We start from the raw sequence: 72,089 nt of genomic DNA, 5'->3' as shown, positions 1-72,089 counted from the left end.
GGCGTCACATATTCACTTAATCATAAATCAATTAATCGCATTTAACGGATACATAGCACTTTCTTTGATCAATTAAACAAATACTCAGCATATAATACTTTTCAAAACAAAGTAACTTCTTTTATTAGAACATGGCGGAATCATAGTTCTCAATCTTTGAATCAATAAAATCATATTCAGCTAAGATAAAAAAATAAGCAACAACATCATAAACATCATAAATCATCCCCCCGAGTGCTAGGTATCAGAGCGACAACCGACTCGATTAACGACAACTAAATCTTCATACTCGAGTACTTGCACGTTACCAATATAAAGGCAACGGCAAACAAGAGAAAAGGGTGAAATATCAAATCATATAAGTGAGCGCATGATAAATTGTATATTAGGATCCAGGCCTATGTAGATATCACATGGCAAGTATTAATATTGCTATACACTTCATGATTTCACTAATTCACAAATCTCACATGCTTTACCTCTCACAACAAGTCACCACAATTCATATTCACATCATTTACATATAAATCTCATTCATTTACTTTTCAAGCTAATTCACGATACATCACAAGTATAAATCACTATTCTAATCCTAAAACATCACCGCATATAAGTCATACATTTAGTCATGAAACATCACATATAAGTCACACATCTAGTCACAAAACATCACATATGAGTCACACATCTAGTCACCAAATATCGCATATAAGTCACGCAAGACATGTTCAGTTAATCGCATTCATAGATATTGATATCCTCATACTATTCACAAAACCATCGATTCACATTTTCACGTACATCCATCATTTAACAAGTCACGAAGTACAATCACGATATAGTCACAAAACGTCACAAATATAAATCACATAAGACACATGGGACATGACTCATGTATATGCATGTGGTACCAATCGGAGCTTCAGCCCCCGTCACCAATTGCTAATTCAGGGCATAAGCCTTCGTCACCAATTTTGCCAATTCAGGCCGTCACTAATTTTGCCAATCCAGGCCGTCACTGAGTATGCATATGAAATTTGACTCGGAAAACAAGACATACACAACATACTCCTCACAATCACACATCATCACTAGGCATACACCTACGTCACTAATAATTACCAATTATTAGAGGTAATACAACGTCACAAATAATCTTTCATATTCACATATAAATTAAATCATCAAAACATCATCATCATCATCATCATCATCATCATCATTTACTTCACAACATATTCGTCACAAGGCACACGCCCATATCACAATCATCATTTATCATAAGAGGTATTAACACTTCACACATAATACAACAACTTCATATAAACAACGGAGCAATTCCAAGAATTCACATAATCAACGGTCGATACCATTAATCATACATCAATTTCAACATTCACCAACACATCAAAATTCAACTTCACATTCATGGACATACAATTATGAAATCTAACCTCTACCATACCCATCTTCATGCCAACCCTTAGAGAGTAAGAACCCCATCCTTACCTTAGCAATTTTCTTCAAAAGTTGCTCTACCAATGGAGGTTCTCCCTTTGCCCTAGCTCAGCTCTTCTCTTGTTTCTTCCTTCTTTCACAAATGTCACCTCTAATTCTTTTCCCCAATTTTCTTTTATCCAAGCGGGTATGAGCTCGTGTACGGGGATTATTTTCCAGCCACGTGTATGGGTATGGGTGCTATAGTATCCTATTCATACCCTTCCCATTGCCATTCCTGCTTCGCAGGCTTCAACAAATCACTTCCTAGTTCCTACTTATTTTGTTAGTTGTTGTATTTTCTGAAGCTATGTAGGCACCATTAACGAACCTATCATTTTAATTTCCAAAATTGAATGCTTTATGTCATAATACAACAATTTTTATATTAGAAACTCAAATTTAAACTCATAAAATTTCTCTCTTATATATTGATAATGGTTAAAATTGTCCGCAAAGAGTGGAGTGTTGAAAACAACTACATGAAATCATCAGAAATCAATGAAGTCGCCATTTATTGTTTATTTATCCCACATAATGGGAAATTAAAACATCGAGTAAAACCTAAAGGGGAAAACAAATATAGGTCTTACGACCAAGAGAAAAGGTAAGGATGTCGATTACGCAAGGGGAAGGGATTAGTACCTCTCACGTCCGTCGTACTCGACGGGATCCACTCTTGTTAGTCTAATCTATGGGTCTTATCTAAAAGTCTAAAGCCTAAAGGGAAATTCATGTAAAAAGAAAGAGAGAAGAAACACAGAAAAAAGAAAGAAATAGTTACAAAGTTGTGCTCGTTCAGGCCCCGCGACCTAATGCCTACGTATCCTTTTTAGGAATCAGAGTCACCGTAGTTCGGTTTAAAATTTTTGATTTGTTTGTGTTTTTTAAATTAACGATGTTAACCATCGCATTTCACTGTTGCTCGACCTTTGGAGACTTGTGCAATTGTCGTGGAAAGAAATTAACATGTTCTTAAAGGAAAAAGAAAAATTGAATTGGTTTGTATTTATTATGGGGAAAGCATATCAAATGGTCCCTCATAGGGTGTGAGTATCTGAATGCTTTATTTGAAGAAAGTATGCCAAATGATCCCTCGTAGGGTGGGGGGATTTGTTTGCTTTCCTTTAATTATTCAAATAGAGTTAGAGTATTTTAGGATTTGATGTGTTGATGTTTTTTAATGGAGTAGTAAACAGATTATTCCTCATAGGGTGTGGGTATCTGAAGACCTTCTTCCTTAAGCATTTGAGTATAATTAAAGTGTTTTAGAAAATTTAAAAAGAAAAAAAAAAGGAATGGAAATAAAGGGAATGACTATCCTATTGTTGTTATGTTATGAAAGGGAAATTCTAAGTCCTAATATTATATGCACATCTACCTAATATTTTTGGGATTTTTAATATGGAAAATAAAATCTAAATCAAAAACATAATTTTGTATTTTGTTATAATATTATATAATAAAACAAACAAGAATTAAAAATAAAAATTAAAACAATTAAAAGAAACTAAAAAAAGATAGGCTAAAATAAAAGCAAAAGAGTGGTGCCAATAGATGAGGCACATGGCCCAATTGGAAAAGAGCCCCAAGAAAAAAATAAAATAAACCCCAAGAAGGGGTGTACGCTCAGGTAAGGTGGTGAGAAAGTAAAAAAAAAACTGGATTGGGCACTACTGGGCTTCATGAGGCAGAAAGCCCAAAGTCAATTTTGAAAATACAGCCTAAAAGAAGGGGGAGCGCCAGAGGTTTGAAGGTGTAAACAAGTACAATTAAAGGGCCATAAAGGGGGCCCACAAACCAAATAACATCCAGTCTTCGGGGGTGCATGGATAAAAAGTAGGGTATGAGGCCAGAAAAATACATGGGCCTAAAGATTGGTTCGACCCAAATTAAATTAGAGGAATGCTATTCTTACACCCATATTATACTCCAATACTTACACCAAACACTGCTCACCGTATTTATATGGTGAACAATGTTATTTAAAATAAAATAATAATATTTATAAAAAAATATTTTTTATTTTTAAAATTACGGATGACACTATTCATGTACGGACGTGCATTAACCAATTTCATTACTCCATTAACCATGTTTGATGACTGCTAAAAATTATTTTTAATACCTAAATGTTGCATTAACCAAGTTTTTACACTGCATTAACCAAATTTGGTGACTGCTAAAAATTATTTTTAATACCTGGATGTTGCATTAACCAACTTCATTACTGCATTAACCAAATTTGAGTAATGCTATTCTTACACCCATGAACAGTACTTTACAGTAGTCACCAAATTTGGTTAATGTAATGTAAAAACTTGGTTAATACAGTAATGAAGTTGGATAATGCAACATCCAGGTATTAAAAATAATTTTTAGCAGTCATCAAACTTGGTTAATGCAGTGTAAAAATTTGGTTAATGCAGTAATGAAATTGGTTAATGCACGTCATACATGAACAGTGTCGTCCTTAATTTTAAAAATAAAAATAAATATTATTATTTTATTTTAAAAAACATTGTTCACCGTATAAATACGATGAACAGTGTTTGGTGTAAGTATTGGTGTATAATATGGGTGCAAGAATAACATTACTCATTAAATTATTAACAAAAAACCTAATGAGGGAGTGAATCCGCCTCGTCCTCTTCCTCACGATAAACTCTCTTTCTCTCATCACAGCTCTGCTTCCACACATCACACTCTTTCGCAAATCTCTCTCTCTCTATAATTCTACGCTCTATTCATCTCTCAGTTTGGTTCACCATTTCTCGCCAACAGCCATAATATCTCTCTTATGCTTGATTAAAACGTTCACATCAACTCCTCTTTACTAATTACCGCAGAAATAAGCGTACAAAAGACAACAACAAGAACTAAATAACAAGCATCTACAACAACTAAACACATGTGGAAAAGATTTTTGTGATAACGTCAATTGAAAGCAAGAAATAAGGAATACCTTCTCGGATGTTACCGAGGGAAGATTTCCACGCCAAAATTCGATGTTGTTTACTATTGACGCTTTTGTTGTTCGAGTTTGATCTGAGTTGTTGTGTGGAGACGTCGTTGAGCCGTGTGGTAAAGTGTAGCTGTGCACTGCAATGTGCTCCTACAGTTTCATTGTTGCATTCACGTCGGTATTGATGTCGAAACACGGTTACAATGTTGCGATTTCCTGAAGTCTGTGATGTTGTTCGCTGAGTGTTGATGTAAGTTGTTGTGATGAAATTCTGAATCGAGTTACTGAAGATGATGATGATCGGTCTGAGTTGATGAACTTCTGATTACTTGAAATGTTGAAGGTGTGTATTATACAGTTTGTGGTGAAAAGTGGTGGTATGAACTTTAATAATAATTCAATTTAGAAAGGGTATTTCAATTTTGAATTATAATTAAAATTAAGACTAAAAGTTAATATAAAATCATGGTGATTGTATTTTTTTAAGATTTTTTGAATATGAACTAAAACTATGAAATTTAAATGAAAATAAAGGAACTTTAAACCTCAAATTGGAATGAACTCGAAATGTTGATTTTTTAGGTCGAACCGCTTCGAATTCTCTCGCAAGTCTTGATATTCTCAATTCAAATCCTGTCTTACACAATAAAAGAGAAAGAAGACATATTTTTTTAATTTTGAATTAAGAGTTAGTAAATATAAAACATGATCTGATAAAATGCAAATGATGCAAATGAAGTGGAATCGTAGGGTAAAAATCAGGGTGCAACAAGTGTGTTGTGCAGATAATTGGTTTGATAGATCAGGATGGTGGGTGATAAATATATAGGAAAAAATCTTCTATCCCTAGTGAGAATAAAGGCTCACCGTTCCACACACTTTCTCTATCACGTAGTTTTAAAAGATTATTGAACTCAAAGGACCAAAAATCAAACTTATTGTTATCTAATGTTACTATGTAAATCAAAGACTAATGATTCTTTTTTAGGTTAAGAGAAACGAGAAATAAATTTAAACGAGAGTTAAAACTTTAATAGAAATATTCAATAACGAGACACCGGTATGTAACTCGCATCATACTTCGGGGACTCGGTAAAACGTTGGCGTAAAATATGTCAAAATATTTTTCAGTAGAAAATAATGATTTAAAAGACTTTATCTCACAATGTCGTGTTATTGACTCTGACTATACTCCTAAACCAGAATGCTTTGATGTCGCTCACTCATTTAAATTAAAATTAATTTTTGAAAATCAATATGTTCTAATTAATTCTAAAGCGCTTTCGTTGTGTTTAGGATTAATGCCTAGTTTATATTATCCGGTTAAAATCTCAAACTGTCGCTCTATTGACAGTAACTTTTATTGGATTTTTACTCTCGTACAAAAAAAGTTTTAAATTTAGAATTAGAAACTACATCTAGAAAATTAGTTTATAAAAATTAACGCCAATTATTACTGAATCCCGTTAGGACGATGGTTCTTACATACCAGTATCAAACAATTTAGTTGGACATGGTTTTGAACATAAACATGCTATTACGATTACTAAACATGAATAAAAACATGGTATTAAAAACAATAATTAATTTATGTTAAAATGTAACAGTGTGGGACAACAACGCATAAACAGTATCAAGAAATACATAAACGCATTGAGGCGAGACATTGTTTGCATTGCATACATAAACGCATTGTGATTGTTTTATTGGAATGATTAAACGCATTGCATACATAAACGCATTGTGATTGCTACCTTTTATATATTTGAGTGTATTCTCTCCCATGTTTTGTTTTTTTTGTGGTGTTTTGCATGTTGTGGTACAAATACTCAGGAGGAGAAATATTTGTTGTGAGTTAGAAGATGGCATTGAGGCATTTCTTCGTTTATTTATCGCTTTCTGTTATTTTAGCTTCATTTCTCCAATTTATAACACTAGAAACAAATCATTTTGTTAATGTTTGAGTAAATGTTTTAGATCATTTAAATTTAATCAAGTACTTTATTTTGATGAGATAATTTAAAGTATGTTTAAATTATTTTTCTTGAAAGAGTAGCATGTTGAGTATGTGTAACACCTTTTTGAGAAAATATTTGATTATCTTTTATAAATAAAGAGTAGGAATTTTTAAGGTGTTACAATCCACACCTCCTATTCAAATTTTTCACCTAATGAAGCTCATGGTGATTTGTTGACTAGATAGTATGTCATATTGAGTGTTGTTGTCCATAAACCTTTTGAAAGACCATCATTCAATCGAAGGTACCTTTCCTTCTCTGACATAGTAATGCTCATTCTCTCTAAAACACTATTTTGTTGTAGTGTCTTTCTCAAAGAAAAGTTCCTCTAGATTCCATTCTCCTCACAAAAATGAATGAATCTCTTGTCAGCATATTCGGTTCCATTATCAAACCACAAATACTTTATTTTATCTTTATCTGGTTCTCAACCTCTTCCTTCCACAGTTTCAACTTGGAAAAGACCTGAGATTTATATTTCATAAAATAAACCCAGACCTTACGAGAAAAATTATCAAGGAATGTCATAAAACACCTGAAACCTCTAACGGGGGGCTCTTTTGTACGCCCTTAGACATCAGAATGGACATAGCCTAAGATTCTCTTAGACTTATGTTTCTCGGTCTTAAAAATAACTCTATACTATTTTCCAAGACTACAATACTTGCACAATTCAATTATGAAACTACAAACAACCCTCAGTAAAATCCTCTTATGTGGTTCCATCATCCCATGTTCAATGAGATAACTTAATCCTATGTGCCACATTTTGGTTGCATCACTATGAGTTTCAACAGATGCTACATCACCTATAAATATTGCTTGCATTCCTCCTTTCCCTCATCACTGTCATAATATCCTTGTTAACCCTTATGATGTCTCTATCTCCATCTGATTAGAATGAATAACCATTCGCTTGAAGAATACCTTTAGAAATAAAATTCTTCCACAATTCTGGAACATAACACACCTCACTCAACGTGTTCACGCCACCATCATTCAAAGCAATTTTAATATGTCCCTTTCCAGTGATGGTACAATTTTTAGCATCACCTCAATAGACAAAACAAAAATCACCTAGTTTAAAATAGTTGAACCATTCTTGGTACAGCGTCATATGGTAGGAGCCCCCATAATCAATGAATCATGCATCAGTGCACTTTGTAGATGAAACACAAAGCAAATCCTCTTCACTGTAGGAGCCACTTGTCTGAACTACATTTGTTGAACTATTGTTGCTTGACTTGTTTAAAAAGTCACTATTTCAATTTCTAATTTGCTTGCAACCATAATATTATGTTGTTTTTATGTCCTTGGACTTGAACTTTTTTATTTCCAGAACCCACTACCTTATCCTTGCTTCTGCCACGGCTTTGATCTCTGATAAGCGATAAATGTATCATGTTTGTTGTTTGTTTTCCCTTTGATTTCATGTGTATTTTCATCATCCTAGTTCATTTTTATGTGTTTTTGCCTCGTTTGTTTGTTTTCCAGTTAATAAGAGGCCAATGGAGTGAATCGAGACGAAAAAGGCCGAAGATCATACAAAACAAAGTGCTTCCCATAAAAATTTCATGAGACCAACACGGTGTGGCCGTGTTGGCCCCTTTGAAGCCCCTCGATACAAGCAACCAGAGGTTGACATGTCTAGCCCGTGTTCCCTAACACGGCAAATGTCAGCACCCCGGACAGTTATGAAATCCTGATTTTCGGACAGTTTGTGACCCTTTGGCATCCATAACCTCCATTTCATTGATGATTGGTGATTAGTGGTAGTTAAGCACAAAATTAGTGCCAATTATGAGTAAATTAAGGCTTGGATTAGTATAAATTGAGGCCTAGGTATCAAGTAAAAAAGGTAAGACAGCTAAGAGTGACACATAGGAAGACCCTTAGTATTATCATTCTAAAGCACTTTTTATTTCACCAGTGCTTGATTTATGCTTGTTGCTATTTCCTACGTAATTTCAACATTTGTGGTACTTTGATATTTCTTTTATATTCATCTTGTTATCACTTTATTTTCTTTGTCATTTACTTTATTTACTTACTGACAATGTCTTTAATTTTTATCATTGTTGTTTATATCACCATGTGTGAGTAGTTCCTAAATGGCAGGGTTGTGAGAGCTATGCTCTTTATAGAACCTGACGAATTGCTCGTGTAAATTACGAGAAGAAAAGATAGTTGGTTTTTATTTTAGAATTTGAATGACATTTCACACGTCTATGCCGATTGCAAAAGCAAAGGCAACATAGATGTCAATCATGTATCAAAAGATAATGTTTCGACATGCAAAAGCGGATAGCTAAGCAATAGATTAGTGAGACGCTCACTGTGACAATGAGGCTCACTTTCTATTGAGAAATTCGTTAGTTGTGCCTAAATCGACGTCTAGACCATGAAAGTAGGTGACGTACATTTCCGTCTTCTTTTCTATAAAAATTCTATAAAAAAATTGTTCTCGTAATCTTGGAAATTCATTGTGGTGAATCTAGAATAGCAATCATAATCCAATGTCCTTATTTTTATTATTTGCTAAAACTCTACTTTTAAAACTGCAATCACTCAAACTCGTTTGGATCGCTTTAGATAAACAAAGTTAAGGTAAAAAAATTGGTAATTACATGTCTCCCAGTAGGTTTGATCTTTTACTACTTGACACAACTGTGCACTTGCTGTTCACACACAATCAACATCCCTTCGCAAACAAACATTCACATGAACTTTCTCCACCTTCCTCTACACATTGGCGACGTTATGCATGTTGCAAAATGGTAGAAGAAATAGAATCCAACATAATTGTTTCCTTATCATATGTGAGTGTGGTTACCAAGTGATCATCAGAGCTCGATAAAGAGCATAACAAAATAATGGCTTTATCCTCATCGTCAACCATCACACCAAGACGTGTCATATCAACGAGAAAATTATTGAAAACTTCAATATGAGCATAGAAATCACCTCCCTCTTACATCTTCAGACTATAGAGACGCTGCTTCACAAACAATTTATCTTAGACATACTTCAGAGTTGTGAGGTCCAATATATGATTCATCACTTCGTTACAATCAATGGTTGTGATATTCGTCGGTTTCTCATCACGTAGCGTCTTCTGTTAACCTTGTTAAGCCAGCTGATTTTTAACCCTCCTTTAATTTTCCATAAATTGAAACTGCATGTTCCGTTGAAACTGAGTCACTTCGAATTTCGCACCTCCAGGATTAAGCGTCATCTGATAACAATTGTTAGAATAGTTACACGAATATAGATCCGAGTATATAGAAACAAACAAAAGCTTTGTTCACGCTGTTCAAATAAATTGCCTAGGTTTGTGACTATATATACCACAAGAAAATTGGCAGACTGCAAAGTTATTTTGGCAGGTTACGACTGTTAAAATCGCCGTAATTTACAATCTACGACGGTTGCAGTACCGTCGCAGAAATGTGTGTCCCCAAGCTGTTTCGCAATGGTTTCCAAAACCGTCACACCAACTGTCGTTCTAGTTCACGACGGTTTAAAACTGACCTAAACTAGATATGACGACAGTTAAAAACCGTCGTGACATGCCTTTGATTTTTGTTTTCATTGTTCATTGCGACTGTTAAAAATCGTCGTGCATATGATATCCTGACGGTTGAGACCGTCGTAATTTGATTTATAAAGTTTAGATATAATTTATTGGGCAATGGTTTAAAGCGCTACTAATTATTTAATTTTTACATTTAGAAACAATTTAAACATTATTTATTTATATCTATTGTATACTTTTTTTTAATAATATATTTACCCTTTCCTCATAGAGGTCGCAAAAATGAGATTATAATTCTATATACTCAAAAACTATCACTCCAATAATTTAATCCAAATAAAGGGCACTTTCATTTTGGTGAACTTAATTAAAAGGAAACATATAGCGTTTTTTTTTCAAAAAGAAACCTTTGGCTCAAACTAACTGATATTACAATGAACTCTTTTATTCAAGTGTTTGGATAAGTTAAAAAAGTTTACAAACTTAAAAGATCCACTAGCTAAAATTTCATCTGCCAAGTAAGACCTTTAAATGAACCATAAAGACACTGATTTTCTAAAGCAAAAAATATTATCTATTCTAGCCAAGTGTGGTTCTGAGGCTACTGATATGTATTCAGAAGAATGAAGCTTTCCATGAGAGGAGCACCAACTTGGACATGTTGATTGAAGAAATATATCAATTCTTGAAGAGTGAGCTTCCTTAGTTCTTCAATCTGTTCCAAAGCCACAAAATAGAATCACTAATCCTGGTCAAGCATATGCTATAGCTAAAAACTCATTATTAACTCGTATTCTGAGTTTCACTATTTATGTTATAGCTAAAAAGAGACTTCAAAATGAGAACTAGAAATTGGCAGTCATACCTCAAATTCTCTCCTATGAAATCTCAAAGTAACATCCTTAACCTCTTGCCAGAAAAATGTTGACTCTTCCCTCAAATTCTTGTGCTTCTCTAATTTCATATCAATCAAAGCATTTACATTACTCTGCATATAATCAATTTAGAAGTCAGATGAATAACTGTTATTCATAACATAATTAACAACACAGACCATGGTAATGATTATTTCATGTTCAAATAAATGATCACAATTGTTCTATGAGGCCACTAGATTGAAGGCAAGGCCCACCAAGTGTAAGGTTTAATATGGTGGAGCTACTAAAGCAGAAAAGAATCAGATGCTACAGATAACAGGGTTCTCAGCTGGAAAGATACCCTTCAAATACCTTGGGGTGCCCCTCTCTTGTAGAAAATTAAATATATATCAATGCAGGCCCTTGGTTGGTAAAGTTTAGGACAAGATCAGGAATTGGACATCCAAACTATTAAGTTATGCTGGTAGGTACCAATTGATTAGAAGTGTATTATTCGGAGTTACAACTTACTGGATGAATGTGTTTCCCATGCCAACAAGTGGGATCAAGCACATTTAGGCCATGTTCAAGAACTTCCTCTAGAAAGGCAATGCAGATGAAACTAGGAAGGCTCTAGTGGCATGGGACCCAGTCTATAATCCTTAAGGAGTTGGAGGGTTAAACATTACCTCTTTGAAAGAATGTAATATTGCAACCATGGGAAAATTATTTTGGAAAATCCCGGCTAAGGCAGATAAGTTGTGGGTCAAATGGGTCAATACATATTACCTGAAGAAGCATAATGCTATGGAGTGACAACATCATAAGTGTTCTTGGATCTTGGCTAACATCTTCAAATGTAGGGACAAGATCAAGAATACTGTGGCATGGGGGATGTCATATAAATAGGTAAGTATAAAATTGCTTCTATTTACAAAGATCTCAGAGGAGATAGGAACCAGGTTGATTGGAAACATGTGCATTGCAACAACCATACTAGGCTTCGAGCTAAATTCATCCTTTGGATAAGCATGTTGGGACGAATGAAAACTAAAGACAGGATACATAAATTTGGCATTAGTACAGATACATGTTGTAGTTTCTGCAGGGCGTAGGAAACAATGGACCATCTATTTTATGAATGTCACTTTACTAAGAAGATCTGGCAGACCATTATGTAGAGAATGGGTTATTATAGAATTCCATTGGATTAGACTCATGAAAAGCAATGGATAATTGAGGAAACACACATGAAAGGTTGGCGTAGAGACTTATTGAAGATTACGGTTGCAGATAGTGTATATGGCATCTAGAGGCACCGAAATGATCGAATCTTTAACCATGTACTTGCTGAGCCACTTATCTTGAAAACCATCAACTATGATATTATGGTTAGAAGTAGTATGCATAAGGTTATTATGTATTTATGTAAACATTGATAATTTGAGTATATCTCCTTAATTGGGGTGTGTAGGAGTTGGGATGAGTAATTCATCACCTGAATCTTAGGATCGGTTGTACTGATTTGTTTTTGGAAATAAATAAGTTTTGATTAAAAAAATAAGATAATTATAAAATGGGTTAATACTACTTTATCCTCTGTAATATAGATGAAATTTGCATTACCCCTTGCAATATTTTTCTTTTGGATTACCCCTGTAAAAAATTTTATTTGGATTTTCCTCCTAAGGGTGCAAATAAAACACTGAATCTAGGGGTAGTAAATTAAAAAAATACTACAGGGGTAACTTGTGCAATTAAGGGATAAAAGACATAGATTTTAAAATCTCAAGAGGGTGATAAAAAAAAATTTACACGGGAAAAGCGAATTTCGCCTATATTAAAAGTATTTTGTATATTTAACCCTTATAAAATTTTACTACTATATTTATGGTCTAATTTCATTTCAATAAATTTTCATTAACATTTATTTTTGAAATAAACGTTATTATATACTATTAATACCATATATATTATTTAAATGTGATTTGAATATCATTTAAATATAATATATATTTTTTGATCATGCTAACCAGTGTTCTAGGGGTACTCTTTAAGATTTCCATATAAAGAAAATAGTTTTTAAATAAACTAATCAATTTAATTTTCTATGCATTGAATATAAATTTTTTCAAGTTCAGAAGAGCATTCAGAAGCAAGATTGAGAAGAAGACGAAGCCAGAAGAATGAACTAGGGTTTTGGCGAGAGAGAAAGAAAAGAAAATTGTTTTTGAGAAGGGATTTTTTTCCTTATATTTTTTATTTTTATTAGTAATATTAAAAATAATGGGACACAATATTTAGTGGATTTAATAAAAAATCGTTTGGGAAGAAAGATGAGGAAGATTGTTTAAGAAATTGCTTTTCAGAATTTTAAATTATTTATGAACAGATGATTTTATTTTTTATGGAAAAAATAAGTTAATAAAAACTAATATTTTATTTTATTTGGTTTTAATTTTTAATTTTTTAAATTATTTTAATTTTTTATTCATATTAAATGTAATTTTCAAGAAAAAATATTACACGATGATTTTGAAAATTTTGTTTTTATTTTTAAAATAAAATTATTAAAATTTTATAAGATGATTTCATATTAAATAAAATAACTATAATTTAAGATAAATTAAATTAAATTTGACCAAATTAATTTAAAATCTTAAAAATATTGAGAGATTTTAAAAAATGTTACACAATAATTTTTAAGATTATAAATTTTTTTTTATTTTAATTATTAAAAATATTTTTTAAAAATTACATTAAGTAAAAATTTAAGAAAAATTACATTTGATATGGCGACGGTTAGTTCACCGTCGTGACCTTTAATGGATTTTAGGGTGCGACGGTTGGTTCACCGTCGTGGTTATGATGAGGTGTTTCAGTTGCTTAGTGTAGAACGTGTGTGATGAAATGTATATGAGCGACTGTTGATGTACCGTCGTGATAAATGTTTTAGGGCGGTTACTTGACCGTCGTAGACTTCAATTTAGGGCAGTTTATTGATAACTGTCGTGATAAATGTTTTAGGGCGGTTACTTGACCATCATAGACTTCAATTTAGGACGGTTTATTGATAACTATCGTGATAAATATTTTAGGGTGGTTACTTGACCATCATAAACTTCAATTTAGGGCGGTTAATTGATAACCGTCGCAATTTTTTATAAATTTTTTAAAAAGCAAGGGTGTCTCTATATGTGAATTACGACGGTTATCAAATAACTCGCAATTTTTGCGTCGTAAAACCTTAATTTTCTTGTAGTAGCAGTTATAGTTATGTCTTATTGATACATTATGAATTACACACGATTAGGGTTTCAATGTTTCAGGCATATATAGTGATACTAATTATCCATATTACAATAATACTCATAAACCATATAGTGGGAGACTTCACCCCCCGTTACCCCCACTCCCTAGTCGCCCCCAACAAACAGTTGATCCCTGCTCCTTACCCACTTGCTCCTTACCCACTTGACATTATCTATAAGTAAAAATTAACACATTCCAAATAAAAACTACAACTACAACATAAATGATCTCACAACAAGAAGTAAAAACCACACACATCACATACACAACTCAAAGAGTTTGCAGGGGGCGAAACTAGATAGCAAAAAAGTTGTTGGATAAGTCTTCACAATCTTAAATAATGACGGATGAACCAACTCCCCACATGAACCGATTCACATACCAATAACTCCTTGCGAGAAATCATAGCAAAAACATAAATCCCCCTTCAAGTCAAACAAACCTACATCGCAACGACCTAAAACTAGGAAATCTTAAGCCCACCAAAGCACAAGGTTGTGAATCAAAACGACATTATTATATGATGGCGACCTAAACGCTTAAAAACAACAAATTTCAAAAATATCTAAATAAATAAGAGTCCAAATCCTACTAGTAATATCTAAATAAAAACAATTATATACTTCTTAATTGTATTGGTGTGTTGTCATTGATTAATTAAACAACAATTTTAACAATATTACAATTTTACTAAAATCAACAAAACATGGGACACTTGTTTAAGGCACTACTTTTTCCAAAATAATATATAAATAAAAATAATTAAATACATCATCTTTTCACCAATTTAGACTCTCCCTCATAAACCTCTCAACCGAATAAAATGACAAATTGCTTTATTTGGGATGTCAATGACACTTCCCTATATTATATGGGACCCAAGCAAAACACCTTGGGTTTTGGAAGTACCTTTGATTTTCACATCACCAATATCAACAACATTACACAATTTAATACACACTCCATCACTCATTATCATTATCATTAGGCTTTCTCTTTTATCACAGAGAGAGAATTAACTCACCTCAACTATTTCCTCAGATTTCAAAATTTCAACAACTTAGGTAGGTCAACTACATCTCCAAACATTGACATTTCTCACTCACCCATGTTCTTTCCTCATACTATTGTTATCCTATAATTATTTTATTGTTACCACACTCATACTCTTTAGACACCCAAAAAAAAAATCTGATTTTCTTTTTATAATCTTTGCTTAATCCTCTTCCTAATAACTTTTCTAATGTGCTTGTTACCTGTTTGTTCAAATGTCTGAGCTGGGTTTTATCCCAAATCAAGCAAAGATTCAAACTTTAACCAAAACCACTTCATAACCAACACTCTCTGTAATTTCAATTTTGAAATCCCAAATTCTAAAAAAAAATGCATTTTTTTCACTCTCAAATCCATATTAACAATCGTGCTAGTGCTATCACAAATCCTCCTATTCTTTCTCCATATTCTTCTTCAACTCCTTATAGCCAAAAAGAATCAGAACCAGTTCCAATTTCTTCATCTGGAAACAAAATAAGTCCTACAATTCTCTTCATCATAGTTATATTAGCTATTATATTTTTCATTCTAGGTTTCCTTCACTTGCTTGTTAGGTTTCTCATGAAGCATAGATCTTCTAGCTCTTCATCAATTTCTCAATCAAATACGTTTCCTGAAATGTCTGAATCTGATGCATATCAAAGACAGTTGCAGCAGCTTTTCAATCTTCATGATTCCGGTTTGGATCAGCCATTCATTGATGCTCTTCCTGTTTTCATTTACAAAGAGATTATAGGTTTGAAAGAGCCTTTTGATTGTGCTGTTTGTCTCTGTGAGTTTTTGGAACAAGATAAGTTGAGATTGTTACCTAATTGTAATCATGCTTTTCATATTAACTGCATAGATACATGGTTATTGTCAAATTCAACTTGTCCTTTATGTAGAGGGACACTTTATGCCCAAGGGTTTTCGTTCGAGAAAAATCCTGTTTTTGAGTTTGAGGATCAAAGGGATGAAGATTGTGTTATAGGGATTGGTTCAGTCAACAAGAATATGGAAAACCATATAATGAATGGGAAAAGGGTTTTTTCTGTTAGGCTTGGAAAGTTTAGAAGTTCAAATGATGGAGAAGGGGTTGAAAAAAGTGAAGGAGAAAGTAGTAGCTGTAATTTTGATGTTAGGAGATGCTATTCAATGGGATCTTTTCAGTATGTTGTTTGTGATTCAGATTTGCAAGTTGCTTTGAAACCTTCTAAATGTGATGGAAGTATGAGACAATTGAAGGGAATTCGAGAAACTCAAGATGAGAGTTATTCAAATGATGGAGATGTTGAAGGCAAGAAAATCAACATTGCAAGGAAAGGTGAAAGTTTTTCTGTTTCAAAGATTTGGCAATGGTCTAAGAAAGATAATAAGATACCAAGTTCATCAGATACGCATTTTCATAATTGTGTTGTCAATGAAAGTTTTCCATGGATGAATAAAGCTAGAGGTACATGATACATTAAAGTTACTTAGTGTTTTTGTATTGTTAACTACTTTCATATATTCAATGAATCCATTTGTTTAGCTCTTACTTCCACTCACATTTTTCTTTAGGACTAAAACATGTAAGTTATGCCATAAAGTACTTAGCTATTTGAAGCAAATGTCTTTCAACTATATCATTTATCATTCTTGTATGTATTTTGCCTTTTTTGCAATATGACCTATCAACATGATCGAACTTAACCATCTGGTTCAACTAGTTAAACCTTGAACCAACTTTGTCTATAGTTCGGTTATTGAAGTGGTTCAAATGTAATTTTATTTATGTTCAAATGATTTAAAATAATCAAATCATGATTAAGATATCTCACCAATTCGACATGTATAGTTCGATTTTTGAAATGTTATAAAGTTGTAACAAATTAGCTATGTCTATTAGATGTTATGATAAGGTAAAATGAAGAGTAAAGTTAGTACAAGAAAAAATGACACCAAATGATATAGAGCATAATTTTGAATGTGGGTCCTTAATGGCATGAGATTCTTTAAGTGACAAAAGTGTTCTTTATTAGCAATTTCTTGTAAGGAGTAGGAAGATGAAAGTGAGGTCAAATTAGGGTGGTTGTTTTTTTGGATGCTTTTGGTTTTCTATGCTTTTTCACTTTTTGGGTAAAAAGGAGTAAAAGGAACAAGTATAGATTCCATTCCTTCTTCTATGTGTAAGTGTTCATAATTATTGAGCATGACCCTTTGTTGAGGGCATCCTTTATTTGGATGGTTTAGCATTTAATTACCAAGATGAGAAGATAGGTGGAAAATGAAATGTAGGGTGGAGGAGTTTCCTTTGATAAGGACAGTGAAGAGTGGGTAGTGGGGATCTGTCACTACTGCTCCAAAGGTTGTGTAGGATAACAAAAAGTGTCAATTGTTTATGTTATTTTTATTTCATTTTCTATTTTGCAAGTTTTTAAAAAGCAAAGAATAATGGTAAAAGTAATTTTTCTTTATTATCCGATAAGGTGGCAAATGGATATCTTCGTCCCGTTTAGATTGTTGAGGACGCGAGTCTAAAATCTTAGTTTGTTCCGGAGAAAAAACATAATGGGCGGACATGCGGGCATGACACCTTTAACACTTAAAACCTACAAAAAATTGTGTTAGTAATTGCAGCCGCAAAAGTCGGAAAAAAAATGCGACAGAGCAAAACTGACATATTAGAATGTGTGTGCTTAAATCCATGACCCATCTCACAAAAAATCCAGATAAAATGGACATGTCCGACTGTTCGGCCTATTTTTCATCCCTTTCCGCCATGGTTCCGCCAAAGCATTTTAACTTTTTTTTGTTCATTTGGGTCAATTATTTAAGGATAAATAAAGGCAAATAATCAATGTAGCTATGATGTTGGGGCCTATAGCTTGTCAACGTTCTCATTAGACCCGTGATAATGGGCACATACATATCTTTGACGCTCACCGACTTTACCTTATCAAAATGATAAAAAGGCACAGCACAACCTCATATTCAAGAAGGAAAAAATAATGGTAGGGTGGCTTCTAAGGTGGTTTATTATATATAGCTGGATCTCATATAGAAAGACACCAACACCTATGCAATATAGACTTGAATAGTTAAGAGAGTTTAACAAGTCAAATATATGACCATACTGGTTTCAACCAATAACTAATATTTTAGAATTTCAACCTTGGACCATGACCCAGATTATTTGAACAGTTCCATACCGGTTTCGGTTCATTTCAATTTGAGCATTTTAATGTCGTGTGAATAATGATTCAAAGTTCATGGTAATTCAATTTTCAGTATAGTGATCTATCTACTTAATCTAAATGCAAGGTTGTCATGATGACAACTTTTATAACAAACCTAAACTTAAAAATGATGTGTCATTCTAATATAACACCAATGCTTAGGTGTCAATCTCTTAAAATTTCTAATATTAATTAGCCTTAATATTATTATAGTTAAAATTTTATAATCATTTTAAGTTTCAATTTTATTTATTATATAAATATTATTAAAGATAATAACACTAATATAATTAAAAAAATTAAAAAATAATTTTAATAATTAAGTTTCGATTAATATCTTTTAATTATCAATTATTTGTATAACTTCTTTATTAATTCTCCCTTAAAGGGTCATTGAATTGGCTGTTTTTAAAACTATTCATTTTTTAAAATTTAATTCACACATAACTATATATTAATTTTAATAATTTCTTTATCATTATATATTAAAAAAATTGGTATTACAGTATAAAATCTTTATTTATATATGTTTTGTCAAAAAATATCTTTCTATACATTTTCTTACTTTTAATTTAATAATTTTATAAATAGAAAAAAATATTTATAAAAACTATCTATAGAAAATCATATGTTCTTAAATAATTTTTTAATTATTAATTATTAATTGATTATAAGTCACTCTATTGTAACTCTTTTAGTTGTAATGAATAATTTAATTGCAAGACTCTATAAATTCTAATTACTTTTTATTTATCATTTGATTATGAGTCACTCTATTGTAACTCTTTTAGTGGTAATGAGTAATTTAATTGCAACATTATATGAATTTTAATACTCTGAATTCTAACGCATAGAACTCATACCGACAAAAGGATTTTACATTTATTTTGACATAAATGATGACTATAAATTTCAAGATATATATCATACCTTTTGCATGCAAGAGGGTTAATAATTAACAAGTGTAAATGCAAGGTTGTCATGATGACAACTTTTATAACAAACCTAAACTTAAAAATGATGTGTCATTCTAATATAACACCAATGCTTAGGTGTCAATCTCTTAAAATTTCTAATATTAATTAGCCTTAATATTATTATAGTTAAAATTTTATAATCATTTTAAGTTTCAATTTTATTTATTATATAAATATTATTAAAGATAATAACACTAATATAATTAAAAAAATTAAAAAATAATTTTAATAATTAAGTTTCGATTAATATCTTTTAATTATCAATTATTTGTATAACTTCTTTATTAATTCTCCCTTAAAGGGTCATTGAATTGGCTGTTTTTAAAACTATTCATTTTTTAAAATTTAATTCACACATAACTATATATTAATTTTAATAATTTCTTTATCATTATATATTAAAAAAATTGGTATTACAGTATAAAATCTTTATTTATATATGTTTTGTCAAAAAATATCTTTCTATACATTTTCTTACTTTTAATTTAATAATTTTATAAATAGAAAAAAATATTTATAAAAACTATCTATAGAAAATCATATGTTCTTAAATAATTTTTTAATTATTAATTATTAATTGATTATAAGTCACTCTATTGTAACTCTTTTAGTTGTAATGAATAATTTAATTGCAAGACTCTATAAATTCTAATTACTTTTTATTTATCATTTGATTATGAGTCACTCTATTGTAACTCTTTTAGTGGTAATGAGTAATTTAATTGCAACATTATATGAATTTTAATACTCTGAATTCTAACGCATAGAACTCATACCGACAAAAGGATTTTACATTTATTTTGACATAAATGATGACTATAAATTTCAAGATATATATCATACCTTTTGCATGCAAGAGGGTTAATAATTAACAAGTGTTGTTTAAATGTAGTTTTTGTGTACAAGATTTAGAAGAACAACAAGGCATAGAAATTTTGATATTTTCTTTAAATTCTCCCTTTTTTTCACTCTATTCAGTGACTAAAAATATTTAAGTTTGTTTATTTTTATATATTGTTTATATTTATTTTCTTCAGGCTACATCAGAAGAATAAAAATGTGTATGTTTTTGGAAAAAAAAATTATATCTCTTTTAACCTTATTTTTTAATCTATAATAACTTATATTGTTTTTTATTTTTTTATTTTTTGAGCCTAGATCTTATTTTTTTATCTGAATCTTATAGTGCATTAGTGTATGGATTAGAAGGACATCAAGGTGTGCAAATTTTAGAATTTATTTTAATTTTCTCTTTTTAAATCTATACATTGATTTAAAATATTTAATTTTATTTATATAAATTGTTTATGTTTTTTCTATGCTAGGTAAGAAGAATAAAAGGTATGTAGTTTTTAAAATTTCATTTTGTATTTTTAGATCTGAATCTTATTTTTGAATTTGTTATGTCTTATAATATTTTTTCAAGCTTTTTCAGGTTTAAATTTTATTTTTGAATCTACAATACCCCAATACCTCATGGTGGATTAGTTTGTGGGATCAAAAGAACAACAAGATATATATATAAATTTTAATATTTTCTTTTCCACTTTTTTACTCCTTAAATTTATTTAATATATTTATTTTTGTTTATATATATTTTATTGTTTATTTTTTTTATGTTAGGTCAGAAGAATAAATTGCATTAAAATTATTAATTATAATAAAAATATAATTATTTACTGTTGTTTGTGGTTTCAGAATTTTTTATTTTCTATTGTGACTACACTATTTTTTTTCAGTTTTAAATCATCTGAATATAGTTCTTTTATTTGGATATTACAACCGTTTGACCAAATATTAAATACAAATTTTTATTCATAACAAAAATAAAATATAAAATTAATGAGTTTTTTCATTTAGTATCACACAAAATAGGTACATGACATGAGTACCCTCTATCGTAAATAATATTGCATTTAATATATCAAGAATATTTGCTAAAGGTTATGGTAAAAAAAAAATTAATAAACAATGGAATTATGAAAAGAGTATAAGGGATACTCCAACCGAATACAAAGCGGAAAACTTCTATTATTCAAAATAAGCGAGAGGTAGAATATTCCAAACATAAAAGTTACAATTTTCCACTAAGTTATAATAAAAATGAAGTCACATCCAAGAGTTAAAAACAACCTCCGACATACATTCGATAAAAATAAATATAATAAATATTAGAGTTTATATTAATACATGAAATTAATTAAAAAAATATGATACAATATTATAATAAAATATGAAACATTTCTAAAAACTCCAAAAACTCCAAATAATTATCTATCAATTCTAATCATAAACTTATAATCGGTGAGTATTAGAAATTTTGAATTTATATTTCTTACTTATTATTAATAGAAATTTTAATCGTTTAAATGACAATCAAACAAATGTTATTTTATATATTAATATTCATTCATTAAATTTTTAAGATACAAACTTACTTATAAAATTTAATCTAATTCCCATATTATTTATATTACATCGATCTTTTTTTATTACTTCTTAAAATTTAAATATTCTCAAATATTATAATAAACTCATTCTATATGATAATTATTTAAACAAACTCGTTAAAAGAGAAATCATATAAACATAATCAATTGACTATTTATATCATTCTTAAAATTCAATTTTTTTTAAATATGTGTTTGTAAAACTATATATAATAACTACTCAAATAAAATCATTTAAAAAATAGTCCACAAACAAAACAATAATCTAAAATTTTGATAAAGTTTAAAATTTTATGTGCAATAACAATAATATAGTATAGGCCAACCGCGCAACGCGCGGGTTTTATACCTAGTTGCTGTCAATTCAATTTAAGTGATTGAGTGATAGCAGGCCCAAGCGAACAATAACAAAGTCCAACTGGTTCAAAGATTATGTGACTAAGTAATTTAATTAATTGTTATATCTTTTGTTTGTTTTTTTTTTTGGGCTGAGCCCATTTAAGTAACCCATGAGCTTGAGAGGATGTATTTAAACCTTTTTGGTTTGTAGAGAATGCAAAAAAATTAATGAGTTTATTTTTATTTTGTTGTTCTTCTTAGTTTTGAGTTTGTCCTTTGTTAAACCCTAGATCTAGAATTTAAAGTTGCAGAATCCTTCTTATTATTTTGGTGCTTTCATCTTGAACCCATGGCCCCCCCAAAACCACCCAACCCTAGAGACCTTGTAGAAGAAGCTGTCAATACAGCCCATCAACACCTTGACAATGCTATGCAAGAAACCCAACAGCAAATGGATGAGAGATTCCTTAGAACTCATACTGATTTGGAAGAGCTTCATACTAGAATGGAGAATGAGAAACAAGTTTCAGATTCTAGATATGAAAACATCATGGGTTTGCTCACCAAACTAGCTGCTCAGGCAAAAAAACATCCTGTGGTTACTGTTCCCGCAACCATTATTCACAGTCCTGTTAACAGCGGAACCATTGTTCACGGCGCGAGCACTGTTCACGGCGCAAGTACTGTTCTCGGCTCCAGCTCATCAGGTATAAAACAGAATCTAACTTTTTTCATATTCCTACCAGCTCTACTGTTCACCCCTTACACCACCCTAACAAATCCCTAATTTTACACGCCCCAATTTCACCTAGGCTGTCCCACTCTCCAACAGCCTTCCACAAACCCTTACTTCTACTATTCCTAGATCCCCTTTTCAACCCTCACACCGCCTATTTTCCACCCAACCCTTCATTGAAGCCCCTTACTATTTGCCACCCCCCATCTTTACTACTACACCACCATTTTCCACCTCATAAATGTCTCAAATTCCTTATTCGTTAAACCAGCCTACTACCCCTCTTCCCCCTTTTCGTACACCAAAATTGGAACTAACCATGTTTGATGGCTCTAACCCTCTTGAATGGTTGTTTCAATATGAACAATTCTTTACTTTTTATAATCTACTTCCGGAAAACTGTTTAGCCATGATGTCATTTTACATGAAAGGAGAGGCTTTAGCTTGGTTTAAATGGATGTATCAAAATCATGAGTTGGTTGATTGGGTCTCCTTCACTAGAGCTTTGGAATTACGTTTCGGTCCCTCTACATATGCTAATCATCAAACTGAGTTGTTCAAACTCAAGTAAACTCACTCTGTTGTGGAATATCAAGCCCAATTTGAAAAATTGGGAAATCAAGTTTTGGGCTTATCGCGTGAGGCAATCCTGAACTGTTTTATTTCTGGTTTAATACCTGAAATTCAAAATGAACTAGCTATTCATAAACTAGTATCCATATCTCAAGCTATTGGGCTTGCGAAATTGATTGAATCCAAATTGAGAGATGCCAAACCAAAATTCCAAAAACCTTTCTCATCCAACACCACTCGTCAAAACCCACAAAGCCCAACTAATATCGTTCCTGCCCCTCTTACAAAACCTTTACCCATAACCCAACCAACCAAATTACCAATCCGACGCCTCTCCAATACCCAATTACAAGAGCGTCGTGCCCAAGGTTTATGTTTCAATTGTGACGAAAAGTTTATACCTGGCCATAAATGCGCTGCTGGAAAATTCCTATTATTAATTGAAGATGATGAAATTTCCACAACAGAACCAGCAGAAATTCAAAAAGACCCTATCGCTCCAATTACTCAAGAGGACACATATTTCCAACTCTCTCCTCAAGCTGCCAACGGCCAGTTCTGCCCAAAAACATTGAAATTTCAAGGTTCTATCAATGGTCTTTCAGTCATGGTCCTTATAGATACGGGAAGTACCCACAATATCTTGCAGTCACGTATCGCCCAACATCTTAAACTCCCAACACAACCAATTACAAATTTCTCCGTCATGGTGGGCAATGGTTCGAAATTGTCTTGTTCAGGAATTTGCCCAACAGTCCCAATCAAAATACAAGAAAATTCTTTTGCAATTCCTTTTCATTTACTACCCATTGAGGGTGCCGACGTTGTTCTTGGAATGGAGTGGTTACGTACTCTCGGACAACTAATGGCTGATTTTTCAATCCCTAGAATTTCATTCACTCATAATAACCATAAGATCACTATCACGGGTAATATCTTTTTGTATTTATTTTGATTTTTTTTTGAAGAAAAAGCATTAAACTTTATTCACCAAAAACGATAAGTACAAACCGATCGCTAGGATCCAGGCCTCCAAAGAAAACCAATCCTAAGCATATTATCTCATATGTATACTTAGTTTCTTATACATAGAACATCGAATCAAAATACTATTAATATTTCTATCATAAATCTTATCCTCAAACTGTTTTTGGGAGAAGATATAATCATTCCGTACCTTCCACAATTCATAAATCGTCTCCGCCACAGCAATCTTTAGGACTTGTCTCTTCCATCCCTTCTTCCTTGTTTCCATAATGAGCCATTCCATTTCTAAATTACATCCCAAAGGATTCCTCATAATACTAATCCGGTTTAAAATACGCTTCCAAATAACTTTGAACTTATGACAATCAAAAAATAAATGATCAATCGACTCAATGTTATCACAAAAACAACACTTGGTATCTACGTCAATACCAAACTTCTCAAGCCGGTCTTTTGTTGGGAGCTTCTTCCATAAACTCATCCATAGAGTGAATATTGCCCTCGGCCTTGCACGATTCTGCAGTAGGATTTTATCTCATCTCACCTGCACACCGTCTCCACACAATTCTTTATACATAGCGCCTGCTTTATACCGTCCTTTGGTCACAGCCTCATTTTAATAATTCGTATTATGCACAGACTCCCTGCTCTTTATTATCTTTTTCAGAATCCAAGAACAAGAGTCTTTACATTGCCATTGCATCACATCACATCACATCCCTTGAAAAAGTAAATCTCCAGCCACTATATCCATAGTTTATCCGCCTTCTTTTGGATATTCCATAGAAGTTTCCCCATGGTAGTTTATCTGCCAACCCTGGGACGCGGCGCGAACTGGCGAATGGCCCAACACTAATAACTTCACGAATGGCCCAACACTACATTTTATTATTTCTTCCCACATAATTTCAATAAAATGCAAATTCAAATTAATTAATTTAAAACTTAATTAAATTTATTAAATAAGAAATTTTTGGATGTTACAGTCTGCATTGTTGTATGGTGAGCCTTCTGCTAGATAACGGAATTCCCAAATATTTGAAAGGCATCTCCCCCTCTGCAAATCTTGTGTCTGTCAGAATCTCTTGCCTTTCACTAAAATTAACTCCCCCAAACAGCATTTTACATTTCGCAGGGTGTGCCTTTAGGCCTGTCGCATAGGAGAAAGCATGAAATTCCTCCATGAGCAGCCTCACTAATTCTCTATCACCTATGCAGAAAAGAATTAAATCATCAACAAAGCTGACATTAGTAATCCCCAACTTTGCACATTTCGGGTGGTACTTGAACTTCGGTCTTTGTCTCAGCTTGTGTAGGCATCGATTAAGATACTCCATCACCAAAACAAAGAGCAACGGGGACAAAGGACCCCCTTGCCGTAATCCTCGTCGAGCTTTGAGGAAATCCGTTATGAGTCCATTAATTGTGTACCTGTAAGAAACAGTAGAAACACACAACATCACCCAATCTATAAATTGCTTCGGAAAATTCAGTTCTCGTAGGATACAATTTAGAGGCAGACACTCAACGGTATCATACGCCTTTTGGATGTCCATTTGGATGGCACATCGAGGCGATACATTTTTACGACTATAACCTCTTATTAACTCATGAGCTAGAAAAATGTTATCATGAATCACTCTTCCAGGAAGGAAAGCAGATTGGCTTCTGTCCACCACTTCATTTATCACCCTACTCAGCCTCTTTGTCAAAATCTTGGAGATTATTTTGTAAAACGTTGTGCAACACGCTATATGGCGAAGATCCTTCATGCTTTTGGCCTCGGGAATTTTAGGAATGAGCGTGACCAAAGCACAATTGACTGCGGAAAACATATGATTGTCTCTAAAAAAATCCTGCATAGCATTCATAAGATCCTCTTTGATAATGTCCCAAGCATGTTTGAAGAATTTAGCATTGTATCCATCGATCCCGGGAGCCTTATTATCCCCAATACTATTGAGAGCTTCCTTCACTTCTTTATCTGTAATAGGTACAATCAGATTCTGCTGACTGTTCTCACACAATTGTTTTCCGTGTCTTAGCACCTCAATGTCCACATGCCTAAGTATAGGATACTGAGTACCAACCAAGTCCTTGTAAAACTCAAGGACAATCTGCTCCATATCATCCACTTGTGTGATCCTATTGCCATTACTATCTTCCAATTTGTGAATGCCATTTGCTTTGTGTCTACCTCTGACTACATCATGAAAATATGCATTGTTTGCATCCCCTAACTTAATCCAGTCCACTTTGGCCTTTTGCTGAAGTAACTTCTCCTCTGCAGTAGCCTTAAGTAGTTTTTCTTCAATTTGTTTGACCTTCTGCAAATACTCAGGGTTGAATCTGTTTTGAGAGAACTTCAATTGGGTCTGATCAAGCTGAATCTGATATTGTTGGATCTGTTTAACCTCATTAGTCACCCTTCTATTCAAAGCTCGAAGCTTTGGTTGAAGCCTCTTTAATTTCCTCCATAAAATCATCATTGGAGTGCCCTGTTCCTCTTTGGCCCAGCTCTCCTGTACAATTTGCAAAAAATCCTCTTGAGTTAGCACATTGTTAAGGAATTTGAATCTCGGTTGAGGTTGTATCTTCCTCATATGCAATCCCTGTAGATTCACCCTCAAAGGATTATGATCTGAGATATGGTTATGTAACACTTCAATTTCACATTTTGGATAGGTCAAAAACCAACTTCTATTACATACAACTCTATCAATTCTAGAGTGTATAATATTAGCCCTTTGGTTATTGGACCAGGTGAAATGTGGTCCCCTAGTTTCATGTTCAAACAAACCAGTTGTGACCATCATCTGCTCTAGATCAGTGAATTCCCAGTCATGCACCTGATTCCCTCCTACCCTATCAGCATTGGTGAGGACATTATTAAAATCTCCTATAACCATCCAACTGTTCAGGCAACCACTAGATATTCTACTAATTTCATCCCATAACAGTCTTCTATGTTGCAATTGATTGTGTGCATAAACCACAGTCAGCCAACATATTCTAACATCAGTATTATCCAAGACCTCACAGTGGATGTATTGCTCAGAGCATTCCACCATCTTAAGCTTTATTTCCTTTTCCTTCCACGTAATCCAAATTCGACCATTGTTGTGTTTAGCATAATTGTCAATATAACTCCAATGTGGACCAAATTTATTTCTAATGTTCATAGCCTTATTCTCCTTAACCTTAGTTTCCAGCAAAGCTATGCAAGACACATTTATGTACTTGAGACGGGCTCCAATCTCAATGTGTCTAGCTCTCTTGTTTAAGCCCCGCACATTCCATGTATAGATCATGGGGGTAAAGAGCTCGAGGCTGCTTGGACCTCCACTTCACCTAGAATATCAAAGACATTACTACATCCCACAACACTATTTCTATTATTCAATGTCAGCTCCCCCTCTATCGGACTCTTTCCTTTGTTCCTGTTGGAAGATCCCACCACAGTCCAGACATGTTCATCTACCAGGTTAGGAGGTACCTGAGTCGGAATTTCCCCTGCAATATGCACTGTTTCATCTTTCTTTTTTGCTTCTTCAAGTTCTGCAGGATTGGAAGTAGTCTTCACCACCCATTGCTTCTTCTCCTGTTTTGGTTTTGTATCACATACATGTCCAACCTTATTGCATTGCTTACAAAACGGTGGGCGCCATTCATACTCCACTGACTGAGAGATTTGGTTGAGTAGAGAACACCCTCACACTCGCCGGAGGCATCGTTGCCGTCGGTTTCTTTGGTGGCCGGCCACGTGCCTTTCCCATCATTATCGCCGCTCTGCTAGGGTTTATCGCCGCTCTGCTTAGTTGTTACTCCCGTTCAATATTTTTTCTTAGGTCATAATAACATGTTAAGGCCCATTTATTTTGATTTTTATTTCATTTATCATTCAGCCCAATGTGTTTTATAATTAATTTTACAATAAATAATTTTGGAAAAAAATAACTTCTGTAACAATACAATTAAATACTCCATCCATCACAGAATAAGTGTTTTGTATGCGCCATTCTTTAATAAAAAAATTAAATATATTAATTTAAATAATAAAATGAACACAATTTATTAAAATAAAAACATTGAATATATTAATTTAAATAATAAAATGAACACAATTTATTAAAATAAAAACATTAAATATATTAATTTAAATAATAAAATGAACCCAATTTATTAAAATGTTTATATAATTAGATATAATTATAGTTAGTGGAATAGTTGAATAGAGTAAAAATTAACATATAAAGATACATTTATTATAAAACAGAAAAAAACTGAAAAAGTACAAATGAAATCGTTTTTATTTTTTTATGAGACGGAAGCAACATTAATTACTAATACATTATTGGTTAATTTATTCAAACTTTTGATCGAAGAAATATTCGCCTTTTACCATCTTTTTTAGTTGTACAAAAGGGAGCTGTTACAAAATAAGCCATTGAATACATCAATAGCAGAATTATGTTTTTGTATCATGGATGAAAAAATTGCTGCACCTTCCCTCCCTTAAAGTCATCATCTACTTAATCTGTTTCTTTTTCTCTGCAATCAAGGAAGGAATACACTTTAAAAAGATATTATAAGATGATATTTTATGATATTCTAAGACTTCTCATCAAGCTGAAGTTTACTTAGCTATAAGCTTGTTACAACCAGCTTAATTGTGTGATCGGTCCAGGCGACTTGATATTGATAAAGCCAACTTAATTGTGTGATCGGTGCAAGTGACTCGACATTGACTAAAGTTGGACGACAGGACTACCAAAAAAGAAAAAACTAACTTCGTGAAACATGTCATCTATGACTACGACTAGTGGCAGCGACTCAATCTTGACTTTAGTTAGACGAAGGGATTACCAGAGACTATTGATATTGTCTGAAATCAATTACCAGAGTGCTTTCCTTTAGAGACATGGCGCGGTAAAAGACTCATACTACAGTTACAATAGAGCATTAAACACAATTGAGTTTTAAGTTATGAATAGAAAAAGGGGACATGTTTATATTGCCATTTCCATCATTTCTGGAGTCGAAAAACAAGTAATTAAAACACTACCCTATGACAACTTTCTTCCTTAAAGGGATTCAAATATGCACTTCAACTCCAACAACAAAAAATCAATAAAAACAAGATTAGAAAATACCGTTGGATATAAGGCTTAGAAAAACAGCTCTAGATGTGCCTTTCTGATGCTGCTTTACTTCCTGCAATTGGCAAAATTCAAAGGGTTACTCTGTACACCAGTCTGTTGAATGACATAAAGTTGAGGTTAATTTGCATAGTAGATCAAATAGAAACAAATTAAGATGCAAGAATTCTATTAAAGTTTGCGCCTTAGATATGGACAGCATTGATTTTAGCTATAGCTAAAACCAACTCTAACATATTATGCTAGAAGTTTTGCAGTGGAGGAAGCTGTTGATATTACATAGATGATGATAAATTAAAGTGGTATTAATGACCATTTTTAATAGATGTTGATAAATTAAAGTGGTACTAATGACCATTTTACATAGGTGTTGATAAATTAAAGTGGTACTAATGGCCATTTTACATAAGTGATATTAACTACATTTCATATTTATTACAATGTTTTTCATGAATATCTCATTGACTATCGCTTATAGTAGAAGTGTCTTTCATCATGATTTGAATTACCTTGACTTCTATCTCGTCCTCCTTACATTGCGCTAGTCTTTCCATTGTCGTTGTTATTTTATTCCTTTCATCTTGCTTAGCAGTTGGAATTTCATTTGCCTTACCCTTCCTTTTTGTTGCTTTTTGTCCCATTGGACGCTCCATTGGTGATGAAGAGTTAAACTCATAACTTGAAGGTGTAATTGGGTTCTCCGATGATGCCCCACTAGCAGAAGTCTTTGTTATTTTTGAAGAACTTCCAATTGATTCTTGCATCCATTTAGGTTCATCTTTTAACAGTCGCCATGCGTACTCCAGATTGAATGTTGTACCTTGATCTTGAGCAAAAAAAGCATGTGCAGCGGCCATGATATCGTTCTCCGATGTCCCACTTTTCATTCCATTAACAACTTGTTTGTAACACCCAACAAATTTTGTAACCAATCCATTTATTCGATGCCATCGACATTTTAATTGTCCCTCTGACTTTTCCCGCGATTGTCCATGATACTGGTTATAATTGGCAGCGACTCTTACCCAAAAACTCTCAGCCTTTTGGTCAACTCCCACAATTTGATCCTTTGAAATATTGGGCCATGATTGGATAAGAAGTATATCCTCATCCCTTGTAAATTTCTCTCGAGATTTTTTTTAACAACAACACTTTTCTGTCTCACCACCAACTTGAGTAGAAAACGGTGGAAGTTGAGAACCGGACATCGGTTCATGACGAAAAAATTCCATACTATTATAATTCATTTGAGGGCTAGGAAACATATTTGGATTGTTTGGTGACGGAAAAAATATGGCGGAGTTTGTTGACACCGATGGAATTTGAGAATTAGGATTTTGATAATTTTGCATGTAATTAAGCATAGTTTGTTGATAATGAAAATGATTAGGATCCGTTAGACCTAAACAATTTTAAGTTGAAATAAAAAGATGAAAATTTGGATGAAACTTTGAGAGAGAAACTTGAAATTTAAGAGAAAATGAAAGTGAAAGAAAATTGGTGTTGGTGTAATTTTTTTCCTAAAACACTATATTTATAATTGAAAAATTAAGTTGAAAAAAAAAATAGCCGTTCAACGGCTAGTTTGAATTTAATAATATAAAAAAAAGTAAGAACGTTGCATCTCTTTCTTAACCTAACCAACTGGAGCTCTTTGAAAATTAAAAAGTGTATTGCTAGTTGGAAAATCAAGCGAAGAGCGGACCGTTGGAGGTGGTCTAAGTAGGGCGGACCATAAGTCCATGACAAACGGTATGACATACTTTTATCTCTTACCAACAATCAATTTGTATGTCATATTTGTCAATATCAAAAACTAATATCTTTTTATATATATTTTTTTATTTTGATTTTATTTATCATTCAGCCCCAATGTGTTTTACAATTAATTTTATAATAAATTATTTCGGAAAAAATAACTTTCGTAACAATACAATTAAATACTACATCAGTCACATAATAAGGGTTTGATATGCGCAACTATTTAAAAAAAATAATTGAATATATTAATTTAAATAATAAAATAAACACAATTTATTAAAATGTTCATATATTTATGGTTAGTGGGATAATTTAATAGAGAAAAAATTAACGATGTATTAATATTATATTTTTTTTTGACATGGAAATAGATTAATTCATTCAACCTGAGGGCCAGAAAAAGCCAGAGAAACAGAGTTTGCAACCGGGACACTGTCTAACCAGGTCTTGGAGCCATACAATTTGCCTAATAGAACCATATTATGAGCATCAGAGTTAGCCTCTCTAGGAACAAACATAACAGAGCTAAAAGAAAAACTACTTAAGAACACCCTACAGTCCTCCGCAATAGGCTCAAGAAAAGCGTTACAGTCAATACCATTAATGCAATCAACAACAGATAAGGCATCAGCTTTAAAGACAACCTTCTTCAGATTCAGGTTCAAGGCTATTTTGATGCACCATCTTAGCGCAAGCAGTTCATCCAAGCTTGACTCCACCTCAACAATCTCCACTTTGCTAGCAGCCAGGATCACATCTTTATCATGGTTCTTGAACACACAACCGAACACAGCCTTCCCCTCTCTATTGAAGCCAGCATCTATTTGAACAAGGTGTACATCCATAGGCCAAGAAGAATTGTGATGCTGGATAGGAATAGACCTCTTTTTACTGCTACCGGGGCATGTCCTGTTGAATTCTTGCACACTCTCGAGTGCTTCAACCGCCACATCAATAGGACATCATGATTTGCCATGAAAAACAGTCAAGTTCCTAGCAGCCCATAGCTTGTAAAGGCACGCACAGATTATCTGAACACTGTCAGTATCCCCACACTCCAACACAGACTGTATCCAGTCGATAACACTCACAATTGTTGGAATACTATAGCTTATAGCAGAAGCAAAAAGCACTTGTTTGGCAAACACACACTCCATAAAAAGATGTTGCACAGTTTCGATACCAGCAGAACAAAAGGGACATTGAGATTTAATATGCATACCTTTTTTAAGGAGGTTACCTCTTGAAGGTAGAATGTTCTTAGCAACGCGCCAGATGAAATTTCGCTGACGGGCAGTGATAGGAGCCTTCCATGTGAGAGGCCAAAGCTTCTGGTTAGCTGGTGAGGAAGGCCCAGGAAGAAGAGAGTCTTTGTGAGCACGTGAAGCATGGTAAGCTGTCTTAACAAAAAACTCACCACTCTTTTCAAACTGCCAGACCATCTTGTCCTCATCGGGATGCACAGATAGAGGAATACTCACGATCTTCAATGCATCATCAGAATTGAACATACCTTGAATGTCATCAATCTTCCAACACCTATTGTCCCTGTCAATGATGTCGCACACTCTAGCGGAGTCAGCCACATTAATCCCTCCTGGTTGAACTTTGAAACCTGTATTCTTAGGAATCCACCTATACTTTAAAATATTCACCTTCTCCCCGTTTCCAATTCTTCAGCACGCACCCCGTTAGACCACCTCTGTAGCACCTATGATACTACGCCAAGCATAACTTGGATTGTAGCCTATGCCACAGCTATCAATGGAGCACTTAGGAAAGTATCTTCCCTTAAGCACCTTCCCCACCAGGGAATTCTTCTGATTCAGTAGCCTCCAATAGTGTTTTCCAAGTAGGCTCGAGTTGAAATCACAAATACCCCTAAAACCCAAGCCCCCTTCAGCCTTAGCCTTCGCCAACTTGTTCCAACTTAGCCAATGCATCTTCCTCTCTCCTAGCAATCATGCCCTCAATCTCATGGCAAACCGAATCCTGAAGCTTGTAACAACTCATCACGTACGTAGGAATCTCTTGAGCAACGACCTTGATAATAACTTCTTTACCAGCAGAAGAAAGGAATTTCTCCTTCCACCCTTTGATCTTTTTCCACACCCTCTCCACCACCATTGCAAAAATGACTTTCTTCGACCGGCCAAACATAATAGGCAGCCCCAAATATTTTTCAAAATTAACAACTTGGCCCGATGCTTCTTCGTAGATTCTCAGGATGTCTTTGATCCGCTTTGCTTCTTCCATATTAGCTCGCGCAAACAGCAGACCATCATCCGCAAAGAATAAATGAGTGATCTTCGGGGAGTTTCTAGAAATCGTCACCCCATGAATCTCCTTCTCCTGCGCCGCGCCGCTTTCTTCAATAATCCTGAAAAGACATTAGCACGCAATATAAAAAGATAGGGAGAGAGGGGATCTCCTTGACGAAGACCCCTCTCCTGAGTGAAGCTCTTTCTAGGAACACCATTCACAAGGACTTTGTAGGAGACCGAATTGATACATCTTTCAATCAGAGTCACCATCGCCGGAGGAAACCCCATAGCAGCTAAAACCTCGACAATAAAACTCCATTCAAGTCTATCGTACGCCTTAGACATGTCAAGTTTTAGGGCCATGACGCCTTTCTTCCCTTTCACCTTCTTCTTTAGCCAATGGAAACATTCCATAGCTATCAGCGCATTGACCATGATCAGCCTATCCTTAACAAACGCACTCTGTTCTTCGTCTATAATTTCTGATAGGAATTCCTTCAACCTATTAGTTATAACCTTAGTAACAAGATTCATGACGATGTTACATAAACTAACAGGCCGGAAATCTTGAGGTTTAACGAGATTTTTACACTTCGGAATAAGAACTATATGAGTGTTTTTGATGATCCTCGGGTGCTTCTGGTTGTTGAGGATATCCAAGACAAGTTTACAAACCTCATGCCCAACAATATGCTAATACTTTTGAAAGAAGAGAGCCGACAATCCATCCGGTCCTGGGGCCTTTAACGGGCTCATTTGGAACAGGGCTATTTTCACTTCTTCCTCCGTATAAACAGCCTCACAAACTTTGATATTCTCCATGGATAATCTTCCCTCCACAACTTTACAAACGTCAGCAATATTGGTAGGGAAAGAAGAAGAGAAAAGATCAGAAAAGTACGTGATCAAGATTCTCTCACAATGCTCATGTCCTCTCCGCCAGTGCCCATTCTTATCTTTAATCTTTTTGATGGTATTTGTCTTCCTCCTTTGACTGGCTTTCCCGTGGAAAATATTTTAATTTCTATCTCCATGCTTGAGCCATAAAGCCCTGCTCTGTTGCCTCCACATAATCTCCTCCGTGCGAAGTAACTTATCTCTTTGACGCTCCAAGGCTCTATTATAATTGATATCCTGTCTCCTTTAGGCCCAACAAACCTCCTTCCCAAGATGCTCCTCAATTCTTCTAAGCTCTTTTGAAATTTCACCAATTCTGTACTCCTTAAAATAGTCATCCAGGCGATGCATCCCTTCAAATTTATTACGGCTTCTGAAACTGGGGTCATTCCAGAGTTGCTGCACAAACTTCTCACACCTAGGGTCCTTACTCCAAGCTTCCTCGAAGCGAAAAAGGTGAGGCCTCTTTCCTCTCAATTTCTGATTACACGTCTCAACTTCAAGAGAAATGCTAATGGTAGCATGATCCAAATTGAACCTGGAAAGATGATGAACTTTAATAGGAGAATATCTATTTATAAAACTGTTTGAAGCCAAGGCCCTATCAAGGCGACATTGAATATTATCCTCTCCTTGTCTTACGTTGGTCCAGGTAAACGGGTAACCAACGAAGCCCAAGTCCAAAAGCCCGCACAAGTTAACTACATTCCTTCCCCACATAAGCTGACTAGAACTTCTGCTACTTCCTCCCTTTTTCTCTTGCTCCCAAAGAATATCATTGAGGTCCCCAAACACTATCGCATTATCTCCTTCCTCCCTGAGCAGACCTTGAATCAGTTGTCACGTCTTCCGCTTGTTCTGCTCCTCAAGATGCCCGTATATACTGTAAAACTTCCAAACTTTACCATCTTCCTCATCTAGCCAGTAGCCCGCAATATGGTTTAGAGAAGTAGATGATATGCTAAGCTGGATCCTCTCTTTCCACAACAAAATCAACCCTCCAGCCCTCTCCTTCCCCGAACCCTTACAGTCCACCACAAAATAATTCTCAAAACATGCCTTTATTCTTATAGCATGAGTTTCTTCTTCCTTGAGACGTGTCTCCAAAACAAACACCAAATCTGGATTTTCAAGACGGGTGAGCCTTGACAAGGCTCGAACTGTACGGGGATTCCCTAACCCCCTGCAGTTCCAGCTAACAATTTTCATTGTCCTAGGCGGTGTTGGCCATCCAACACCACCTCTGGTAAGTTTTGTAACGAAACCTCCATAGCACTTTGCCCCTTCCTCTTCTTCTCTCCACTGCCACATTCCTCAACTTCGCCCTCTGTGATCATAGCGTCCACCAGTTGCCTCTTCCCAATCTCCACTTCTAATTTCTCTTTAGAGATTGCCTCCTTTTTCCTTGAAGAAAGTCTTCTAGTCCACTTTTTCTTTTTTGTTCCTGAGCCCTTGTCCAAAGCAGACTTGCCCGTCCCCACATTAGAAATATCCACCGCTCCAAAGGACTCCGCAACGGCTTCTATTTCCAGCAAACTTTCTGGCACAGTAGTAGTAGGGTCAGCCGCATCCTTAGACATGCTCTGTTTTATGCCTTCACTAGCATCTTTCAGTTATTCCACTTCTCCTTCTCCTTCCTTCTCCTTACCTTTTGTTCCACACTTACTTTGTCCAGATGAGAGATTGAATAGACTTCTGCTACACGACCCGGAGGTTGAATCTTTCTTCTTTGTGGTATCCTCCTACACCCTGGGCAAAGGTGAAGCCCGTAGCCATTGGCCATACAAAAGATCCGTCTCTTCAATGTCGTCATAACCCTCATCATTAAGATCACCGGCAGCCTCGCAGTCCTTTAATTGATAACCAAGGCACCCACAAACAAAGCAGAAGGTGGGAAGCATCTCATACTTGAAGTGGACACGTAGATTCTTGTCTTTAAATCTGACTACCGTCCCCCCTCTTTAAAGGCAGCTTGAGATCCGTCGTGACTTTAATCCTTAGAAATCTCTCGTTCTTATTCGCCTCCTTCATGTCCATCTCTTCGAACTTTCCCAAAATCCCCCCCAACTTCCTCGCCATAGCTTTTGACCTGAGCATTAAGGGCAATTCATACACTCTCACCCAGAAGACCCCAAAGTGCATGTTCAGTTCAGATGGTTGCTCCTCACCGGACACTCTAGCGAGAACAAGAATGTTCCTATCGAAACTCCAAGGGTTGTTCCTCAACACAGTCTCCAGATCTCGTTTGGTTGAGAACCGAAAGAGAAAGAGGTTCTTACTGAGTTCAAGGGTTTCCACCGGGTTTCTCAGCTTCCAAGCTCCCATCATCGTACTCAAAAAAGCTCTCGCATTAAAGCTGATATCAGTCCATAGCCTACCCGCTAGGGTCCTTTGAAAAGTTTCTTCCCCGCAAATTTCTTCTCCTTCGACCGTAACTCCTTTTTCCATTTTTCCATACTGCGACCGACAAAACCCACGAGGTAGCCAAAGGATCCACTAAGAAACCCTATGAACCAAGAGAAAACCAGAAACACAAGCTTCTACTAGAGAAGAGAGCAAAACAGATCAAAGAAACCAGGAAAAGAACTGGAGGGGGCGCCGCTACTCAAAATCCTAGAGGTGGAGAGAGGGGAAGACACGTTGAGTTATCTAGAGAGAAGGGAAAGTCTCTCTCTCTAAAACACGTGGGTGTTGTAATTTAATACGATGTATTAATATTATAGATACATTGATTTTGAAACAAAAGAAAATTTGAAAAAGTACAAATGAAACCGTTTTTATTTTTTTATGAGACGGAAGCAGCATTAATTATTAATATATTATTGATTAATTTATTGAAACTTAAAAAATATTCGCCTTTTACCATTTTTTTAAGTGTGTTAAATAGTATCATCGTGAAAAAAAACACTCCATCCGGTCTCGTATATAAAAAAAATTATAAAAAAAATCATCTTTCAAAAAAAATGTTTAAATACATTTAAGTGTTACACTCTTTTTACTTTTATTTGTAAAATTCTACTTAATATATACAAATTTCATTTTTTTAATAATTTACTTTGCATTTGTTTGTGTGTAAGAAAATTTTGCTTTATACGGTGTACTCAAATATAGTGTCAAATTAACAAAGCTCTAATTATACGTGACTTTTGCTTATATCTAAGATCAAATAAAAAGAATTGCTGCTTATATTCGAGACCGAATGAAGTATCTATAAAAGAATAAGAGTTTAAATAAAAAAGAAAACTAAAAAATTAATTGTGTTTATATTTTCATATTAGTACATCATACTAAATTAACTAACTAAAACATTGATAAAATATTTAATAAATTTTCTATTTTTTCATAAAAACTACATAATTGTTAAATTATCCCTCAAAAAATAAAATCGTTAAATTCAATGGCAAGTTATGTTGTAAAACCCACTCACTAATTATTACTCCTTTCATTTCAAGACGAGGGTTAGTTTAAAAATTTTGCATTTAGATTAAAAAATACAATAATATTGTCATAAGATAAGACATTACATTTTTATTAAATTAATTTTATTAACACGTTGAAAATAGTGCAGAGTGTAATAATTAAATGACATAATTGAAAAAAATATCAATTATTTTTAATATTTATTTAGAAACAATTTTTTTCCTCTAAAATAACAGTTATTATGAAACTGATAAGTATAATTTACTCAAAGCCAAACACCAACTAATCTTAGTTTATGGGTAGCACAAATCTGTTATTTTTATGGACATTTCATGCATTTCAATTCAATGACCTAACAATGTTTACATGTGGGAAAAGATAGTTTAATTTAATAAATAAATCAATATATAAACATCTTTAATATGAATACAAAATCTACAATTGTGTAGGGCTACCTTAGTAAATAAATTTAGACAAACTAGATAGTTGTGTACAAAAGAGAGCTATTATAAAATAAGCCAATGAATATATTGATAGCAGAATTATGTTTTTGTATCATGGATGGATAAATTGCTGCAGCTTCCCACCCTTAACGTCGTCATCTACTTAATCTGTTTCTTTTTCTCTGCAATCAAGGAAGGAATACAATTTAAAAAGATATTATAAGTTATTTTATGATATTCTAAGACTTCTCATCAAGCTGAAGTTTACTTAGCTATAAGCTTGTTGCAACCAGCTTAATTGTGTGATCGGTCCAGGCGACTCGATATTGATGAAGCCAACTTAATTGTGTGATCGGTGCAAGTGACTCGACAATGGCTAAAGTTGGACGACAGGACTACCGAAAAAGAAAAAACTAACTTCGTGAAACATGTCATCTATGACTACGACTAGTGGCAACGACTCAATCTTGACTTTAGTTAGACGAAGGGATTACCAGAGACTATTGATATTGTCTGAAATCAATTACCAGAGTGCTTTCCTTTAGAGACATGGCGCGGTAAAAGACTCATACTACAGGTACAATAGAGCATTAAACACAATTGAGTTTTAAGTTATGAATAGAAAAAGGGGACATGTTAATATTGCCATTTCCATCATTTCTGGAGTCGAAAAACAAGTAATTAAAAGACTACCCTATGACAACTTTTCTTCCTTAAAGGGACTCAAATCTGCACCTCAACTCCACAACAACAAAAAATCAATTAAAAATAAGATTAGAAAATACCGTTTGATCTACTGCTTAGAAAAACAGCTCGATGTGCCTTTCTGATGCTGCTTTACTTCCTGCAATTGGCAAAATTCAAAGGGTTACTCGGTACACCAGTCTGTTGAATGACATAAAGTTAAGGTTAATTTGTATAGTAGATCAAATGGAAACAAATTAAGATGCAAGAATTCTATTAAAGTTTGTGCCTTAGATATGGACAGCATTGATTTTAGCTATAGCTAAAACCAACTCTAACATATTATGCTAGAAGTTTTGCAGTGGAGGAAGCTGTTGATATTGGAGAATGGCTTTCCCTTCTCTCCCTAACCAAACAGTTTTAGAGAAAAAAATTTGAAGAGATAAACTAAAGCAACAATAATTATATTCTATTATTGTCAATCCTTGTCTTCTCTTGCTATATTCATGCTGGATGGATCATGCCTCTCTATCTAGTGGACCAAGCTGGATAGATTATGCCTCTCTATCTAGTGGTTCTGCCTTTAAAGTGGCCTTGCACATTTAAGGGAAAAAATGGCCTCATTGAAGATACAAAAAACATACTGATCTGCATTTGTGACTACCTTCTTGCTTAAGATGGAAACAATGAGAGCATCACCGTTCTCAGCACCGATCTTGTCACCAGGAATGCATTCTTCCACCTGCAAAACCAACCGCACCTCTCGCTTAAACAACGACAATCCAATCTGCAACCATTGACATAGATGTAGAGGAGAGAGAGACTCTTCTCACACAAGTCATTGTCACAACAACCGTTACATTTGTACGGGGCAAGCCAATACTCCCCTCACTTCTGCCTATTCCCAGTTCTATGAAAAATGTGCTTGATTTGTTATTTACTATGAAAGTTGAGTGCTGACAACAAATGAATCTAAGGAAAGGCACATTGACATTACCTTCACAGGTGCCTAAGGGAGGATCTTATGATGCCAACTGCGAGAATAGGATGATGAGATAATGCAGTTAGAATAGGGCGACGGGGAGGAAGGGGAGAACACCACTGCTTCGAGAGAGCCGGTGTAATGGGCTAAACCATGACTGCTACAATTACAATGGTGACGACTGTGTTCGAGGACAACAAAAGTTCAACAACTGATTTGTGATAGTACTTGGTTGATGAAGTTTTTTTGGGAGATTTGAAAGAAACCATTATTGAGTAAGTAAATGGGGAAGGAAGTTTTCTTTTTGAGGTTTGCAAACGTGAAAATGAGATAAAGTTTGTCTATATAAGGTGTTTATGGAATTATGTCGATAACGCTTTGTTAATTACTCAATATTAAAAGTGATCTTTTTTATAGCACATAGTAACTCAATATTAAAAATGATCTCTTTTATAGCGCTTCATCTATGAACTGCTACAAAAGACCTCCGCACAACATATCATAAGGTAATTTAAAGCGGTATAAAAAAGACTGTTATTAAGAATTATTTTTGGCTAGTAGATGCACGTAAAGATATTGCATGAGTTTTCTAAAACAATGTCATAGTTTTCAATGGGCAAGGAGTGATGACCCCTGCAATATCTTTACATGTATCACAAGTCATGTTTAACAACAGGTTAATTTTGGTGGTTTCAGATATCTTGAATCTGATGCAAAACATGGCTTAGGGTTGAAATCACCATCATACCATGACATTAGGATCAAGTATTTAAAACAAGATGTTCATACAGCAAATGAGGCATTGGAAGTTCAGAGAGCTTTATGGAAGAAAATAGGTCGCACAATAATGACGAATGGGTGGATCGACAGGGGGAGGACAGTACTTAATTTATTTGTGAGTAGTTCAAGGGGAGCCGTATTTTTGAAGCCCATTGATGCCTCTACTATATCAAAAAAACAGCGGATGTGATATTTGGACTGGGATAACTCTATTGGGCCTGGAAAGAAGCAGCCCAGGACCTAGAAAGAAGCGGCCCAAAGGCATGGAAAGAACCTAGCAGGCATTACCTCAAGTCCCCCAGCTATGAGCTAGGTTGCCCAACCCGGACCCATGATTGCCACCTAAACCATCTCACCCACACGTGGCAGAAGAGGCACTTACGAGAGAGTCAGTTGGACCATAGTGATAGCAGAAAGGAAGGAAACCGTCTGTCCGATTTAGGAGGAAGAATCGGTCATCTCCCTACTCCCACTGTGACACGACGAGGCCGCTACCACAGCTAGCAGCACCAGCGAGGACGACCTAAAAACCTTAGCAGAGATGTTGCCTGCTATGGACGAATTGTGCCGCTCCAACCAAGCTTTAGAGGCAATTGTCTTGATCCTCCAAGAGCGACAACATGTAGATTTCTAGGTAGAAGACGAAATCCTGGAACCCCAGCCTCTCTAAGACGATATTTGGGGCGCTTCAGTGCCAAAGAACTTCAAAAAACATAACTGGTGAAGTTTGACAAGTGGTGTAGACACTTTCGTAGTCTTTAACTCCCTAGCGTTCTGATGAGCTAGACGCCATCAGTGGTCCTGATTGTCTTAGGAATGAATATGGGGAAAAGGGGTCACAACACTACTAGAATCGGAACTACTTTAATAACTTCCAAACATCTCTATTTCAAAAAAATTGTAATCAACTATCTCGTTGGGTCACCTAGCGTTTTTCATACAATACTCTCACATCTCTATACACTCCCTAAGGGCTCAACTACATATCCCTCTCATCTAAATTATTAACTAAAGAAAGGGAAGGGAAAGGGAAAGATGTAATACCTACACCTAGGATGATGAAGGATGGAAAACGAAGATGAACTTGGAAAGTCTAATAAGTTTTGTACTTAGGAAATGCAGAAAATATGGAAATAGCGTGAAGAGGAAAGGGTCAGTGGCCCATCGTTATAAAGCAAATTGCCAATAGGCTATCATTACCCTAGCATAGGTACGTGCCAACGGTTAGAGAGTGGAAGCATCAACAGCTCAATAGATTTTTAATGTAATGTTATTTGAATAATATTTATGTTTGTGTCAAACATCTTCTCCTCTCCTTCTAAAGTGGTTGTAATCTATTGAATATTTCTCCAAGACATCTTAACGAGAGATAACTTGCTTAAGTGACGTCTCTTATTTGATCACAGGAGCTCTATAATAGAGGTAATGAAATTGTATATTGTTGAATAGAAAATATGAGCACAGGAGTTCTACAATGGTAGAAATGGAAAATTAAATGATAAACCAGAGTTCAAGAACTTCTATTCCAGAGCAAAGCTCCTAAGCAGGGATAATTCCCCTAACCAACTCTAACACTATTTCGGAATGCCTCCCCTTTCCCTCCCTCTTATAACATGAATTATCTAAAATCAGGAAGTATTCTAACTAACTCTTATTTCACTTCTTCTACACCCTACTAGAATATGCTTCGGTGTTCTATCAAACATCATTGATAAAGGTGGGACAACCAGCTCCATAAGCTTTTGCATGATGCAGGTTATTTCCTTAACCCTGAGTAGCATTATGTTTCTAATATTAAAGTTGATTTGAAAGTATAAAAGGGTCTAATGCGTTGTATAGAGAGTATGGTGAGTAATCTAGAAGAACGGATTAATATTGATCTTATACTTGAACATAACATAGTAAGTTGCAACAAAACCACCACATTATATGGCATAGGTCGCATAGCAGCATTTCCAGTTGCAACAAAATCAATAAATTACATGGCATGGGCCGCAGAGCAGCTCAACCACGCTTTGGTACTATAAGCTCGTTACTCAAAGAACCAAAATCAAGTCAATTCAAAACTCAATAACGGTAGCTTTTGCTCGGGTTTATCCCTACCATTTGATACAATAGAATTTGAATCTGACCTGTCAAAAACCCGTGTAGAATTCTCCAATGCTTTTAAGACCCTAAAGTTGAAAACAATAACATTTAGTATACATTTTATCGAGATAAATAGTGTCTTAAACCCTATTAGCATATGATGACGGTCAAACTATTTACGCTTAGAAAGATAAATTAAAATAAAGAGAGGACTAAGTACGAGATAGAACAACACCTTCAGATCCGGCGTTCTTGAATATTTAGACAAAAAGATGGATCTCTTTAAAGGTCTCATTCGCTCCTGTGAACATTTATTAATTAACATCAGATCATTATCTCAAATGGGAAATACAAGAGATGACATTAATAATAACTCCGTACAGAACTTTGTTTTGGCTTTAAACGGGACCCTCGCTAGTGGACAGTGAGATTAGTCCCTCTTAGATTAGTCGGTTGCAAGACCGGATACCAAGATTTCAAAAAAATAAAAATAAATAACTCCATCATATGAATGAGGAAAGGTGTTGGGCGTTGTAATTTAAAAGTCAGCTTTAAATACAAGGGCCTGTTTGGTTTCCGCTTATGTTTCTTTGTTTTTGCTGTTTCCACAGTTTAATATAAATTTATTTTGAAGTTTGTTGCATGCATGGAATTTGAGTTGAAGGTTCGGGCACAATGAGTAGAATAAAATTTGAGGCTAAACCGGACAGTTCGATCCATCAAAGACTGGCAAACGCAGACCAGCACAGTAATTTTGACAGTTCTACATTATGGAAACAGAAACGTTTAGACATCAACCATATTGTTACCTGGGCAGCCTTGGTAGGGAAAATAACACCACGTTCATAAGAGTACGATCTTGCCTTATAATGCTAGGACCAAAACAAAGATAATAAAGAAAATAACACTGTTAGTTCAAATAGAAACAAGATCCCACCACCGGATGAAATATTTTAACAAAAAGTTATCAAACACTGTAGCATCAACATTTCTAAGAAAATGAGCGTTTGGTATGAGTGTATAATTTGATTAAGTTATTCATTTTTACAAATTATCGGTGCCGATTCAAATTATCGGCACCCATGATTAAGTTATCATCGGTGCCGATTCATTTATTCATTTTTACAAATTATTAATTTGATTAAGTAAATTTACCTCGCCAACCATCATCATCAACCAGATGAGAACCGCGATACCTAAAAAACAGATAGATATCAGCAATAACAATAAAAAAAAGAGAGTAAAGGGAGATGGGAGAGATAAAAAAGTACAGGTTAATATAATGCCGAGAGGATCGATCATATCATCGTGAGTGGATCCACTATACAAAGGTGGAGTTATCTCTTCTTTTTTACTAGTGGCTCGACTATCCAACGGGGGCGTTATTGGAGTTATCTCTTCTTCTTTACTAGTGAAAAAGCCAGTGAAAAAGCTCTCCAAGCTGTTACCGGTGAAAAGGCGAAATATGGAATTGGCGATGGCTTTTAAGCGATCAAACTCGGCGTCCATGAGACGGACTTTCTCGGCTTCGGTGAGACGTGAGTACTCGTCCTTGATGACACGAGCTAACTCATCATCGGTGAGGCGAGATATTTTGGATTTCGAGAGGGTGGAGACTTTTCTGGCGATGTAGTTGAAAAATGCGCGAACGAATGAATACGATAGAGGGTTGGTGTTTGCGAGAGCATGGGCAACCGGGTCGAATTCTTCTCCGGCGGCATCGGTGGGAGGCCGAGAGGGCGACTTAGGCATTTTGTTTGTTTGTGTATTCCACGCTGCTTTGTAGCTTATTCAGACTCAAGTATCCAATATTTGACTATTTGACCTTAAAATTTCATTACTTTTTATGAAGGTGAATTAAAAAAATATATTGGAATTTGGTTCAAACGTGTTAATTTTTTTTAATGATAAATTATAAATTTTAGGAATAGTTTGATTTGGCTCGAGTGTGTTTTTTATGTTTAATAAAAGGACGATTTTGAAATTGGTAATGGTAAAAATGTACATATTGTTTGTTAAGAAATCAAATATAAATTTTTTTAAGGTTATAATTTTTTATATGATGCTAAAAATGAACTTTCACAAATTTTTAGTTTAGTCAATAGTAGAGATGGAAATAGGTCAGACCAGTCTACAAGAATCTAAAGCTTATCAGGTTCTCTCTCCTTAAGATTTTTAAAAGTCTATTTAATTACATAGGCCAGACTAAGGCTATTAAAAAAAAAGTCTATAAAGCCTTATAGAACGGCTTATATTTTTATATATATTAAAAATAATCTAAATAGGTTGTTATATATATATATATATATATATATATATATATATATATATATATATATATATATATATATATATATATATATATATATATATATATATATATATATATTAGAAAAATATTAAATAGGCCAACCTAAATATTCATAAATTTGCCGACTTATAAGGCCTATTAACTAATACTAATTAATTAAAAACCTTAATGAAAACGAGGCTTTTAAATAGGCTTTTTGGGCCGAGCAGACTTTTATAAAGGTCAGGTCAGGATGAAAAAGAGAGTCTATAGTAGGTCATAGGCCAGACCCAGCTTTTGTAAGTTTATTGTAGGTCAGGTTCAAGCCTTATAAAGTCTAGTCTAGTCTAGCCTATTTCCACCCCTAGTCAATAGGAAGCGTTTCGTTAATATGATGGAACTATGAGAAGAAAAGTTGAAGTTATTGATTAAATAAATTTAGTAATATAATATATATAAATTGTACTCCATTTAATCCTTAATGTTATACTACCTCTGTCCTTTATTATAAGACCTTGGTTGACATAACACGCGAATTAAAAAAAATAGCGCAACAATTAGGGAGGATCGAGTTCGGGACCGAAGACTGAAGCAATTGCGTGGTAAGGAAATAGCTTTGGTCAGAGTAGCTTGGGGAGGACCTGCTGAAGGAAATGTTACTTGGGAGCTAGAGAGTCAGATGAAGGATTCTTATCCAGAACGTTTTACCTGAGGTATGTTTTCGAGGACGAAAACTCTTTTAGTGGGGGAGATTTGTAATGCCCGTACAATTTTAATATTAATTTAATTGGAATATTGAATTAATAATTAGAATTATTAAGAATTTTGTGGAAAATAATGGAAATAATGGTTTATGGCATTTGGGCCATGTGGGGAAATAGTAAAAGATGGGGGTGTGGTATAGTAAGGCTCTTTACTAAATTTCATTATTATTATTTTCATAAAATAATTGGATTTGGGAAGAAAGAAAGAACGTGCAAGAACAGAGGTTGGGAACACGAAGAACGTGAAGGAGAACTGTAGAAGGAGACACCACGGATCAAGAACTCTTGTCTAAGGTAAGGGGGGACTCTCCATTTAATCTATTTTATCGTGTTATGAATGATGATATTGATTAGGGATGTTGTTTAGATCAAGAGGTTCCATATTTTGATTTGTGTTAATCTGTATATTGAAACCTATGATCATGAATCCCTAATGAACTGAGTGGAATTATGTTTGGATCGAATGAAATAGCCATGGATTAATAGACTATAGATGATAGATGATTACCATGTGTTTAGAAGTGCAGAAATTCTGGTTTTAGATCCAAATTGCAGGTTGTACAGGTGAAATCGCGAGGAAGACGAATGGGTAAGTCGCGGTTTTTGAGAACTGCTGCCCATTTGCGTATGGTACGCGTATTAGAGGGGTGGTACGCGTATGGTACGCTCCCCATTATGCACCAGGATTGCACTCCCTGCTCGTACGTGTATGGTACGCGTATGAGACTTGTCTGGTATGCGTATGCTTGCTTGATACGCGTATGTGTATGTTTTGTGTGGAATTTTGATTCTGCTCATACGCGTAGGATACGCGTATGGTGCGTGTGTTTTGGTCTGGAAATGTGATTCTGCTCATACGCGTATGGTACGCGTATGGGGCGTGTTTTTGCGAAACTCTGGCCCTGTTGGTACGCGTATGGTACGCGTATGGCCAGCGTGAAATGCAGAAGCCATTGCGTGGTAAGGAAATAGCTTTGGTCAGAGTAGCTTGGGGAGGACCTGCTGAAGGAAATGTTACCTGAGAGATAGAGAGTCAGATGACGGATTCTTATCCAGAACTTTTTACCTGCGGTATGTTTTTGAGGACGAAAACTCTTTTAGTGGGGGAGAGTTGTAACGCCCGTATAATTTCAATATTAATTTAATTGGAACATTGAATTAATAATTAGAATTATTAAGAATTTTGTGGAAATAATGGAAATAATGGTTTATGGCATTTGGGCCATGTGGGGAAATAGTAAAAGATGGAGGGTGTGGTATAGTAAGGCTCTTTACTAAATTTCATTATTATTATTTTCATAAAATAATTGGATTTGGGAAGAAAGAAAGAACGTGCAAGAACAGAGGTTGGGAACACGGAGAACGTGAAGGAGAACTGTAGAGGGAGAGACCAAGGATCAAGAACTCTTGTCTAAGGTAAGGGGGGACTCTCCATTTAATCTCTTTTATCGTGTTATGAATGATGATATTGATTAGGGATGTTGTTTAGATCAAGAGGTTCCATATTTTGATTTGTGTTACTGTGTTAATATGTATATTGAAACTTATGATCATGAGTCCCTAATGAACTGAGTGGAATTATGTTTGGATCGAATGAAATAGCCATGGATTAATAGACTATAGATGATAGATGATTACCATGTGTTTAGAAGTGCAGAAGTTCTGGTTTTAGATCCAAATCGCAGGTTGTACAGGTGAAATCGCGAGGAAGACGAATGGGTAAGTCGCAGTTTCTGAGAACTGCTGCCCATTTGTGTATGGTACGCGTATTAGAGGGGTGGTACGCGTACGCTCCCCATTGTGCACCAGGATTAGGGGTGATCGTATCCGAACCAATCCAAAAGCAAAACCGCAAATCGAACCAATCCAAACCGAAACCGCAAAAAATCGCATTTGGTTTGGATGATTTTTGGACTGAACCGCGCGGTTCGGTTTGGTTTGCGGTTTGTATTTCACAAAACCGAACCAAACCGAACCAAACCGCATGTTTAACTTAAGTTTTGAATATTAATAGTTAATTTATTATCTTTCCGAATCTAATTGCATAAAGCCACACCTCACGTTTTGAATTTTAATAATTAATTTATTAACTTAAGTTTTGGCATAATCAACTTAGTTTTTGTATTTTATTGAGCTACATATATATGTAATTGTCTACTGTCTAATATATGTATTTCATTTATAATATATTTTTAGTTCTCTACTGTTCTTATAATATAATTTCTTTTGTATGGTATAATATCATATATTATATTGGCATTGAATTCTTTCTTTTTTCCTTTTATTTCAGTACATTTTTATTTTATAGTGTAAACCGCAATCAACCGAACCGATCCTAACCGCATTGGTTTGGTTTGGTTTGGATTGGATGACTTATTAAAAATCAACCGAACCAAACCGAACCGCATGCATTTTTATCTCGCGGTTAGGATGACTTTTATGCTCAAAACCGAACCAAACTGCACCGCGAACACCCCTAACCAGGATTGCACTCCCTGCTCGTACGTGTATGGTACGCGTATGGGACTTGTTTGGTATGCGTATGCTTGCTTGATACGCATATGTGTATGTTTTGTGTGGAATTTTGATTCTGCTCATACGTGTATGATACGCGTATGGTGCGTGTGTTTTGGTCTGGAAATGTGATTCTGCTCATACGCGTATGGGGCGTGTTTTTGCAAAATTCTGGCTATGTTGATACGCGTATGGTACGCGTATGGCCAGCGTGAAATGCAGATTTTTGTTGTGTTGTGATTTTTGAAAGTTTGATGACGTGTGACTTTAAACTGATGAATCTGTATGAAATGTTGTTGTCTGATTTTATTGAGTGATGCAATTATATATATATATATATATATATATATATATATATATATATATATATATATTGAACATACTTGTTGATGATGATGATGATGAATGAATGATGATGAATGAGTATGAGATGATGCTACTCATAGTATAATGATGATGATAGTATGTTGTATATATGTTTGCATGCATTCATAGTCATTGGTGAGGGTTGTATTCTAAAGACGTGAGGATAAAGTGAAGGGCAAGATTCCCATTGTGAGGAATCTGTGCTGGCAGGTCCGTATCTGGATGATGATAGATCGGTCGGTGGGTTTTCCCATTGATGATGTTGGTACCACATGCATAGAGTCAGTTTCATACATATGCATAATGTTATAACATGATTTTATATGTTATGTGATGAATTGATGTGTGTGAACGTGTGATGACGATATGTCTGAATATGAAACAATTGGGTGAATGATATAACTATGATATGTTGTTATTTATGATGCAATAACATTGGTTAACTATGATGAGACTCACCCTTACTTGTTGTCATTTTCAGATTGAGGATAGCGGCGCGACTTGGTGAGGATTAGCTCATAAGTCGGTTTTAGTTTTTGTGTCGGTGTCATGCTCTGATAGATGTAACACTGGGAATGCGACGTTTTGAGTTTCGATTATAACTCTATTTATTTGTTTTGTTTGAAGTCTTACACATTAATGATGTAATGTTGACTTGTTAATTCAATTCCGCTGTGTAAACATGATTTTATCTAATGAGTTATAATTCAGATGTTTTTAGTGAACGCATGACATATGTCGAACGTCTGTTTCTTTTATATATGAATTGTGGCACCTCTTTACATGTTACTCTGATTTAATTTTGTTAATTGCCGCAGGTTATTAGAGGGGTGTTACAATAGTGGTATCAGAGCATAGTCGGTCGTTGTGACCAGAGTCTTAGTATCAGTCTTTCCTGTGTAAGCGACTAATACGAGTTATTTGTCGATACTTTTGTTCTGATTGAATTGTTTATGGTTTAAGAAGAACAATGGCTGGAAGAGGAGGAAGAAGCGATGATGCTATCGCTGAGGCTCTGGGCATGATTGCTGGTGTGTTTGGAGGAAATGTTGTAGGGGCATGGATTGGTGCTGATAGGCAATTGGGGAATTTTCAGAGGAATAATCCTCCATTGTTCAAAGGCACGCATGATCCCGAGGGTGCTCAGAAATGGTTAAAGGAGATTGAGAGGATTTTCAGAGTCATCGATTGTGCTGAGAATCTCAAGGTGAGGTATGGCACACATATGCTGTCGGAAGAAGCTGATGACTGGTGGATGGCAACCAGAGCTGAACTGGGTACTGATGGTATAGAAATTACTTAGGCGATATTCAAAAGGGAATTTCTGAGGAGGTATTTCCCTGAGGATGTTAGGGGCAGAAAAGAGGTTGAATTTCTGGAGCTGGTCCAAGGTAATATGACAGTACCAGAGTATGCTGCAAAGTTTGTAGAGCTGGCAAAGTACTATGTACACTACAACAATGATGAAGCCACAGAGTTCTCGAAATGTGTCAAATTTGAGAATGGCCTTCGTGATGAAATCAAGCAGGTCATTAGGTACCAGAGGATTCGGAGGTTTGTTGACTTAGTGGACTGTAGTAGGATTTTGAGGAGGATAACATCAAGCTGAAGTCATCTCACTCTCGCGAGTTGGTTGACAGAAAAGGAAAGAAACATATGGATAGAGGTAAGCCATATGGTAGAGGTAAACATACTGATTGGAAGAAACCTGGTGGTGGAGATTCCAGTGCTCGTATCAGATGTTATAAATGTGGTGAGATGGGACATCATAGGAACGAGTGCAAGCTTGATCAGAAGAAGTGTTACAAGTGTGACCAAGTGGGCCATATTGCTGCTGATTGTAAGAAGAGGGTTGTGACTTGTTACAACTGTGGTGAAGAGGGTCACATTAGCCCGAATTGTACCAAGCCAAAGAAGAACCAATCAGGAGGAAAGGTTTTTGCTTTGACCGGGTCAGAGACTACTCCGGAAGACAGATTGATTAAAGGTACGTGTTTCATTCATGGCACGCCTTTAGTTGCGATTATTGATACTGGAGCAACTCACTCTTTTATTTCTTTGGATTGTGTTGAGAGGTTGAATCTAGGGATATCTGACATAAATGGAAGTATGGTTATTGATACTCCTGCGTCGGGTTCAGTAACTAGTTCGTCTGCATGCTTGAATTGTCCGGTTGACATTTTTGGTAGGGAATTCGGGATGGACTTAGTGTTCCTTCCATTGAAACAACTTGATGTAATCCTGGGAATGAACTGGTTGGAGTTCAACCGTGTTCATATCAACTATTTTGCGAAGACGGTAATTATGAATTACCACCGGAAAGAGAAGTAGAGTTTTCTATTGATTTGGTTCCGGGAACTAGTCTAGTGTCGATGGCACCGTATCGTATGTCGCCGTCTGAGTTGGCCGAACTGAAGAAGCAGTTGGAAGAATTGCTTGAGAAGAAATTCATTTGTCCTAGTGTTTCTCCGTGGGGTGCGCCTGTATTGTTAGTGAAGAACAAAGAGGGTTCGATGAGGTTGTGCGTGGATTACAGACAATTGAACAAAGTTACTATCAAGAATCGGTATCCATTTCCGAGGATTGATGATTTGATGGATCAGCTGGTTGGGGCACGTGTGTTTAGTAAGATTGATCTGAGGTCTGGGTATCACCAAATTCGTGTGAAAGACGATGATATTCAGAAGACTGCTTTTAGAACGAGGTATGGACATTACGAGTATTTTGTAATGCCGTTTGGAGTTACTAATGCACCTGGTGTTTTTATGGAATATATGAATAGGATCTTTCATCCTTATCTCGATAAGTTCGTGGTGGTGTTTATAGATGGTATCCTGATATATTCGAAGAATGAGGAAGAACATGCAGAACATCTCAGAACTGTGTTAGAGCTGTTGAAAGAGAAGCAACTTTTTGCCAAACTGTCGAAGTGTGAATTCTTGTTAGAGGAAGTCAGTTTTCTTGGACATGTGATTTCTAAGAATGGTATTACGGTCGATCCTACAAAGATAGAAGCTGTATCTCAATAGGAAGCTCTGAAGTCAGTATCAGAGATTCGTAGTTTTCTTGGTCTTGCATGTTACTACAGAAAGTTCATTGAAGGATTTTCGAAGTTAGCATTGCCGTTAACTAAATTAACCAGGAAGGGACAGGCTTTATTTGGGATGCAAAATGTGAAGAAGGGTTCCAAGAGCTGAAGAGGAGGTTGACTAGTGCTCTTATCTTGATTTTTCCGAATCCGACAGAATCGTTTGTGGTTTATTGTGATGCTTCGTTGATGGGTTTAGATGGTGTATTGATGCAGAATCAACAAGTGGTCGCGTATGCGTCGAGACAACTCAAAGTGCATGAAAGGAATTATCCGACTCATGACTTGGAGTTGGCAGCTGTGGTTTTTGTTTGGAAGTTGTGGCGACACTATTTGTATGGTTTGAGATTTGAGGTGTTCAGTGATCATAAGAGTTTGAAGTATCTCTTCGATCAGAAAGAGCTGAATATGAGGCAGAGAAGGTGGTTGGAATTTCTCAAAGATTATGATTTTGGTTTGAATTATCATCCGGGTAAGGAAAATGTTGTTGCTGATGCATTGAGTAGGAAAACTTTACATATGTCTATGCTAATGGTGAGGGAATTGGATTTGATTGAACAATTCCGAGACTTGAGTTTGGTGTGTGAAGGTACTCCTACTAGTGTTAAATTGGGTATGTTAAAGCTGACTAGTGGCATTCTTGAGGAGATCAGAGAGGGTCAGAAAGCTGATGTTGAATTGATCGATAAGTTGACTTTGATTAACTAAGGCAAGAATGGTGAATTCAGAGTTGACGAGAATGGTGTACTGAGATTTGGTGACCGAGTTTGTGTTCCTGATATTGCTGAACTCCGAAAGCGTATTTTGGAAGGACACCGTAGTGGGTTGAGTATTCATCCTGGTGCTACCAAGATGTATCATGATTTGAGGAAGTTGTTTTGGTGGCCTGGAATGAAGAAAGAAATTGTTGAGTTTGTGTATTCTTGTTTGACGTGTCAGAAGTCAAAAATTGAGCATCAGAAGCCATATGGGTTTATGCAACCGATGTTTATTCCTGAGTGGAAGTGGGATAGCATATCAATGGATTTTGTTTCTGCTTTACCGAGAACTGTCAAGAATTGTGAAGCTATCTGGGTCGTTGATCGGAAAAATAGCAAGTGTACTATTTTTACGAAGTAGTAATAAAAGGTTAAAAACCAAGTATCGATCTCGAGGACTGCGTTGGAATATAAGTTTTATAATTATTCAATTAAATAAAAAGTCAACTGGTGTTTTTGATTGAGTTATAATTTCTAAATAAAAATAGCAGAAAGTAAATTTAAGCCTTTTTCACTAATATGAGTAAATGCCAAGGCAAGGTGTGTAATTTGCTCTGTAATAACCCTGAATTCTTATTTGAGATCTTTTCAACAAGTTCATGATATTCAATTACTAAATCTTTAGAGTGTTTGCCCATAAATCCTTATTGGGCAAACCTTTGGTTTTTCATCTATAAACCTAAGTCCTTAGAGATAACAGATAAAACCAAGCTTGTTTTCTATCAAGAGTTCTTAGTGACCATAGGGTATCCCTAGTCCTAGGTGATATCTACTATGGTTCAATTTAATATAAACCTTAACAATTGCGAGCTAGCAAATAGTTAATCATAGAACAATCTTTATTGGTCCGATAAAGAAGGCATTAAAAACAGTATAAAATCGAATTGAATAACATAAGCATGAAGTCGATCAAATCAGAATACCAAAGTTATTACAAACCAAATCAGGGACACCCCCCTAGCATTGGGGGGTTTAGCTACTCATATTGTTCAAAAGAAATTCAAAAGTATCAAAGTTAAACATTACAGATAATTGGGGAATTTGTGATCTTCAATTGCTCTTGCTCATGAATGATCTCTCTTCTCCAATAATCTCATACGTTTCTCTGCTTCAGATTCAATTCCTTTGGTTGTGTAAAAGATACCCCTTCTCTTCTCAATCCTCCACTATATATTGCAAACCCTTCTTTTTAAGTCGGAAAGTACCAAAACGCCCTTCTGATCATTTTTTTAGTGAAAATCATAAAAACATGAAAATCTGCGTAACAAGCCAACACGGGTCGTGTTGGGCAACACGGGTGCCCGTGTTGGTCCTCTGGATCTCTTAAAAAACAAACTTGCGCTCAGTAGAAGCAACACGGGTCGTGTTAGGCAACACGGGTGCCCGTGTTGCACCACTGCTTTCCACTTTTCCTTCTTCCTTGCATGCCCAGCAACACGGGTCGTGTTACTCAACACGGGCGCCCGTGTTGCACCACTGACTTTATCTTTTCTTCTTTATCTTGCTCTTTACCTCCGACATTTCTTGCACTGGGTCGCGTGAAGAATCTCCTAGATCTGAAATACCATTAAACAACCAAACCAACGCATAAAAGGGGAAAATAAACTCGAAAACTAACAAACGGATAAAACTTGCAAAAACAAACAAAACTACTTAACCAGCTTAAAAAGACTACACTATGACATTAAGCAGTGCAAAATACCTGGATTATCATCAGGAAAGTGACAAAGACATAGTGAGAATCATGACCGACCAGTCGTGGTAGACAGGTTGACGAAGTCTGCACATTTTATACCGGTGAGAATGGATTATCCGATGGAGAAGCTGGATCGACTGTATATTGAGAAGATAGTTAGTCTGCATGGTATTCCTTCAAGTATCGTGTCAGACAGAGATCCGAGGTTTACGTCTAAGTTCTGGGAAGGTTTGCAGAAAGCTTTGAGTACGAAGCTGAGATTGAGTTCGGCTTATCATCCGCAGATTGATGGACAGACTGAGAGGACGATTCAGTCGTTAGAGAATTTGTTGAGGCCTTGTGTGTTGGAAAAAGGAGGTGCTTGGGATAGTTATCTTCCTTTGATTGAATTTACCTACAACAACAGTTATCATTCGAGTATTGGTATGGCTCCGTTTGAGGCTTTGTATGGTAGGAGATGTAAGACGCCGTTGTGTTGGTAAGAATATGGAGAGAGTGTTGTGATTGGACCAGAAATTGTACAACAGACTACGGAGAAGATTAAGATGATTCAGGAGAAGATGAAAGCTTCTCAGAGTCGTCAGAAGAGTTACCATGGCAAGAGGAGGAAAACACTTGAGTTTCAAGAGGGAGATCATGTGTTTATGAGAGTTACTCCTATGACGGGTATTGGTCGAGCATTGAAGTCAAAAAAGTTAACTCCGTGTTTTATCGGACCATTTCAAATCTCTGAAAGAGTGGGAGAAGTGGCACATCATATCGCTTTACCGCTGATGCTTGTAAACTTGCATGATGTATTTCATGTGTCTCAGTTGAGGAAATACATTTCGGATCCGTCTCATGTGATCCAAGTAGATGATGTACAGGTGAAAGACAACTTGACAGTTGAGACTTTACCTGTGAGGATTGAAGACCGAAGACTGAAGCAATTGCGTGGTAAGGAAATAACTTTGGTCAGAGTAGCTTGGGGAGGACCTGCTGAAGGAAATGTTACCTGGGAGCTAGAGAGTCAGATGAAGGATTCTTATCCAGAACTTTTTACCTGAGGTATGTTTTCGAGGACGAAAACTCTTTTAGTGGGGGAGAGTTGTAACGCCCGTATAATTTTAATATTAATTTAATTGGAATATTGAATTAATAATTAGAATTATTAAGAATTTTGTGGAAATAATGGAAATAATGGTTTGTGGCATTTGGGCCATGTGGGGAAATAGTAAAAGATGGGGGGTGTGGTATAGTAAGGCTCTTTACTAAATTTCATTATTATTATTATTTTCATAAAATAATTGGATTTGGGAAGAAAGAAAGAACGTGCAAGAACAGAGGTTGGGAACACGGAGAACGTGAAGGAGAACTGTAGAGGGAGAGACCAAGGATCAAGAACTCTTGTCTAAGGTAAGGGGGGACTCTCCATTTAATCTCTTTTATCGTTTTATGAATGATGATATTGATTAGGGATGTTGTTTAGATCAAGAGGTTCCATATTTTGATTTGTGTTACTGTGTTAATCTGTATATTGAAACTTATGATCATGAATCCCTAATGAACTGAGTGGAATTATGTTTGGATCGAATGAAATAGCCATGGATTAATAGACTATAGATGATAGATGATTACCATGTGTTTAGAAGTGCAGAAATTATGGTTTTAGATCCAAATCGCAGGTTGTACAGGTGAAATCGCGAGGAAGACGAATGGGTAAGTCGCAGTTTCTGAGAACTGCTGCCCATTTGCGTATGGTACGCGTATTAGAGGGGTGGTACGCGTACGCTCCCCATTGTGCACTAGGATTGCACTCCCTGCTTGTACGTGTATGGTACACGTATGGGACTTGTCTGGTATGCGTATGCTTGCTTGATACGCATATGTGTATGTTTTGTGTGGAATTTTGATTCTGCTCATACGCGTATGATACGCGTATGGTGCGTGTGTTTTGGTCTGGAAATGTGATTCTGATCATACGCGTATGGTACGCGTATGGGGCGTGTTTTTGCAAAATTCTGGCCATGTTGGTACGCGTATGGCCAGCGTGAAATGCAGATTTTTGCTGTGTTGTGATTTTTGAAAGTTTGATGACGTGTGACTTTAAACTGATGAATCTGTATGAAATGTTGTTGTCTGATTTTATTGAGTGATGCAATTATATATATATATATATATATATATATATATATATATATATATATATATATATTGAACATACTTGTTGATGATGATGAATGAGTATGAGATGATGCTACTCATAGTATAATGATGATGATAGTATGTTGTATATATGTTTGCATGCATTCATAGTCATTGGTGAGGGTTGTATTCTAAAGATGAGAGGATACAGTGAAGGGCAAGATTCCCATTGTGAGGAATCTGTGCTGGCAGGGCCGTATCTGTATGATGATAGATCGGTCGGTGGACTTTTCTGGCGATGTAGTTGAAAAATGCGCGAACGAATGAATATGATAGGGGGTTGGTGTTTAAGAGAGCATGGGAAACCGGGTCGAATTCTTCGTCAGCGACATCGGTGGGAGGCCCGGAGGGCGACTCACGCATTTTGTTTGTTTGTGTATTCCATGCTGCTTTATTCAGACTCGAGTATCCAATATTTGACTATTTGACCTTAAAATTTCATTACTTTTTTTATGAAGATAAATTAAAAAATATATATAGGAATTTGGTTCAAAGATCTTAATTTTTTTTAATGATAAATTATAAATTTTAGGAATACTTTGATTTGGCTCGAGTGTGTTTTTTATGTTTAATAAAAGGATGATTTTGAAATTGGTAATGGTAAAAATATACATATTGTTTGTTAAGAAATCAAATATAAATTTTTTTATGGTTATAATTTTTTATATGATGCTAAAATTTTTTTTAGTTTAATCAATAGTACATATGGGAATAGGCCAGACCAGCCTACAAGAACCTATAGCTTATCAAGTTCTATCTCCTTAAAATTTTTAAAGGTCTATTTAATTACATAAGTCAGAGTTAGGCTATTAAAAAAAGTCTATAAAGCCTTATAGGACGGCTTATATTTTAATATATATTAAAAATAATCTAAATGGGTTAACATATATATGCATATATGTTAGGAAAAATGCTAAAGTAAGTCGGTGCCTTTCTCGAACCAAAGGCTCATGATACCATTTGTTAGCGCAACAATCGGGGGAGCGTCGAGTTCGGGAGCATTGTTATTTCTGGGACATGTCGCTTGAGTAACACACCTTTGTGGGAGACACACCACTTCTTCACCTAAAACCTTAAGGTGATAGGTGAGTGGGTTTTCCCACTTATATATGCTCAAGTCACCACATACATTTTCAATTTGAGACTATTATCCATACTCACACTTGCATTATTCTCAACAAAAGTTAGGTATAATATTACATTTATTGACAAATTTATTTTTTCCATATTTGTCCTTTTATACATTTTCTTATAATTTAATTTTGTCCGTGTTTTTAATTAAGTATTGTTCTGGACTGGGTCGACGCTTGGCCCAAAGACAGCCTAATCTAAGATAAGGCTCAATACAGCTCCCCGTCACCAAGCCGGGCATACGTCGCGCTGGTTCAACCTTGCAAGTCCGCGAGCCCCTCGGGTAGGACATAAATCGAGCTAGACGACCTAAGTGGTCTCAGGCCGGCAATCCTTGCGAGCACCTCAACCTACCCTCTTCGCCAAGGACCCTCCTCCTCGTAGGGTTCCTTCACTTCCAACCCTCCGAATAAAGCGGAGCTCACCACTCCCTAAAAGACTGCGTCTCCCCTTAAACTTTTGAGTGGTTGACCAAGGATGGAGGCCACGTGCTGGTCTCCACTACACAAAATAGAGAGCTTGGCCCAACGTTGGGGGCTATAAATACCCTTTTTCACTAGAGGGTCAAGTAACTTCATTCATTATCACTCTTACCTTGTACTTGCATTCTGACTGATCTCTCTTCTCACTTTGACATCGGAATACCTTGCAAGTACACCCCCGGTTCATAGAAATCCAACACGTTACAGGCCCTGAGCCCCTGGCGATCCTTCTGATCAGGTAAGATCAAGCACAATTAAGACAAAAATTCAATTTTGGTAAAATTGAGAAATAGAGATACAAATGGAATGAAAAGATACTGATCAGAATTCATAGAGCCTATATATTTACTATTCATGCCATTTACTATGGACATGGGGAATCTTTATACTTTGGCGCTAATGTATAATTTTATCTAAATTTTCAGCAAATTATTGGCGCTAATGTATCATTTAGGCTAGGGGTGTTCGCGGTTCGGGTTGGATTGTTTTAAGGCAAAAACTCATCTGATCCAAAGATAAATTTATTTGCTATTTGGTTCAGTTTTGGATGATATGTTAAAAAAATCTAATCTGATACGATCCAATTTAATGTGGTTTAATTTGGATCGATTTTTGGATATCCAAATTACAAATTATATTTTTATCAATATTATAAAAATACTAATAAATTATAGATTTGATATAATATATATCATATAGTATATTAAAAGTTAATATTATAAAATAAGAATGATCACTTATGGTTGAAATAAATAAATCAATAATAATAAATCGATTAAACTAAACTAATAGATGATATTAAACAAATAATTATCATATAAAAAAAATTATGTACATTGTAGAAGACCGTACCAACGAAGACCGTACCAAATATATGTACATTATAGAAGATTACTAAATAATAACAATATGTATATTAAGGCTTCTTCGATGTGTGTTAAAGCATTTACAACCTATAGGGGTGGGAATAGGCTAAACCGACCTACAAGAGCCTGTAGCCTAACATATTTAAGGTCAAATCAGATCAGGCTAGATTTATTAAATAAAAAAATCATGCTTAAACTTTATTAAAAACCTATTTAATTAAATAGGTCAAACTTAAGTTATTAAAAAATGTCTATGAAGCCTTATAGACCACCTATATTTTCATATATATTAAAAATAGTCTAAATATAATGGCATATATATATATATATATATATATATATATATTAGAAAAAGGCTAGATATATTGGCCTATATAAGCATATATAGGCCGACCTATAAGACTTCTTAAGTAATATGAATCAATTGAAAATCTTAATGAGAAACAAACTTTTAAATAGGCTTTCAAGTCAGGCCAGACTTTTAAAAAGATTAGGCCAGACTGAAAAAAAGAGCCTATAGTAGGCCATAGGCCAGACCCAAGCCTTATAAATTTATCTTAGGTCAGGCTTATGCCTTCTAAAGCCTAACCTATTTTCACCCCTAATCAACCTAATAACAATGTGTATATTAAGGCTTAGATTGGACTGTTATGTAAACTCTAAGGTTCCGTTTGGTGCGCAAGATATGATAGAGACATGATAGGATCTGATGCAGCTAGATTTTGATAGTAATAAAGTGTAAGTGTAAATTTACTATGTTCATATCTAATCGTTTGCGGGGATCTATGTTTAGACGGTTTTCGGCTAGACGACTCAACCAAAAGAATTGATGACAGTCATGTGAGATTATCCTTCCATCAACAAGGTTTAGACAGTTCCCTTGTCTTAGTAGTGGTCTAGCCTGCACACAAAAAAACTAACTAACCTCAATATCAAAATTCTATGTAACTCAAACCGTAGTTTAAAATATTAAACAAAAATCATGTTTAAAACCATATTCTTCTCATAAACCCATGTGTCCGCACGGGATAGTTTTTGAAAATTAATAGCCACATTAATGCATTAACCTTCTCTCTCTTGATGAATCTAATGGTTGATATTTATTCCTCTCATCTCTCATTTTAAAATGCTCTCACTTGATATGCTCCATATATATATATAATCATAAAATGTATATTAATAGATTTCATTACTTTTAAAACAAATGTAATTAAATTTAAATGCACATGAATAAAATATAACTGATTTAAAAAAAAATTTCTTAAAAACTTTGGTTATATTTTATTTTTAAAGTGGCATAGGTTGAATATATTTGAGTACAATTATGATTGTACAAAATAATACTACACAGGAAAAAAATGAAGCTATTGATCCAAATATATAGTGAGTCAATAAAATTTTAATAAAATTTGTTTTTTCATATCGTGAAAATTATATGAAACGGAAAAAAATAGTGATCCAATTATGAATTTTGTAGTAAGTCAATAAAGTGTGCTTTCTCATATCGTGGAGATCATATGAAACGGAAAAAATGAAACTATTTATCCAATTATGAATTATTGTTGTTTACATTTCGTCTTTTACATATATTACTATTTCAACTTAAATTTACTATTATTCTTAAGTTTTATTCTTTTTTCAACTTCCTATTTTTGTTACAGCTTGTAAACAAATGGGCGTCCAAAATTATATATGCCCTAAAACATATCTCGTGCGTACGCACGAGTTTGTTACTAATTTTATATAAGTGTGAAAAAAATTATTGATTACTTGAAGAAGCTACCGCAAGAACAACTTTTTTCTGACCTTTGTTTTGCAATGATGGTCCTAAATAGAAAAGTCTTCCCAGTTCTTCCGTACAAAATATAGTCCACCTATATTTGAGTTAACAACATTTAAAACATGATTGTATATATCAATTTGTTGTTCATTAAGCAACGGATGGCATCTATCATGTTCTTGTGTTAGCTCATCAACATCATACTTTAGTTCTTCTAGAATAAGTCGAATATCCATGGCTTTTAAGGCTTCACTGTTTGGTAAGGGCATTCTAGGAAAACCATAAAGGTATTTCCCATTTCTTACCAAAATCATGTCAATATTAAGCAAACAATATGATTGAATTTGTTCATCAGTAATTTGCAACCCAATATGTTGAAATAATTTTCTTTTCTTGTAAAGAACATCATCAGATAATATTTTCCCATAGTTGACTTATATTTAGTACTTTTCTATAGAGTGTGATAGATTGATACTTACAAATAATTCTCGTAATTGAGAACATGTTATCCATTGTGATGCTTCAGTCAATGCCTCATTCCACTATTTGTCATCTATCAATAATCCAATTGTATAACATGCCTCTTTAAATGTTTCACAAGTGACTCTTGTAACACCCCAATTCTACCCCGCAAGTATATGCGTAAATCAAAGTGCATTTAAAAATATTCATCAAAAGATGGGATGTCATATTTCGAATTAACCAAACACACATACTTATATTGCATTTAACAAAGATACATAGCACTTGGAAACAAAACTTTATCCAACGACTTCCAATTTCAACTTATAAACATCTTTCAATTCAACTTAAAAAAAACGTCATCATGGAATGCAACAACTAAATAATAAAGACTATTCCCCCCGAGTGCTACGTATCAGAGCAATAGACACCAACTCGACTTTCCATAAAGCAACATAAAGACTTCATGAAGTCACTTCGAACATCCACAACTAATCTCGAGTACCTACCCATTTCCCATGGTAAGGAAAATATCAGCAAAGGGGTGTGATATCTTACAATATAAAGGAACGCATGATAAATAATATAGGAGATATAGGTCATACATAATTTCACCACTTCGCATCGCATAACATCTTACAAAAATCTTCATCGCAAAACAACTTATCAATATAATACAAACTTAAAAACAACAACAATGTCATTAATCAATTAAGATAACATATTCAAATTCACGATTATACTATCATCACGTCACAACAACATATCATCGTCTCTACAATTTAAATCAAATAATCAACTTATGAAATGGCAATAATGTCAACAATCAGCAATGACAATATATGCAATTCACAAGTAAGATTCCAACACATCACGACAAACATCTCATCATCAAGTCATGACATCACAATAAACATATCTTCATCAAGTCACAACAACATAATCAAGTAAGACTTAAATGCAATTCACATGTGACTCGACTTATGCAAATGCATGTGGTACCATTTGGAGTAAAACTCCCACCGTCTCAACATTAGAACACATATGTACTTTTATTCCCATAATTGTACATGCCAATCTTCAAAAAACACCAACAACTCTCTCTCCGCCTTGTTGTATCACTCTTATAGTGACATCAACATAGCCAGCATACTCAACTCAGTCATAGTATGAAACATCACTCCTTACATACAGAGTCCAACAACAATATCACGATAACATAAACCAAATCACTATAATGTCAACTTAATAAGATTACTCGACGAATACATCCAACTCCACCATCAACGAACAATCCTAATACCATGATTTTAAACTCAGCAAGTATAAGCAAGAAAATACCATATTTTCGGTACATCGTTCTTATCTCAACACTCACCAAATCAAACATGCAGATCAAGACATATCATTCTCCTAGGCTTCCGATACCTAGTTCTTCACCTCTAACAAACACACACGCATAGCAACTGCGCCACCTTACACATTCGCTGCGCAACTCTGATAATCCATCTTAAGTCACCGTCCACATAAAATCTTATCATCAACTACATGAATCACAAGTCTTAATCTAGTTTAGACTTCCTTAAACATCCATCACAAAATCTTTGTTCACTCGAAATTCTCAATCCTTCACTTTGCGACGTTATCTTGCCTATAAACCAGTTTCTCCAACATGTTCATTACTTCTCAACCATTCATGGATACTTTTCTGTTAATTCACACCAACCGGAGAGCAACTATCTTCACGACATAACATTCATCCCTTTACACACTATCAAGCTAGCAAGATACGTCAATACCATCCAATCACGACTTCGTCTACTATCGACATGAGATTAAGGGTGACCGAGTCCTCAATTTGTCAATAGATATCCGACAAACATTATGGAGTATAAACCATCATTACCAACATTAATAATGTTCTTTTACAACTTGTACTCATATCACCAGAAGCACTATAATTCCATAATTCACTAATCTTCCAAAATCATCTGAAAAGGCTAACACCGACGTCTTGCAGCTACCTTCTTAAACATCTTTGACGGTACATCAGAACAAAATTCTTGTACGCTATTATCAACACTTCTTATTATTGAAATCATACTCCTTTCTTCACATCTCCAACTCTTATTCGCGTTTCAGAATGTTTCAACAACTTCAATAGCTTCTACCACTGTCTCAATCACTTACAATAATCCTACAACAAGGTTTACCACAATACTTCACTTAATTACTGATCCAATCTCGACATCTCATGCAAGGCTACTCATTTAACAGCTTCACAGTCCATCAGTAGTGCTGGAACATCGCAACTTCTAAATTCCACCTTCTAGAATTTATTCTTGTTACTTAACAATTACCTTTAGAAACATCTGTAACTTGAACCACACTTGCATATCACCAATCGCTACATTGCTCCTCATCCTTCGAGAAGTAAACATCAACAATTCCTACTCATCCTCTTCCTCAAAAGATCCCAACTTGACTAGCAACCAAAATCTTAAATCCAAGTCACCTTCGATTCGGGAAACAACAAACTCCCTCAACACTTGCACTGTCGCTAGCAGTAATATACTAACACCTTACAACTGAACATATCCGAGAAGCATAGATTCTCCCCCACTTAGCTTCAAACCAACTCCTGCAGAAAAGCGATCAGAAGAATGACAAGTACCGACAGTGTTTCACACACTCGTCGCGTACACGGGAATAAACAACATTCGACAACATTGGCCGAACAGACCGACCTGCTCTAATACCACTAATGTAACACCCCAATTCTACCCTGAAAGTATATGCAAAAATCAGAGTGCATTTAAAAATATTCATCAAAATATGGGATGTCACATTTCCACTTAACCAAAAAAACATACTTATATTGCATTTAACAAAGATACATAGCATTCAGAAACAAAACTTTATCTAACGACTTCAAATTTCAACTTATAAACATCTTTTAATTCAACTTAAAACAAATGTCATCATGGAATGCAACAATTAAATAATGACGACTAATCCCCTCGAGTGCTACGTATCAGAGCAATAGACACCAACTCCAATTGCCATAAAGCAACATAAAGACTTCATGAAGTCACTTCGGACATCCACAGCTAATCTCGAGTACCTGCCCATTTCCCATGGTAGGGGAAATATCAACAAAGAGGTGAGATATCTTACAATATAAAGGAATGCATGATAAATAATATAGGAGATATAAATCATACATAATTTCACCACTTCGCATCGCATAACATTTTACAACAATTTTCATCGCAAAACAACTTATCAATATAATACAACTCTCAAAACGGCAACAATGTCATTAATCAATTAAGACAACATATTCAAATTCACGATTATACTAACATCACGTCACAACAACATATCATCGTCTCTACAATTTAAATCAAATAATCAACTTATGAAATGGAAACAATGTCAACAATCAACCATGATAATATATGCAATTCACAAGTAAGATTCCAACACATCACGACAAACATCTCATCATCAAGTCATCACATCACAACAAATATATCTTCATCGAGTCACAACAAAATAATCAAATAAGACTCAAATGCAATTCACGTGTTACTCGACTTATGCAAATGCATGTGGTACCATTTGGAGTAAAACTCCCGCCGTCCCAAAATTTGCCATTGGGCACACCGTCGCTATTTTCCATTAAGGCCACTGTCGCTTTTGCCATTAAGGCCACCGTCTCTTTATGCAATGGATGTGACTAAATAAATGCAACATCCACACAAACACGACATTTACAACGCATCACAAACATCGACTAAATCACCATCGAACATTATCAATATAATGTCGAACATCAACAAAAACAAAATCATCATCATTCATAAGAATGCATCACTTCACAATCATGTCGCAGTAACAACTTATTAACTTTGACCATTGGGTCTACAACAACAACAACAATTTCCACATACTAGCAACAACGACAACAAATTCATCATATTAACAACACCAATAGTAAATTCATCATATTAACAAAAAAATAACTAGTTCATCATGTTAACCACAAACACTAAAAAATTCATCATGTTAACAATAAACATCAACAAGTTAATCATATTAACAACAAACATCAACAAATTCATCATATTAACAACAAATATCACATTACACAATTCAAGTAACGACATAACATGATTAGTTCAACTTCTTAATTAAAAGAATATTTATTTATTATTTCATCGCAATACATAATTATCTCATCATAAGGAAAGTACATATCATCATCTCAATAGCATTGTATTTTCATAAGAAAAACATACATCAAGTTATACCGCAACATGGTTATGTCAATTCATAGCAAAAGCATACTTCATATGTTAATACTACATAGTTCATCATTTAATCCTAATAAACATAATAGGGGACTATATCCTATAAATCATTTCAATGCATCATGGTATAATTCATTGTGTTAGCTTTCCAACGCTTCGAACGGCACATAAAACGGAGTTACGAATCAAAAGTTATGGTCTTTACAAAATTAGTCAAAAATTGGATGTTGCCTGCGGGTTTGCTCAGGTCGACACTGCGTGCTGTATAGGTCGACCTATGCTGCGTAACAACCCAAAAATCACTATTTTTATCCCCTATTCACCTCATGCAATATCCATTAACCCATATACAATTTATAAACCAATTGACTGCAATTTAGCACACATATAAGGTTCCTAAACATGTTCCTAACCATGAGTCATTCATACAACACATCATCCAACATACTTAGAATCACGATTCCTTAGAAATCTAGTATGAACCCTAACAACTTCAAATTCAATTTTCACACAATTATGGATGACAACATACAATCAAAACCCCATCATATAAACCTCTATCAATTCCACCCAATGCTCCACAAATCATTCATCAACAACATCAAGATTGCAATTCTCACCCAAACATGGATATTCAATTATGAAGTCTAATCTCTGTCATACCCATCATCATGCCAACCCTTAGAGAGTAAGAACCCCACCCTTACCTTAGCAAAAGCTTCACCTTCTTCAATAGAGTCCTTCCTCTTCATGCCATAGCTTTCCTCTTTCTTCCCTTCTTTCTCTTCTTTCTCTTCTTTTTCCAAATGAGTTATGAGACTAAATCTCTAAAACCCTAACCTTTACTATCTCACTAATGGGCTTAACCGATAACCTATTCATTGTGTTATATTCTTCCACTTAGGCCCAATTCATAATATTCCTCTAATTACTCAATTAAGCAAAATAACACACATAATTGAATAATCACATAACGTAACGAATATTATTCCTGTAACGCCCCAAATTTAATTAATTAATTAATTAAATTATTGAAGGATTTAATTATTGGATTTAGAAGAAGTTTGAGAATGTATTGAAGTAGTTGAATTTGTCAGTGTGATTTTAAGAGGCGCATTTGGATTATTAAGTTAAATTCAGATTTTAGTCAGTTAGTCGGAGAAATAATATTAAGAATAATATTATTATGGATTTTTTAATTAAGTTGGATTTTGAGGTTGTGTGTTAAATAGTAAATTGGAGGTGTGAAGTTTAAGCCCATTAGATATAATAATAATATTATTATTGTTATTATTGGATTAAGGGAATAAATAAAAAGAATGATGAATTAGGTTTTTGTGACTGTACGTGATAAGAGAAAACAAAACAAGGGTTGGGAAGCTCAGTGGTTGAAAAAGGGATACGAGAGCTGTATCGGGAAGGAGAAACCGGAAGGATTACGCGAACCGGAAAAGCTGGGATTCGATCGGAATTGTAGAGCGGACTCTGAATACAAGGTAAGGGTGAGGTTCTTGCTCTATAAATGGGGATATGATGGACCGTATGTGGGGTTTAGGGAATTTTATTATCTCTATGTGTTCGATTGATTTCTAAAAATTGTATGAAATTATCTTATGTTTGATTCCGTGTAAATTTGTTGTTTCCGTAAAAATTGACGTGTTGATGATTTTGTTGGTGTTAAATTGTGTGATTTGATGCATATAATTTGATATCGATAATCGTACGGCGGGCTGTTTATAACATTAACTTTCGTTCTCCTATATACTTATATTGTTTCGATAATGAAAAAATGATATATATTGAAAATATTTACTGTAGCGTCGTTACGTTCATGTGATGTTTGTTTTCATTCTACATCACTGTAGCCACACATTTATTGACGTAGAACCATGTTTCAATATATGGTATACTTAATTGTTTAGAGAATTGAATGAGCATGTAAAATCTGGAATTGAATGAGTATGTAAAATCTGAAAATAAATATATTACATCATTCTAAAGAAAAAAAAAATGCTTGCTTAGAAGACAATATATATTGCATCGTTAATATGCATGTTGCTTCTCTTTTCTACTGTAGCGACCACTGTTATTTTGGTAGATATAATAAACTAAGTAGGTGGCAATTTGATGAAATATATTAATGTAAAGCGTATACTGTAGCTGTAAATTTAGTCAATTAGGAATCAGGTTGCAGGTTCACTAATATATAATACTTCATTAGTTTATAATAATAATAATAATAATAATAATAATAATAATAATAATAATAATAATAATAATAATAATAGTTTAATAATATTAGTGTAATATTTTTAATAGTTTCGAGTTAGAGATGAATATTTATATTATTTAGTTAATCTAAATTATCTTCAGTAGTGTTGTTAGAGTTGTCAACAGAATTGTCAGAGTTGCTGTCGAGTTGTTTATAGTAAAATCTGATAAACTTTAGATTAAAATTGAAGATATTTGACTCTTTAGAGTCATTTTATTATTACTTGAGTCAGACTATTAGCCAATTTGATGCTTAAGAGTTACCCTTATATGTAATAAGAATTGTCAGTAAGGAATTTTTGGGCACTTTAGAGTTGTAGGAATTATTGTAGAGTTGTTTAGAGTCCCTTCGAAACTCTGTCGAATTATAATTATATATTATTATAATTTTTGTGAGTTAATAATATAGAAGGAGTTAATGAAAATAACAGTAGCACTTTGTTGCCCATTAGTGTAGTGACCAATTTCGTAACAGAGGCATTACATAAGTAGCAGAGGAATATAATAATAGACGGAAAAATATATAGTGAGTTGAATAATATTAGGAGTATTCGGGAATAATTCGATAACCGTTGTGCTTGCGGTGTTTTTGGTAATGTTGCGACGTGACGTATTTTTGTGAGTTTTGTGAAGTATGGCGATGTTTGCGTGAATTATCTGTGACTAATTATTGTTGTTGATTTGTCGTGTGATATATTGCGATGTTGCGATGAGTTTTTGTGAATTATTGCGAAGCGCAGGATTTAAGGTGACGATTGTTTATCAATAATTATTGATATATTTTGGCGATGTAGGCGAATGCCTTTGTGATGATGTTTGGCGACGTGTTTGTGATATAGGCGTATGCCTCGCGACGTTGTTTTGCGATGTTTTTGATTTGTTGCATTTCATCAGTGTCTCATAATTTGCATGTTTTAGCGACGGCCTGGACTGGCAAACAGCGACGAAGGCTTATGCCTGTTTTGATGCCTCTATTATCTGGCAATTGGCGATGGGGGCTGAAGCCCTGGGTACCACATGCATGTGCATTTGTTAGAGTCGCATTTCATTTGTGTGATTATGATGTTATGTGTTTTGATGTGTGAATTTATGTGACTTATTGTGAACTTTGAATATGATCTTATGTGAGATATTGTGACTTGTGTTGTTGATTGAAACAGTGAAGTAAACTAGACGGTAACGATTATACCGCAAAGCGATAATTATGATAACTTGAACATGAATATACTGTTTATCATCACCCTGTTTATATTGTTTGATATCTCACCCCCTTTCTTTTGTTTCGTCGTTACCTTTATACTGGTAACATGCAGGTGATAGCTTTGGTGAAGATTTAGACGTTATGAGTCGAGTCGGTGGTCGCTCTGATACGTAGCACTCGGGGAGGGATGAGTGATTGTCTTTGTTGTTTCTATTTGTTTTTATTATAGTTATTGCACTTTAGTTGAATAAAAAGTGGCATGTTGTTTAAGTTGAATAATTATAAATTCCGTTCCGTATTAAATAAAAGTTGGTTTGTTCTAAAAAGCTGATGAGAGTTGTTTTGTGATCCTCCGTGATTAGAGTGTTGTGTATCTGGTTATGTGATAATTATATGTAGTAAATGTGATATTCCAAATAACTGTTGAAGTTTTTAAAAATACTTTAATTTTTGTATTATAATTTATCGGGTAGATTTGGGGTGTTACAATTCCCAATAATATTCCACAACTACAATTGCTCCATAACTTAATTAATGCCAACTCGTGATTTGTATTTCTCCGACTAATCCAACTAATTAATCTGACCATAAACTTAACTTCTCAGATCAACATATTAATCCAATTACACCTTTGGAATAATACCGATAAATTCCGACTTCAACTAATTCCAACGAATAAATTCTTGATTTAATTTTATTAAATAATTAATTAAATTCGGGGTGTTACAACTGTTGAGGAAAAATCCTTTTTGATGTTTTGAAGATAACAAAATCTTGTGTAAATATAATTAAGATTATGATCTTATTTGTTATTTGACGTGTGCTCTTTAGTGGAAATAAATAAGACAGGTTCATTCATTCTCACTCAAGATATTATATTATGATCCTTAAAAGAATAACATTATGAAAAGTCAAGAGTTACTCTCAGCATTACCAAGAATAAATCTTAGAACAAGTCAAGAGTTACTCGCTCAGAGTTACTATCCCAGAATGACTTTCTCAGAGTTACTGTCCCAGAGTTTCTGTCCCAGAGTTACTCTCCCAGAGTTACCGTCCCAGAGTTACCTTCCCAAAGTTACTCTCCCAGAATTACTTTCTCAGAATTAGTCCTTGAAGAATGAGTCAAAGCTCCCAGCATTACTCAAGTAATTCTCGGTACTTCTCATACAAATATTTTAAGGGTTATTCTGGTACTTGCACTCAAGATTTGGCTATATAAATAGAAGACACATTCTATGCTCTCACTACCGTTTTGTTGAAGCATACAAAGAAAGCCAAAATCATAAAGCCAAAATTATCATTCACTCTACAAATTACTTTCAACACTCACTACCAAATAGTGAACACATAAATTTTAGAGTTATCATTCTAAATCTCAGTTCATATACTCACTGCCATATAGAGAGTATTTAGAAACTTATTGTAAACATCCTGAGATCACAAAGTATATCACAATAAAGATATACAAAACTAATTATTGTGTAAGGTGTCTGTAAGCTATACCATTCAGAAGTGTAAGCCTGGTGAGGCTAAGAATACATAGAAGAAAAAGTTATTGTAAGAAGATTCAATAAAGGATAATCTCACAAGATGTGGGGACTGAAATAACCACATTGGTGAACCAGGATAAATCTCTTGTGTGATCTCTCTTAAACTCTACTCTATTTATTTATTATATATTGTTAATCACATTGTTACACATACCACACAAAATATTATATGAGATTTACTCTAACCATTCTTCTCCAAGGATTCCTTGAGAGGTTGTGTTTTTTATTAAGGTAAATCTAGATTTTAAGAGGGTCACAATTCAACCCCCCATTCTCGTGACATTTCTAGTTACTTTAATTGGCATCAGAGCACTGACTCTAAGTTTAAGCACTTAACCGTGTAAGAGGAAAAGATCCAGGAAGAAATGTCAAAACCAACAAAGTGTGTACATGTAATTGGAACCTCAAGTAGACCATCATTTTCGAATGGAATGGTTAAGAATAAAAAACACACCCAAAGAAATAGAAAGACAGAGCATCAACGATACACTCAACACGTTGAGGATGAAGACGAGTTAGTGAGTTCAGAAGAAATTCAACAAATGCATAAAAGACCATCCTCAAAATTAGAAAAGAAAGAAGCCAACATGTGTCTAATGGAAAACTCATATATCGAATAGGCCGATGTTTCTTAATCTTGCTCTTTATGTAAACATATTGAAATAGAGTTTGATAATCTTTTAAATGACTCAAACACTTTGTCTAAAAAATGTTTATCTCTAAAAAATCAACTTTATGAGATAAATAAAGAAAAAGAAAATTTGCAAATTAAGAATGGTGAGTATCTTAAAATTATCCAAAATATGCAACTGACTCATTGTAACAATTCTGAGCAACATAAGATCCTCAATGAGAGGATAAGTGAGGTTCATCCTCAAATTATGTGCAAAACTCAAAAAGAGAATAATTCTTTGAAAACAAAAGTTGAAGAACTAACAAATGATCTTACTAGCTTTGTGAAATCCACTGAGACATTTCAAAAAATTATGGGATCTCAAGTTGGAATATTTGACAAAGTTGGAATAGGTTTTAGAACCTCACAATAACAAAAGCTTTATGAAAAAAATTTGTACCTAAAAAGGAAGATTTAAAGTTCAAAAAGATATGCTCTTACGGTAAAAAAAAATTGGACATGTTGTGTTAGATAGCTATCATAAGAAAAAAGTTGGAAATTTCAAAAAGTGATGTTCTTATTGTGGCAAGCCTAACCATCATGAATCAAAGTGTTATTATAAATCTTTTGACAAAATTAAGAAAAGATGTTCTTTTTGTAACAATCATGGTCATCATGAATAAAAGTGTTATAGTAAGAAAATATTTCATAAAGGCATTAACCATCAAGGACCTAAATCATTATGGGTACCAAAATCACTACTAACTTGTGATACAGGAATAT

At 34.6% G+C, this 72,089-nt stretch overlaps 3 protein-coding genes across 6 annotated transcripts; 1 reads left to right on the top strand and 2 right to left on the bottom strand.

Annotated features, from left to right (window-relative positions):
- The first annotated feature begins 15,058 nt into the window (after positions 1 to 15,058).
- LOC131650836 (RING-H2 finger protein ATL47-like) lies at positions 15,059 to 18,274 on the top strand. The gene has a single exon (XM_058920548.1). The coding sequence runs from the start codon at positions 15,568 to 15,570 to the stop codon at positions 16,675 to 16,677; it is 1,110 nt and encodes a 369-aa protein (XP_058776531.1). The 5' UTR covers positions 15,059 to 15,567; the 3' UTR covers positions 16,678 to 18,274.
- A 10,750-nt stretch (positions 18,275 to 29,024) lies between these two features.
- Positions 29,025 to 30,512, bottom strand: LOC131649128 (uncharacterized). The gene is made up of 3 exons (XM_058918871.1): positions 30,165 to 30,512; positions 29,650 to 29,710; positions 29,025 to 29,047 (listed from the first exon to the last, which is right to left on the bottom strand). The coding sequence occupies exons 1-3, from the start codon at positions 30,510 to 30,512 to the stop codon at positions 29,025 to 29,027; spliced, it is 432 nt and encodes a 143-aa protein (XP_058774854.1).
- Positions 29,650 to 44,793, bottom strand: LOC131650835 (uncharacterized). Of its 4 annotated transcripts, none has more exons than XR_009298328.1 (7): positions 44,246 to 44,793; positions 44,130 to 44,170; positions 43,784 to 43,846; positions 43,210 to 43,275; positions 43,019 to 43,060; positions 39,789 to 39,866; positions 29,650 to 29,710 (listed from the first exon to the last, which is right to left on the bottom strand). XR_009298328.1 is itself a non-coding variant. In XM_058920547.1 (6 exons), the coding sequence occupies exons 1-5, from the start codon at positions 44,724 to 44,726 to the stop codon at positions 43,022 to 43,024; spliced, it is 690 nt and encodes a 229-aa protein (XP_058776530.1). In that variant the 5' UTR covers positions 44,727 to 44,793; the 3' UTR covers positions 29,650 to 29,710; positions 43,019 to 43,021. The 4 variants fall into 4 exon arrangements, 2 of the variants coding, with proteins under 2 accessions (XP_058776530.1, XP_058776529.1); XR_009298327.1 differs by lacking the exon at positions 29,650 to 29,710 and adding an exon at positions 39,226 to 39,284; XM_058920547.1 differs by lacking the exon at positions 39,789 to 39,866.
- Between the last annotated feature and the right edge of the window lie 27,296 nt (positions 44,794 to 72,089).

Source organism: Vicia villosa, linkage group LG2, assembly GCF_029867415.1.
Source record: "Vicia villosa cultivar HV-30 ecotype Madison, WI linkage group LG2, Vvil1.0, whole genome shotgun sequence".
Classification (NCBI taxonomy): domain Eukaryota; kingdom Viridiplantae; phylum Streptophyta; class Magnoliopsida; order Fabales; family Fabaceae; genus Vicia; species Vicia villosa.
Note: the sequence above shows the minus strand (reverse complement) of the source record. Positions and strands in the feature narration are given on the sequence as shown.

Coding starts and splice junctions, on each gene's coding strand:
- LOC131650836 (XM_058920548.1), top strand. CDS start 15,568: ATGCATTTTTTTCACTCTCAAATCCATATTAACAATCGTGCTAGTGCT.
- LOC131649128 (XM_058918871.1), bottom strand. CDS start 30,512: ATGGCCGCTGCACATGCTTTTTTTGCTCAAGATCAAGGTACAACATTC. Junction 29,711..30,164: donor AGGACGAGATAGAAGTCAAG/GTAATTCAAATC, acceptor TGCCAATTGCAG/GAAGTAAAGCAGCATCAGAA. Junction 29,048..29,649: donor TCTAAGCCTTATATCCAACG/GTATTTTCTAAT, acceptor CCTTGATTGCAG/AGAAAAAGAAACAGATTAAG.
- LOC131650835 (XM_058920547.1), bottom strand. CDS start 44,726: ATGCCTAAGTCGCCCTCTCGGCCTCCCACCGATGCCGCCGGAGAAGAA. Junction 44,171..44,245: donor TCTCGGCATTATATTAACCT/GTACTTTTTTAT, acceptor TCTGTTTTTTAG/GTATCGCGGTTCTCATCTGG. Junction 43,847..44,129: donor TGATGATGATGGTTGGCGAG/GTAAATTTACTT, acceptor TTTTGGTCCTAG/CATTATAAGGCAAGATCGTA.